Source organism: Peromyscus maniculatus, chromosome 6 (assembly GCF_049852395.1).
Source record: "Peromyscus maniculatus bairdii isolate BWxNUB_F1_BW_parent chromosome 6, HU_Pman_BW_mat_3.1, whole genome shotgun sequence".
NCBI lineage: Eukaryota > Metazoa > Chordata > Mammalia > Rodentia > Cricetidae > Peromyscus > Peromyscus maniculatus.
The window spans coordinates 44,890,987-44,963,075 of NC_134857.1; the positions used below are offsets into that span (position 1 = coordinate 44,890,987).

The 72,089-nt window shown below is 38.2% G+C and overlaps 1 long non-coding RNA gene across 2 annotated transcripts; it reads left to right on the top strand.

Moving 5' to 3' along the window:
- Window positions 1-4,656: 4,656 nt before the first annotated feature.
- LOC143273735 (uncharacterized) lies at window positions 4,657-45,543 on the top strand. Of its 2 annotated transcripts, XR_013051925.1 has the most exons (5): window positions 4,657-4,868; window positions 16,333-16,483; window positions 18,072-18,187; window positions 44,686-44,779; window positions 45,345-45,543. It is a non-coding gene; the product is annotated as an uncharacterized LOC143273735 (long non-coding RNA). The 2 variants fall into 2 exon arrangements; XR_013051926.1 differs by lacking the exons at window positions 44,686-44,779; window positions 45,345-45,543 and adding an exon at window positions 18,544-18,667.
- Window positions 45,544-72,089: the final 26,546 nt, after the last annotated feature.

Consider the following 72,089-nt stretch of genomic DNA (forward strand, 5'->3'; position numbering starts at 1 on the left):
TGTCATCCCCTGTATAGAGGTTGTCAAATGAGATGTTATAAGATACCAAGTTAAAAGCTTGACTTTGATACATTCAAGCCACTCCCCAGACATAGGTGATTTAGATTTCCACTCATTTACTGGGTAATACTCTCATTTAGTTAAACCATTGCCATCTCTGTTCCACACCTAGAATTATCTTTATGGAAAACATCTGGTGAAATAATTCTAAACTAAATAATACAATATAATGGAGACAAGAAGAAAGATTATGAAGGATCATATCTTAGTCAGGGTTACTATTGCTGTGATTAAATACCATGATAAAAAGCAAGTTGGGGCAGAAAAGGTTAATTTGGCTTATACTTCTCCATCACAGACCATCACTAAAAGAAGTCAGGACAGGAATTCAAGCAGATCTGGAGTTTGGAGGCAGGAGCTGATGCAGAGGTAATGAAGGGATGCTGCTTATTGGCTTGTTCCTTTTCATTATAGGTCTGCTTAGGAGTGACCATTAATAACCACACAACATAGTCAATATCAGGGTGAATTGAAATCTCCTCTGCCAACTCCATTAGTCCAAAACTCTTTAATGTAGCCTCAGGCAGATCATTTTAGACAAGGGCATAAAGCAGCCACATTCTTTGCCAAAATATCATGAGAATGGTCTCTAGGCCATTACTAATATTGTTCCCTCTAAAACTTCTTGTGCTGGGCCCCCACAGTTCAAATTGCCCTCAACACTATTTTTCATGCTCCCACTAGGATGGCCCATTAAGCCCCACTTAAAGCATTTCTGAATCCAAAGTCCCAAAGTCCACATTCTGCCCATAAGCAGAGTGGTCAGACCTGTCACAGTAATACTCTGCTCCCTGGTATCAACTTCCGTCTTAGTCAGTGTTTTATTACTGTAAAGAGACAGCATGACCATAACAACTCCTAGAAAGGAAAACATTTAACTGGAGCTTGCTTACAGTTTCAGAGGTTTAGTTCATTGTCATCATGGAGGGAAGTATGGCAGCACATAGGCAGACATGGTGTCGGAGAAATAGTTGAAAATTCTGCATCCATATCTGCAGGCAATAGGAAGGGAGAGAGAGAGAGAGAAAGAGAGAGAGAGACTGAATTTGGCTTGAGCATTTGTCATTGGAAAGCAACCTCCAGTGACCACTTCCTTCAACAAGGCTACACCTCCTAATCCCTCTCAAGTAATGCTACTCCTTGATGACCAAGAATTCAAATATGTGAACCTATGGGTGCTGTGGGATGGTCTGTATTTCAAATGTGTTGCTCTGATTGGTCAATAAATAAAACACTGATTGGCCAATAGCCAGGCAGGAAGTATAGGCGGGACTAACAGAGAGGAGAATTGAGAGAACAGGAAGGCAGAGGGAGACACTGCCAGCTGCTGCCATGACAAGCAGCATGTAATGATGCTGGTAAGCCATGAGCCACATGGCAAGGTATAGATTTATGGAAATGGATTAATTTTAGATATAAGAACAGTTAGCAAGAAGCCTGCCATGGCCATACAGTTTTTAAGCAATATAAGTCTCTGTGTTTACTTGGTTGGGTCTGAGCGACTGTGGGACTGGCGGGTGACAGATTTGTCCTGACTGTGGGCCAGGCAGGAAAACTACATATGGGGGCGATTCTTATTCAAACCACCACAGATCACACTGTTTATGTATAGTAATCTTGCAATTAACTGATGTTTTGGCGACAGTGGACACACAGTACACAATGTAACATATGTGGCATGATAAATGGGGTCAGTACTGCTAGTCCTCTACCCATACTGTTCTACTTAGCACATCAGTGCATCCTAGCCCACTTGCTAGCTCTCAGTCTCCAGGTATATTTGTCTCTCTTGATACTTTAGTCTAGTTTTTCACCCTAAGTCACCAGAGCAGGCTCAGAGTGATAAATGTGAGTTTATCATCGCCCCTGACAGACAACTTTTAACAAACTACCGACTGGAATTAATGTATAAATACATGGTCCCAGCCAGCTGCTTGGCCTGCTCAGGAAACACTCCCGTGCATGTGCTTTACACTGACGATTCATCTCCAGTTGGTTGCTCTTCTCATTCTCACTTTTTTGCTCCATTACCTCTTCTCTCTGTACCAATAAAGCACCTTCTGGTTTTAATTCCTGTCTCAGCTTCCCACACAGAACCTAAATGAAGAAAATAAAAAGTGTACATCTTATTTAAGTTATAGTATTCGATTAGAATTTTCTTGGTGTGATGTTTCACAGCTTTGAGAAAGGGCAGTCTCTGCTCTTCATTCTGACCAGTTTGAGAAGTTAGTGTGCAGAAATGGCAATAGACTCCTTTTTTTATATTGATGTGTGTATGTGTGTGTGTGTGTGTGTGTGTGTATTTATGTATGTATATATGTGCATGTCTTTGTTAATTTATTTGTGTGGAGGCTAGAGATCAAGCTCAGATGTTCCTCAGGTGCCATCCACCCTGTTTTTGAGATAAGAGTCTCTCCCTGGCCTGAAAAATCACCAGGTAGACTAGGCTGGCTGACCAGGGATCCCCGAGATCCTCTTGTGTTTTCCTCTCTAGTGTTGGGATTACAAGGCCATGCCACTCTCCCCGCCCCCCCCCCCCCCAGGTTCTAAGGATTAAACTCAAGTCCTCATGCTTTCATGATCAGCATGCTTATCAACTGAGTTATCTTCCCAGTCACAGAAATAGGCAACCTCTACAATTCTGAATTACTCAGAAAGGGCACTTGTTCTTCTCTTTGTCTTCCCTTTAGAATGTGTCATAGTGAGCATCCCGCTTGGTCTCCTCTAACTATCTGTCCTCTCCAGCATCAACTCTACAGGTTGTATAAGAAATTAACATGGCCGAGGAGGAGTTGAGTCAAAGACAAGGCTCATGGAACACCTGTAAGTTAGGACAGCTGAGGATGGAAATAGAGGCAAAATATCCTTTGTAAGTCTGGAGGGAGGGATAGAACAGCTACTACCAGAAGAATAAGCAGAGGACAATTGGTCTGTGGAGGAAAAAACTAGGCTTCAGTCTTTTATTAAGTATTTCTGTGGTTCACTGGGAAAGGGTATGGTGGGGGAAGCTGAGAGGATTTAATGGGACAGCACTGTGTAAGCAAAGGCTAGAGCCTTAAAACACCTCATGTATATCCTGTTTAATATCAGCACTGTTATCACTATGGCATCTAGTATTGTAATTTTGTTTATTGGTTGGTTTATTTTTGGAAAATATCTCATTATAAAGTCTAGTTAAGCTTATGACTTATAATTCTCCTGCCTCAGCTTTCTGAGAACTGAGTCCATGTTTTAATCTTTAACTAATAAACTGAAAACAGTTCTAAATGTCAAAATGACAGCAATTTAAAACTTTAGCATAAGGGACACTTTTAAGGGTCTGAAGAGACGGATCAGTAGTTAAGAGCCCTTGCTGTTCTTCCAGAGAGGTGGAGTTTAGTTCTGAGCATCAGTCAGATGCCTACAGCTGCCTGAATCTCCAGCCTCAAGGGCTCAGAACCCTTTCTTCACCTCTGAAGAAACACTCATGTATGTATACTCACATACATATATTTGTGACATACACTCACACAAGCATACCTACACATAAATAGAATAATCTTGAAAAAATTAATGAATACAGATTGTTTTAATTAAAGGAGAAAGTGTAGAAATGACTGAACTCAAAAGCTGCCATATTTTGTCCCTTCAGCCGCAGCATCTTGTTTGGCTCTTCTAGCCCTTCTCTAGGATGTGTGGTGTATTGGTGAAATTATTCAGGCCACTCCACGTAGTTAAAAGGGAGGTTTATTTTGTGGGGTAACTTACAGATGAAGGGATAGTTTACAGGGTCTGGAAAAGGTGTGGCGCAGTCCGGTGGCGGTGTTCTCTGGAGAACTCTGCTTGGTCTACCTCCAGCATCCAGGGTCCAGGAAACAAGAGAGCCAGCCCATCCAGGCTCTCAGGTCCTCCCTCGGCCCCGCCTTGTAGGTGTGACAGTTAGAGAAGCCTCAATGGGGGTTGGAACTTCCAGATCAAAGCTGGAATGGTACCCACTACAGTGGTGAGGTTGATGCTTCCTCTTCATCACTCCCCTCTTCTCTTTAACACCCTCAGATTCCTAATATCAAGACAGGCAGCAACTGGAGGCATTCATTCTCTCTGCAGTGCTGTTTTAGTCGTTGTTCTATTGCTGTGAAGAGATACAATGGCCAAGGCAGCTTATAAACGAAAGCATTTAATTGAGGGCTTGCTTACAGTTTACAATCATCATGGCAGGAAGCATGGCAGCAGACTGGGAGAGGGATGGTGCTGGAACAGGAGCTGCAAGCTCACATCCTGATTTATAGGCAGCAGGGAGAGAGAGAGAGAGAGAGAGAGAGAGAGAGAGAGAGAGAGAGAGAGAGAGAGAGAGAGAGAGAGAGAGAGAGACCTTCTAATTCTTTCTAAACAGTTCACCAACTGGAACCCAAATATTCAAGTATATGAACCTATTGGAGTTCTCATTTACACCATAAATCAGGGGAAGGTACTTTAGATGAAAGTACCCTTACCCTTTGTCCCTTTCCTCTCTGCTTATACTGTTGACTTTAAATTTCATGAACATTTTTGACTAGAATCATATGAATCATCAATGGATAATCTTTTTCATTATTTCTCTTTTGTTTTCCAGATAGACACCAAAAGTCATATTTTCCAACAATATGGCATGATAGATGCTGTTTCTAAAAGATGCTTTGTTAAGTCTTCTAGCTCCCTGAAAGAAAAATTGCTTCTGAAGCCACCACCCACCTGCCAAAGGCCCAGAGGAATTGTCACTCCTAGGTTAAACGTCATTCTGGAAGGATGTTAATGTTATCTTACTGCCTGGATTTCTGAAACAGAATTATGTAAGTTTTAATTTATATTCGTCCACTTATCTTCTGAGAAAATGAGTTAGATATTCAACAAGAGAGGAACGATTAAAATATATTACCAAGCTTTATACTGAAAATGACTGTAAGGAATTCCTTATAAAGAAGTTATTATTTTAATGATCAGACATTGGACACTAAGTAATTATTAATTGAAAATCATAAAAAATATCTAAAACTGAAAAACAAAGAACATACTTCCTATTTAGTGTTAAGAATAATGATAATTGAAAGCAATTGATTATTTAGGGCAAGAAATGAGATAGCAGAAAGACAGTCTGTAACCCTCAAGTCTTCTAATATTATGTAACTCCCCATCATATGTCATTACAGTGGAAATAAAAATATATAATGTTGTAATTGCTCTTGGTTTCTCATCAGACCTAGATGATATGACTCTGCTGCTTAAGACACCACACATTTGGATAGCAAAACACAGGGAAATCAAGCTTGACTAAGCTGGAAGCGATCTCCCAGCTAGCTTTCATATTGCCTAAGTTACTATGTAGACTTGTGGGTATGGACCCTGCAAGTTACAATAGTGATCTGTCAGGCAAGATATGTTCACAGATACAATAGTGGCCCAATGTTTATGGGAGTAACCAACTAGCCTCTGATTCGATTTGAGGCCATAGGAAGAATGTATGCCTTGCATTGTAAATAAGATTAAGAGCCCACGGACAAGGGATGTTACAGGTCCTAGGGAGGAACCTAATAACATTGTTTTGCTAAATGGAGATGGTATCTAACTGCCTTCTAACTGTTTATGTTTATACCCGTAGATTAGTGCTGCTCTCAGCCTTGGTCAGCAAAGCTTTTTAAAATTTATTTTTATTATTATTATTACCATTATTATAATTTTTGCAATGAACAACAGTTGCTTCAAAACTTATAACTGGTAAAAGTCCTAAGAATGAATGACTATTGAATGCTCAACTATAAATGGGACATCTATATTATCCTTTCCAAGACTCAGAGAGAGTGGCAGAAGAAAGAGTAGAAGGAATTTATAAGGCGGAGAATGGGAATGGGAAGGAGCTCTGTGATATGCTGCCTTCTGGGCATGACATAGCTCTTGCACCCATGAACTTACAACAGCAGCGGCTACCTCTACAAGGTCTTTGCAGAACTGGATCCATCAGCATTACATCAAAAATGGGGAGAGATTCAGAAGGCCACCCTTCGCCAAGGATCTATTACACAATTATTACTTGAAGGAAAAGGAAGAATTATATTTCTCAGTTGTTTAGCTATTGTTTTAAGTTGCCCCTTTCCAAGGAAATGACCCACCACTCATGCTCATGCAAGCAACTCTAATTATATGCAGTATGACACATATTCTTTCTCTCTCTCATCTGCACAAATGGAAGTGGGAGGAAAACTAGTTAGGACAAGAAGGGGTTCAGTGGGGGAGGGAGATATGGGAGAATAATGGATAGAATATGATAAAAGTATGATATATATAGATATATATGAAATTGGGAAATAATACATTAAAAACAAAAAATAAGTCTATAAAGAAATACCTAGGAGAGAAATAATTTATTTTAGATTAAATTTATATAAGAAGAATTTAAATCTGTTAAACTTGAAGACAATTGGTTGAGAAGTAATGATGTGGTAATTGCTCCAAGTCTCTTTAAAAAGTAAGAAAGTATATGCATTACCCCACTTATAGGTTTGGTTTGTTTCTTATGTTGCTGCCATATTTATTAAATTTTATGTGAGTGATAAGGCTATTGAGCTTGTAACATGTAAACCTCTACTTCAATATGTAGAAGACTCACGGAATCCCTTTGAATGGCTTTGGAGGGCCGTTGAGGCCTAGAGCTTCTGAACTTGGAGAGAAAGCAGAAATATCTCTTCCATAAGTAGTATTTGAAAATTGCCAAAATAAGTCACAACAGAAAGACGCAGGGTTCCTAGCCAGTTTCTGAAGTGGATCCCTGTGACAAGGCCTTCCCAGGTGACTATTGGAAGCCAAAGTTAGAATTCAAAAGGGTTAGAAAGTTAGAGAATACAAGAGCTGAAGAGAATTTAGCCAAACACTGGAAATAGTACACCTGGACTGTCACAACTCACTGCCATCATGTTTTGGGATAGGATGTGTTGTCTCAAGGACTCTAAATGAAGAGACTTCTATTTTTCTACCAAATTTTCTTCTGGGGTTTACTTTAGAAAAATTACGTCTTACTATGTCCTAAGGAACTGCTGACCTTTATTATTCCAAATCAACCTAGTCCCTGGAGGAGTCTTCGAGCTGTCAAGAACTCCTTGCTTCTTTAATGATGGGTTTTACTTGTGTTCCTTATTTTAGAGCATCCTCTGCTGTGGAATGGGACTATATGGATGGTTATCGAGGAAAACCTTAGCCACACATGTCAGATCATCTTCACAGGCCCACAATGATTAGTTTCCCCATTTATGCTAGAATAGTTGAGACACCACATCTGTAGGTGAGGTGGAGATCATTCCCTATTGCACACCCTGATTTGTGCTTGGTTGTGGCTGGGATAAGGCGTACTTTGAAAATTCTATGAACAGAGGAAATAGTCCATAATACTCTACATGTGTCCATGATGTTGAGGAAAAGGGTAAACAAGCAAGAGTGGAAACTTTTGTGATAAAGAGTGTTCTGTATAGAATTTGCCTGCATATTGTATTATTTTGGAAGCTGATGAATTGTGTTCTATTCCAAATAAGTGTGAGAAGAAACACATGTTGTCCTGATGGCAAATATCAGCTTGCCATATGTGTCATTCAAGTGGCAAGTTACATTCAGGTTACAAATGTGGAGAGCTTAAAGTAGCACACTATATAACCAACAAGTTAGTGGGCAAGCTTGTTAGTGTTTTTGTTGTTGTTGATTTGTCTTTTGGATTTGTTTGTTTGTTTTTCAATTTGACATAAGCAAGAATTATCTGTGAACACAGAATCTTACTTGAGAGATTGCCTCAATCAGACTGCCCATAGGCAAGTCTCTGGGACATTTTATTGATTAATGATTGATGTAAGAGAGTGTGCTCCCAGAGTAAATGGTCCCAGGTGGCATAAGAAAGCAGGATGAACAAGCTATGGGAAGCAAGCCAGCAAACAACATTCATCTGTGGTCTCTGTTTCAGTTTCTTATTCCATGTTCCATCCCTGAGTTCTTGTCTTGATTTTTCTCAGTGATAGATTGTGACCTGGGAGTTGGAAGATGAAAGAAACACTTTCCTTCTTAAACTGCTTTTGGTCTTGGTTTTGATATTTATCACAGCAATAGAAAGCAAACCAAAAAAAAAAGTGGGCTGTAGCAGAAGTCCAGGTAATTGGGTAAATCATTGTGCAAAGACCTTCTTCACAAGGGGCAGTGACTGTAATAAATGGGGTGCATGGTGCTTCTGCAGATTGTTCTGATGAGATTACCTATAGATACCTGTTTTTTTTTATTAAGAAAAATTTTCATTCATTTTACATACCAATCAAAGATCCCACTCTCCCCTTCTCCCACTCCCCAGCCTCCTCCCCCAACCCACTCCTCACTACCCCCCACAAGAAGGTAAGGTCTCCCATTGGGAGGCACATCTAGTAGAGGCAAGTCCAAGCCCTTCCCCCTGCCTCAAGGATGCACTATGTGTCTGTCCCATCATAGTTAGTGGGCTCCAAAAAGCGCCCTCATACACCAGGGATAGATTCTGATTCTACTGCCAGGGGGCCCCCAAGCAGATCAAGCAACACAATTGTATCACCATGTAGAGGGCCTAGTCTAGTCCCATGAGGGCTCCACAACCATTGATCCAACTTTCATAGTTCCCACTAGTTTGCTTTGGTCATCTCTGCAGGTTTCTCCATCATGATCCTGATGCACTTGCTCATAGAATCCCTCCTCTTTCTCTCCAGCTAAACTCATGGAGCTCTGCTTGGTGTTTGGCTGTGGATCTCTGCATCTGCCTCCATCAGTCATTGCAGAAAAGCTCTGTGATGACAGTTAGGGTATTCACCGGTCTGATCACCAAGGCAAGCCAGTTCAGTTCAGGTACCCTCTCCGCTATTTCTAGTAATCCAAGCTGGGGTCATTCTTGGAGATTCCTGGCAACTTCCCTAGCACTGGGTTTCTCTTTATTCCCTTGATATCTCCCTCCATCATGGTATCTCTCTCATTGCTTTCCCACTCCATCCCTGTTCCAGTTCAACCATCCCATTCCCTTATGTCCTCATACCCCATCCCCTACCCTCCATTGCTCACCCCTCACCCCCAGTTCACTTATGGAGATCTCATCTATTTCCCCTTCCCAGGGCGATCCATTCACCCCTGTTTGGGTCTTCCTTGTTAGCTAGCTTCTCTGGAGTTGTGGGTTGTTGTCTGGTTATCCTTTGCTTTACTTCTAGTAGATACCTGTTTTTATGTTTAAACCAAGGGAAAATTTCTGATATAACTGGTTACCAACACTGGAATTTTGTCTGGCTTCAATTACTCTCACAACTTTCTCTGAATTCACTAACATCCCGCCAGGCAAGTTCACTTGTTCAATTGCTGTTTCCCTCTTAAGCCTTCTTAAACTTTTTGCAACATATGGCATTTTTGAATTCACTCTCCTTTACACTCTCTTCTGCACTTGTTTTATTGTCTCCACTTGTACATATTATACATTAACAAAACAGTGGTATTATTATTATTGATGCTTATTGTTGATAGGTATTGTTGATAGATACCTATTGATAGCTCTTGTTAATACTGATTATATGTGATTACCAGCAAGATAAATATCTTACTTCATACACAATGGGTAAGAGAATAGTATTGTCCCACTTTCACAGGTGAAGAAATTGAGGCACAGCTGTCTTATGATTAATGGTTCCCCAGGAAGTAGTGAAGAAGTATATAAATATTGACTAAAGGATGGAATGGAAATGGCATGGCAGAGTTCTGCTTAACTTGGGATAGCTACAATACCCTTAACTCTGTCATGACTGTTTCATATACATGGCAAAATAAAAATAAATCAACATAAAGATTTTTTTTCCACCGGGTGGTGGTGGCACATGCCTTTAATCCCAGCACTTGGGAGCCAGAGGCAGGCACTTTTTGAGTTTGAGGCCAGCCTGGTCTACAGAGCAAGATCCAGGAAAGGTGCAAAACTACACAGAGAAACCCTGTCTTGAAAAACCAAAAAAAAAAAAAAAAAAAGATTTTTTTCCATTGGTCTTCATAAATTCCACTATATTTTGATCAGATGTATTTATTTTACCATTTCTATCATGTCACTTTTTAAAATACAGAGAGGGATAAAACTCATATTTTGTCTTTAAAAATTCTTTCTTCCCCTAGCTGTTTGAGTCAATGCTAGGTCCCTTTAGCAGAATGAAATTGGCTAGTTAAGATTTTGCTACAAATTGATAAGTAACATGGAATATTATCCTTTGGAGATAATGACAAACAGATTTGTACCAGTGGTAAAATGATAGATGATGTTCGTGGAGGACACAGACCTCTATAAAATTATGAGAATAATTAATGTTTATTTCATCTTCTGTTTACTTGGAAGAATTTGAAGTCCATTATTCATGGCCTTTTCAATACCAGCTATATTTAACCAGATCCATTTAGTTTCTAAAATGGCACTGGTGGTGTTTGCATTTATTTCTTGACATATATCTGTTGCTTCCTGTATACCAAATAATGTAATATGTTCTATATATATAAAGGTCAAATAAAATGACACAGTCCTCTCTTCCATAGGTGAATGTAATTCTGGCAGATGCAAATATAAAACAGATCATTTTGCAAATAAATAATTGCTTAATTATAGTGGTGACAGACTGTCAAGTGGAAAGCACAGGGTTTATGAGATGTCAGGGAGACTAATTTTCATTTGAAGGTTAGAGAGGAGATGTGGGAGCTAGATCATACAAAGCCTTGCAAGCTTTTAATGAATCCCATTTAGAAATTCAGAGTGTCATCAAGTTGGAAGACTAATAAGATAAATATCCCCAACTAGAAACCACTAAGAGCCTACTGAAATAATGAAGTTATCAGAAATATAAGGTCTTTCCTCTGTATGGTGGAAGATATGTAGAAGAAATTAGATATGATACAGGCATGTGGGGCATGCCTGTAATCACAAAACTTGAGAAATAAAGGCAGGAAGGTCAGCAATTCCATCTGAGACTGGCTTGGGCTATGTAAGATCCTGTTTCAAAAATAAATAAAAATAAGAAAGACATTCAAGTATGCACAAGAAAGGTCTGTGTTTAATAAACTGAGGAGCTATTGACATATAAAATATGTTGGAATTTGGATTAAGGAGAATTAACTTCCATTTTATTTTTTACTCATCAATTTTACATGACCTTAGAATCTAAGGTCTCAACCTTAAACTCGGTGGTTTTCAACCTTCTAGTGATGTGACTCTTTAATACACAGTTCCTCATGTTATGGTGACCCCAACCATAAAATTATTTCATTGCCACTTTATAACTATAATTTTGCTACTGTCATGAGTTGTAATATAAATATCTGATATGCAGGATATCTGATATATGACCTCCCCAAAGAGGTCATGACCCACAGGTTGAAAATCACTTCCTTAGAGTACTTACAAGAAACCCCTCGAGATAGTGGGAATTTGGTGTCCTGGCTAGAAATAAAATTTGTAGCCATTTCCTGAACTTGTAGACATAGTTTGTACACCCCTATAAGCTCTAGAAAAGAGTGGCTATTTGAAATTTTCACAAAAGCAGCTTCTATTTTGTTCTGTGTTGAGTCAGAAGTTCTGTCTTCTGTGTGTTTATATGGTTGCAGTAGGTCTTGTTCCCAGAAGAATCTGAACCCAAAAATTGGATGAGTTGAGGAGAAAAATGGAAAGCATTAAGAGGTCACTATAAGCAATACAGAAAACTCTAGGAAGAAGGCAGCTTGATAGAAATGCATTAATGTGACGAAAGAGAAGAGATTAAAGAAAATTTAGTATATCAAGGAGGAGAAGCCGACAGTGTCATGGATGCCAAAGCTACAAGAAACTTGAAGATGGAGAACTACTAGGGAATTTGGAGTAAGTTGTCAGAATTGGAGACAATTTATTTCACTCATAAATTCCTCATTCATCCATTTAAGCAATTATCCAGGTCCTAGAACATCTAGGTTTCATCATCCGCTATTGCAGCACATCTGTGAAATAGCGTGTGGGAAAGGCTTTCGCAGGGTGTTGTCAGGGAAAGGGAGAGTTGGAATATAGAGAAAGAACTGGCCAAGCTCAGCAAAATCTTTGAAAGAGAAGTAGGAATATAATCGAGGAGAAAAGCACAAGAAAGGTAAGGAAACTGGTGAAAGGGAATAGAGTAGGATTCCAGCAAATTGAAAGGTAAAGGATCACATTGTGGGATAAGAAAGGTGCTGGTGTGGGAATTGACTGCAGAGATGCTGGGTTTAGCAATCATTTTAGGTACTTTACAAATGTTTGCCAGAAAAGTATCATTTGATCTTAGCATAATTAACTGCTTGATCAAAATTTGGTTATTGTACCTAGGTAGGAAGCCAAGAAATTGAGTTTTGTTAAATTCTTTGAGAGTTTACAGTCTCAAGAGGTTCTAGTGTTATCTGCTACATTACCATAAATAGTTTTATGACAAATGAAAACCAACCATCTTATGAAGATGTAAATGGGAATAAACTCTTAAAAGAATTGATTTTACGTGAAAGCAAACAGTACTGTCATTATTATGCTTATTTATCTAAAAATTATTTTATTATGTGGTAAATATGAAAAATATTTTTATTGACTTGGAAAGTATAAATTCTAGTGTTTCCATATACTAGCAAAAGACACTTAAAAAAAACTTAAAAATAAAGTGTTTAAGGCTGCCAGAATGGCTTAACAGGTGAAGGTTCTTGTTACCATGCCTGAGAACCCAAGTTCAGTTACCTGAACCCAGATAGTAGAGCGAATACACTCTCACAAAATGTCTTCTCACCTCCACAGTTTGCTTTCTCCTCTACGTGTGTGATGTGGTACACACACATGTGCATGCACACACAGGCATAAATTAAAAAAAAACGTGTTTTATAATATATAAAATATTATATATATATGAATAACCTTAATAAAAGTATATGCAACTTTATACAGTAGACTAAAATCCATTCCTCAGAGACATATCAGTAAATCTTTAAAAATTATCATCATATGGGTTTTTTTGATATATGTGTGAGTGTGGGTGTAAATATGCTATAGTGTACATGTGCAGATCAGGGGACAGTCTTGTGGAATTGGTTCTCTTGATCCACCTTTGTGAGTTTTCCAGGATTTTGTGGCAAGTACCTTTACCAACTGAATCATCTCACCAGTCTCAGGAAATCTTAGTAAATAAAAGGTCATGACATTTTTCTGGATGTGACTACCTGATTTTTATAAGATGCAAATTCTTCCGTATTAGTATATGGATTCAAGGAAATCCCTTTTCTAATAGCAAAAGTCTCATTGAGGTTTATTTTACAAATATTGACAAGTTGATTCTAAATTTCATTTCAAAGTAAAAAACTCAGAACAATATTGAGGGATGAGGAACTGGGATGTAGCTCAGTGGAAAAGTATTTCCCAAAGGCAGTGTGATATTAACATAAAGACAAAATATAGGTCAGTGAAATAGATTAGGATTTGGAAATACCCACCTTATATGGCCAGTAGAATTTTTCAATGAAAGAATAAGGAATTTCAATGGGAAAGTAAAGTCTTGTTTTTGCATTTTTTTACATTTAATTTTTTTTTAGATTATAATTACAGTATTGCTCTCTTTCCTTTCCTCCTTTCTAATCCTCTCATATACCCCTCCCAACTCTCCTTTCAATCTTTCAATCTATGGCTCTTTTTTCACTAATTGTTATTGCATGCACATATGTATATACATAGACATTCCCAAATATAACCTGTTGAGATCCATATAATGTTTCTTGTATGTATGTTTCCAGGGCTGACCATTTGACATTGAACAATCCATTAGTGTACTCTTCCATGGGGAAGACCACTTTTACTGTTCACAACTTATCCTCATCTAGTTTGTCATATCCACTAGTGTCATCCTTATTCAGCTCATGTATGAGTGCTCATATTGGTGAAACTTTAGGGTATAGTTTCTGATTTTATTAGGAGACTCAACCTCACAGCAAAATCTTGATCTTAAAATCTCTCTGGCCAGTTTTCTGCAATGTTCCCTGAGCCTTAGATGGATCCATTGGGTCTGGGCTCCACAACTCTGAGTTTTGATTGGTTGTGGTTTTCTATTGTGGTATCTATCAGTTACAAAAAGAAGTTTTCTTGATAAGGGGTGAAGGCAATACTGAACTATGGGTACAAGTACAAACATTAGGGATTATGCTGCCTTAATAAATTAGTGGTTGTAGACTCTGCTCCAATAATCATGACTTCACTAGTTAGTTAGGTTTCCAGTACCAGGCATGATTTCTCACTTGTTGAATGGGTCTTAAGTCTAATTAGAGAGATGTTGGCTACTGCCACAGTATTTGTACCATTGCTTCACCCTTAGGGTTATCTTATCATGCTGGTTGTTGCTGTGGTTTATAAACATCATAGCTGGGTAGGGCTGTTGGTTGCTTCCCTCCTTTGAAAGCTTGCAGAGTGCCTTATGTTGTTTCTTTCTTTTACAAAGAGTCTCCTGTAACTTAGGTTGACCTTGAAATTATTATGTAGACAAAGATACTCTCTCCTCCTTCCTCTGCTTCCAGAGTCATGCTGAGGTTATACATAGATGCCACCATCTATGTTAATCAGTGCAAAAGATTTAACCCAATGTCTCTATATGCCAGAAATTCACTCCACCAATTGAACTAAACCTCCAGCCCAAAAATAAAATAAAGATAATGCACCAGCTGAGTAATATACCTGAAGATAAAAGTGAATTAGATACATTTTGGACTTACCAAAATAGGATAGATAAGGGAATTATTTTCTCTGATTTGTCAAATACAAATGGACTAGACATCGTTTAGGTATTTGTTACTTGTATATATTGTATATAGTTATTGTACTTTTGTATATAGTTTTTCTTTTGTTAGTTATAACCTTTTGCCTTTTTATTAAAATAGAAAAGGGGAAATATGGTGGTATTTTATTTGTACTGAAATGTGATTTTCGCTGTATGTTAATAAATAAAGTTGCCCGGGGTTCAGAGCTATTAGAGCCATAGCAAGAGCTTGGTGGTGGTGGCAGTGGCTGTGGTGCACGCCTTTAATCCCAGCACTTGGTAGAAGAGCTAGGTAGATTTCTGTGTGTTCAGGAATACAGCCAGCAGTGGAGACATACGCCTTTAAGACCTGGAGCGCTGTACTTACAGGCAGTGACGAGGCAGTCATGTGTTTGGGTTTACAACCAATGAGAAGGCAGAACAGAAAGACTATTTAAACACAGACAAACAGGAAGTAGCTCTCTTTTGGGGAGGTAGGAGCACCGCAGGAGGTAAGATTTTAGCTCTGAGCTCTGACCTCTTGGCTTTCTCTTTTACATTGGTTCTGTGTTTTTTATTTTAATAAGACAGTTGGTTACATCTACAGTGATTACCAACTCATTCCATCCACAAACATCATTTTGATAGAGTATAGACATACGGAAAAAAAAAGGTTCTAGAAAAATGGACATATTAAATTAATATAAAAATTTAAAATGCTCTTTTAAAAGAAACTGTTAGCAAATGAAAGGTAAACTATAGATTAGAGTTTTGAAAACTTTCATGTGTTCCAGTCATGTCTCTGATATGTTTTGTTTAGTTTTTTAAAAAGATGTAAGTTTATTTTTTTAAATAAAGTTTATTTATTAAAAGCTAAGCTGTTCTTAAAAGTTAAGATGTTGTAGCTGGAGAGATAGCTCAGTTTTAAGAGTGCTTACTGCACTCTGGAAGGTTGGCTCACAATCCCTTGCAACTCCACCTCCACTGAAGAGAGGGAGGGAGAGGTAGAACACACACACACACACACACACACACACACACACACACACACACACACGTAAAGTTTTTCAAAGATAAAATGCCTGATAACCTAGCATCATTTGAGGGTAAATTTAAAAAAATATATATTTTAAGCTGCTTCCAGCATTTAAAATCCAGTGATATTTATCCCCAAATCTGGCTATTGAGTGTTCTCTTGAAAAACAATTTTAAAAACTAGAAATATGGACTCAGCAATTCCATGTGGTGACTATAGGCTGTCACTGGGCAGTGATGTGTTTGTTCATTTGGGTCATATGTTCTCAGCACCTCATTTCTATTGTCTTCTATGTTTTAGCCCATCTCTTTCTTTTCTTTTCTTTTCTTTTCTTTTCTTTTCTTTTCTTTTCTTTTCTTTTCTTTTCTTTTCTTTCTTTTCTTTTCTTTTCTTTTCATTTCTTTTTCTGGCTTGTGTGGGTATTTGAGTCTAGGCTGACAATTCTCAAACTTTGTACACATGCAGAACCATCAGAGGAGATAAAGCCTATGAGCAACATCCCTGGAGAGCCTGAGTCATCAGTTGATGAGTTGGATCATCTGTATGTTTCTGAAGCATAACACACCCCATGTATCGAACAGAAGTCAGACCCACACTTCAAAAAGCAGTTCTCTAGGTTAGTATTCACAGTGACATCTTAGAAGTTTGAACATTAATTTTCAGCCTAGAAACCACTGCTATGACTATGAGTTGTCCTTCAACACATTATTCTTAACCTAGAAACTCATTGAAGGAGTTCCACATTTTATCTAAGGACTTGTAACAGATATTGTTGTATTTTGTTGGAGGGAAGAATGTCTGAGCTAACAACCCACACTTACTATCCTCTGTTGCAGCTATAGTACCCATATGATGCCATCTGACCAACAGGTTATAGGCAGGAATCAATAAAGGAGGCATTTAGGAAAGCCTCACGAAAGGAGTGGATTGAACTTGCAGAAAGTCCCCCTCTGCTGTCTGTCTGAAATAAAGATTCATGTTGGAAGCAGAGCGCCAATTTTTCTAAGATACTTAACAAAAAAGGATAAAGGTCTAGGCCCATAAGACTTTGAACTTAATTGATCTCAGAAGCTAAGCAGAGTCAGGCAAACTTAGTACTTGGTGGTAGAAACTGGTGAAGATTATGTGTCTTTTTGTGTGCCAAACAGCTGTAAACAGTCTTTGGCTCCTTAACTGGAAAATAAAGTTCCTTTCTCAGATTATTTGTTGCTTTATTTCACTTTCTCTCCTTCTTTTTCTTCATAGCTAAATTGATTTTTAACTGATGCATTAATGGCATTTCTACTATTCTCTACTTCTTAGCTATCCTTTTTTTTTCTATATAGATTTAAATTCTATTCTGATATAGTACACTTCCCCTTTAAGAAAGTCTTCTTTTATTATATCTCTAAAGAGATCCAGTATCTTCAAAATAAAATGGTACTCATTTTCTGACTTGTGTTCATTAGAATCTCATGCTTACATTCATATAATGGGCTAATTGGTATGCTATTGCTTATATTTCCTAAAGAAAATTATATCAGCCTTAGTTATCCGAGAGAAAGAGAAATTACACTTTAACATACATTCATTTTAATATCCCAAACATAAAATAAAGCAAGAATATCTTTTCAAAGAGAGCATTACAAGGAATTTAAATTATTTATCATATTTGTGCTATTTTCTGTATGTTACAAGACACTTTCTTCTGGGGATGTCTTTCTGTATGCTGGAATGTGTTGTTCTGATTGATTGATAAATAAAACACTGATTGGCCAGTAGCCAGGCAAGAAATATAGTATAGGCAGGATAAGGAGAGGAGAATTCTGGGAAGAGGAAAATTGAGTCAGGAGTCGCCAGCCAGAAACAGAGGAAGCATGATGTGAAAGTACCAGTAAGCCACAAGCCACATGGCAACTTATAGATTGATAGAAATGGGTTAATTTAAGATATAAGAACTGGATATCAAGGAGCCTACCATGGCCATACTTATAAGGAATATAAGTTTCTGTGTGTTTACTTGGGTCTGAGCAGCTACGGGCCTGGGTGGGGCTGAAGAAAACTCCAGCTACAACTTTCAAATAGATAAAAGCCTGTACCTTGATGACAATATTCAAAAGTGTATTGAGACACTCAATAAATGCTATCATTGAAAGTATTTTTGTTTTAAAATCCACTAGCCAATGTATTTTACTAGAACAAAAGCCAAACTATTTCATTTTCAGGGCTATCAAGATCATCAAAACTCATTTACTGTCTAAAATTCAAGCTTGGTGTCAAGTTGGATTATAACCAACTATACTATTGACCAAAAGGATCAAGAGTCAACAAAAGAACTACGGTGAGGTTATGGGTATTTGACAGAAATTTCTTGGGTAGGGGGTAGAAGTGCATTTTCTCAGAAAAACACAAGAATCTTAGAACGAATGAAAAGTGAAGAAAGTATGATGATGTGTCAGTAGGAAGTGGAGGCTGACTCTGGAACCTTAGAAGAATGAAGCTGAGATGCAAGGAGCTTTCAGTACCAACTAGGAATACTGCTTTCATTTTCTTTTTTCTTCTTTTATGTCTATCATTGCTTGGATTCTGAAGGGTTATGGCCCACCTCAGAAAAAACACTTTGAGAGGTGTTCAGAGAAGAGTCCTTCTTTGGCCATGTAGTTGAGTGATATTTTTTTCTCACATTTGTTAACATAGGTGTCTAAGTGTCACAGAGTTAGAACACTCAAGCTAGATGGGACCTAATGCATTGTTTAGTCCACTTTGCATTTTGTATACAAGAAGGAATATTGTTGAAAACAAGACAGATTTGTCATTAAGGTGAGTACTGTCACCAAGCTGGCATCTTAGCACAACGCTTGTATTTAATGTGCACTCTGAATTTTCATGGCAAGGGATACAGCATGCAGACATTCTCAAATATGCTGATTTATATATTCCAGTTTCCTTTATTTTTCTCCATTTTTCCATAGAGTGGTATACTACAGAACATACATTGGGAATATGGGCCTTGTAGAACTCATGGTTCTATAAGATATAGTCAAGTCATTTTGACTTTTATGAAATAATGTAAGAAGTTCGTATTCGGAGTAAGCATGTGGATTTCTCTAATGATACACATAAACTCCTTAGAGGTGGAAGATTTGCTGACACCTCAAACACTGGTGTTAGCATGAACCCAAAGAACAACAAAATAAAAGTATTTAAGGTATTCTACATAATAAACTAAGATATATTTGTGAGCCCCTTAAGGGATAATGAAAAGAAAAAGCAGCAGTGGGTGATAAGAGGAAGGAAGCTAAATGAGGTGATGGGTTTCACACACTTACCAAGAGTAGGAAGGAATCTGCCAAGTGTGTATCATGGTATTAATCCTATTACTGTAATTCAAACTTTCTCAATTATTCTCAGCTTTTTAGAAAAGTCATCTATCTATAGGAGCAAGTGAAGTGTTTCAGAAAAGTCCAGGGATAATCAGTGGAATATCTGGATTTCACATCTGGACCAAAACAATGAAGACGGCAATAGCACATGTAAAGTCAGGAGTTGCATACTAAAGAAATTCTATAAGAACCTTGGGAGGCTCAAGGCCTTCTCTAAAGCATGAAATTGGGGTTTGAGGCTACTTTTATCAGAAACTCTGTGGTCAGAAGACTTAGCTCAGTGCACATTTATACACATTACCAGCATGATCATATCTCAGCTGACATCTGCACATATCATACATATACATTACTAACTATTTAAGTGAGGGGTAAGATGGTATGGCTTTCATTATTAATAAAGCAATGGATCAGGAGAAGTAAACTGTAATAGATACTGACCAACTGGTCACCATAACCTTTTCTTTTTCCTTCTGGATGTCTGGCTACATTTCCTAGCCAGCTTTGCAGCTAGGTGTGGCATAAGGAGTTTTTATCTGGAATTTAATTAGAAATGATATAAGCTACTTCCTATCTTTGCCCATAGAAGTCTTTCTTGTGAAATTCTCCATACTCTTTCCTGTATGTTCACTTTGTATAGCCAAGTGATATGACATTGAAAATTCCAAATAGAATATGAAAAAAAAAACACAAAGAAGGAAAACCAGGTCTTCCAAACCTGCAGTTAAAAGAATACTGTGAAATGACGACAGCACACAAGTTCCATTGCAGCATAGGCTCATCTATCTAGTGCCTCCTCAGTTCCAATTCCATTCCTTTATATTGCTGTAAGTGAACGTAGTCCATTGCATACTTGTGTTTGTTGTTGTCACTAAGCTTTAAAACCTTGCATATAGAAAATGATGGAGGGATGCTGAGGAGGGAAGCATTCTGCATCCTGGTGCACTGTGTACTCACCCATCAGCTCCTTTGACACTTGCAGCTTCAGTTGCAATGCATGGTGGTCACAGCACTTAAGTCAAAACAGACTCTCCTGGTGGTTTTGTTGCAATTGCCTCTAAAGAGACATTTTTCATTAGCATCATCCCTAGAAAGGGGCACGGTTCTGTGGAGCCAGGACCACCATTCCACCTCTGCTGTTTAGTGGCCATGCCTTTCTCAGAAACACAGTTTTAAGAACAGTGCCTCCTTCTTGGGAGCTCCATCTCAGTCTTATGAAGGCAGAGATTATTCGCTATAGCTGTGATTCCTGTATTCCTATAGTGTTTGTGTTCTCTCTTCTGACATGGACCAGCAAGTCACTCTTCAGTGAGAAGAGTGAGAAGACTAGGAGATCAGGAGATAAGAAGATAGTTGTGAACAACCCAACTTGGGTTTTGGGAACAGAACTTGGGTCCTATGAAAGAGCAGCAAGCACTCGTAACTGATGAGTCTCAACTAAGTTAGTGACTGCTGTGTAACTTTTCTCTTCCAATGAACTCAAGACTGATGCAGTAAAAACAAACGCACCACACTTGCTACTGGACATTTTTAGGATTAGTTGTGACATCTGGCATTACTACAACTGATTTAGGTTTCATAAAATTGAACAAAAGTAACTTTAAAAGCATACATAAAATGTAAAGCATTTTAGAACCTCTTTAGAACAAATCAAATTTCCCTTTGGAACATATCTATACATTGATGAGCCATTATTCATACAAGGAAATCCAACACACCTTTTCTTTGCAAGAAAAGTGACTGTTAATGTACCTTTTTATAAACAGAGTATCTATCATCACTATCATCTAGTTCAGTATCTACCACTATATCTTAATAAGTGCAGAAGTGATTTTACTCAAAATCATGGAACTTCTGGCACAAGTGAGAGTTATATTTGTTAGGATATATTTAATAATCAGGTAAATTTATTTTGCTAGAAACTCCATTTTTGTTCATATATCTGAATTTTAAAAATGTTTTCTAGTATATAAAGAAATCAGAGATAAATGTTTACTTGTTTTATTCTCACGAAAGTATTACTACACACTTTTGTCTTTAAGGAAATATGCTGCATTTTATTTCCTCTACATATCAAATAGCAGTGATCAGTAGCAAGTTATTATAGTTATAAATACCTCTGAAGTTTCTCACTCTAATGCTAGTGCTACATTATAAAGTCCCAGAGGCTTATCAAATGTTTTGTTTTGACAAACTGTAAGAGTGAACTTGCAGTTATTAAATCTGGAATGTAAGATATATATCCTGGCCTAGCTTGTTTCTAATCCTCAAAGTCACATAAATACAAATGATGGTCAAAACACATAGCATTTTATTCATAAGTTATTTAAATGATTGTTCTACAGGGAAGTGTGGTCATTGATGCTTTGGAATCAATAATGAGTGGGTTTGTTATATATGACCAAACCAATGGTTTAAATTGGATTTATATTTGTAAATCAATAAGCGCCTGATATTTTCATGGATCAATTATTTAACTTTTTTATAATTGGAGCATAACTATTCCAAGATGTTTTACATGTTTTATGAATGTAAAATGTTATTGAAAATAACTCAGGCTGTCTCCTTTGGCCTGCAGTGTCACTGGCAGTCCTGGCTCTGCGCTTTTTTTTTTTTCTGTCAGTTTCCCCATTTAGTGCTGTCTGGCAGGCAGATGACCATGGTGAATGCTTCTGTCATAAAACTGTAAGGCACCTTGCTTGTTTTCATGGTGGCAGCAAAAATGATCAGAAGAAGGCATATAGAAAGTTAACCAAGGAATACTGTCTTGATAAGAATTCAAATGCTGGACACACAAATATAAAGAAGTAAGTTTTTCATATCAGATCCAGAGAAGAGGGGATTTTAAGGCAGACGTGGAGAACAAGGTCTTTAGGAAGATGGTGGGGAATGGCAGCATAGATGGTATTTTATCTCTCACTTGTGATGGTGGATTGTTTGGCTTCATGGACAAATAGAAGAGAAGTGAAATGGAAGAAGAAGGGAAGGCATAATATGTCCACTAAAATTATCTTTGAAGATGCTTACAATGGCAAAACAGCCAAACTACAGCTTAGAGAGAATTCATCCTCTAGGCTTGTACTGGCTAAGGTGGAAAGTCTGGAGCTGTTCAGAAGTGTACTAACTCTTGTAGATCTTTTTGATCAGACAGCTGGCTTCAGTAATGGCATGCTATATGCAGTCTGTGTACTCTGACTATAGCGGAGAAGGAGGAGTAATTAATGAAAAAGACCACTGTCAAAAATGTGAAGAGATGAGCAATTACGGAAGTCAATATTCTGGCCATTTGTATAGCTGAAAGCATGAAACAGATGGAGAATCACATTCATTGGGGAAGGATACCAGGCCCCACGTTGAAGCATGAATCACTGTTCTTTTTCTGGAAGTGAAAGGACATGAAGTATTCCAGGGGGACATGGTGGTGGTCGTGTGACATATAAGATGGGGTTTGTTGAAGCTTTATGTGGGTTTTAGTTTACACTAATGCACCCTGAGGCCTATCAGGTTTTAGTCAAAAACTCCTAGCAAAGCAACTGAACCAAGCTGTGTTCTTATAGTTCAAGATGCAGGAATGTCACAGCATCATCATCCTTTGGAAAAGAGAGAGATTTACATAAAGTTTGTTGTGCAGTTTTCTGAAAGCAATGGTCTCAACCCAGACAAGCATTCTAAATTAGAAGATCTTCTACCACTTAGATCAGAAGTTCCTATTATAATTGGAGAAACAGAAAAGGCAAAACTTCAGAAATTTAATAACACAAGCGGCTCTGGAGGTTGTCTGTGGTGTGCAACCTATGATGGTACTTTTGATGAAGAAAGTAGTAGCTGTAATTGACCTGGAGTGAGTGGGCACACCAGTAAACAACAGAGAAACTGCACAGGTAGATTTACTTCCCCCATGTGCCAGGTTTTCCAGCTGCTGGAGTGTCTGATCATTCCAGATGAACTGAGGGAGGTCTGTTTATTTTTGTGTAACTTTTAAAAACTGATGTGGCATCCAGAAAGTGTATCACCCAGAACAACTGCCGTGTTTTACGTTTTCATTTTGATTTCCCTGTGGCAGAGAAAACATATACAGGGTGTGGTGTTTTGAATGAGAACACCTCCTGTAGGCTGGTATATTTGAATTCTTAGTCCCAGTTGGCAGAACCATTTTGGAATGGTTAGAAGGTGTGGCCTTGTTGGAGGAGGTGTGTCCCTGAAGGTAGACTTTGAAGTTTCAAAAGCCTATATCATTCCCAGTTAGCTTTCTCTCTGCCTCATGCTTGTGGATCAAGATATAAGCTCTCAAGTACTACTTCAGTGCCATGCTTTCCTGCCAGCTGCCATGTTCTCCACCATGATGGTAATGGTCTCACTCTCTGTAACTCTATGCCCCCAATAAAGTCCTTCTTCTGTGAGTTGCCATGATCATGGTATCTTATTACAACACTTAAAAGTAAGACATGGGAGACAAGTAGAGCACTCTCACACATGGCTTTTGAGTTTCTTTTTCACTTTAATTTTTTTTTTTTTTTTTTTTTTTTGCGCCAGGAAGGGTTCGCATGTAAGTATTGTATTTACTTCAGTTCTATGCCTCCCTTTCACAATTCTAGTTCCTCCCATGGCTCCTGCCCGAAATTCCCTCTCAAATTCATGAAATCTTCTTGAGTGAATATGATGGTTTGAACAAGATCTATTCCCTATAGTCTCGGGTATTGGAACACTTGGCCCCAGTTGGTGGTACTCTTTGGGGAAGTTTAGATGCTTTGGTCTTGCTGGAGACCATGTGTCTTTGGGAGCAGGCTCTGAGAGTAAAACGTTTTACCTATTTCTAGTTTAATCTCCCTGACTTGTGCATGTGGTTCAAGATGTGAGCGCTGAACTTCCTGTTCCTGTGACAATGCCTGCTGCTTGCTGTCCCTGCGGTTACGGACTCTATGACCTCAATACCATGGGCCCAATATGATCTTCTTTGTAGTCATGGCGTTTTAACACAACAGGAAAGTAACTGATACAAATCTGTTTAGTGTTGTTCATCTGCACATGTTTAGGGCTGACCGCTTGGGATTAGATAACTTGTCAGGCATCTGGCCCCTGAAGAAAACTGATTCTCTTTTTCTCAGCAACCATTGATTAACTGTAACTCTTCATCTATGGGTGGGGCCTTGTGACATTTCCTCCATCCATACTAGCACACTGACTGGTATTGTCCCTATGTGGGTCTTATTTAGATAACCGTATGTTGGGATTCCATGGGTACAGTTTCCTTGCCATGTCCAGAAGATCCTAACTGCATGTGTCTTGATCCTGTGGCTCTTCCAGTCTTTTCCTGAACTTTAGGTATAGGAGTTGCTTGGTGACTATGCCAAATATAACTGATCACTTATTCTCTACACTATGACCAGTTGTGAATCTCTGTTGTAAGGTCCCTTCTGCTGCAAAAAGAAAGTTCATTGATAAGGGGTAAGAAGTATACTTAAATGTGAGTATATTTATAAGTATTTAGAATATAGTCAGGAATTACATTAGTGTAGGAAAATGTCTGTAATAGGTTCTCCTCAAGGGTCTATGACCTTTCATGCCATAGCTACTTAGCCAGGTTTACAATACCAGTCATGAGTTCTCTTCCATTGAACAGGCTCAAGTCCAATTAGACAGGGGTTGCTTATTCCCAAGACAGAAGTACTATAATTTATTGCACCTTTGGGGCAATGTTTCTTGTCCAGTCATCTGCAGTAGTTGGTAGTTTTTGCATCTGGGTAGGACTACTGATTGCCTTTCTCTCTTGGCAGCTTATCGAACAACTTTTGATACAGTAAGAGCTATACCTCAGAGAAGAGGCTTCCAGGTCAGTTCTGGCTTTATCTTCCAAGTCTAGTGTCTAAAGTGTGTGTTGTCATCAGCAACAGGGTTTTACCTTCAAGTTCTGTGAAGCAACCAAGAACAATGTTTTCAGAGAGTCTCTCAGACACCCCCTGATGAAACAACTTGAAAGAAAATTTCCCATGCTTGGCACTGGAGATTTTATTAGATAGTCTAGGGCAGTATCATCACATATATTGTAACTCTATTTAAACCATATACACATGTAAATACACACTCATCTACATACTTATACATACACACAAAACACACACACAGCATATGTGTATGTGTGAGTTTGCATGTGTGTAACTTTGTGTGTGTGTGAGTGTGTGTGAGTGTGTGTATGAGTGTTTGTATGTGTTGGTGAGGTTGGATTTTAAAGAAGTTATAGGGAGGAGTCAGGAGTGACTATAGTATGAAATTCTTAAAGAACTGATAAAAATACTAAAATAAGTGAACATCAGACCACTATTAGAACCGTGTGTATATAGAGCCTGTTAAAACACTGTTTTCATTGTGTATTATTACAAGATGCTCTGTCTCATGAAGTCGAATATCTGAAATTAGGGAAAGCATGGACTGATTCAATATAGAAGACCATAACTCTGAGGCTGGCAGGTTTCTTCTAAGTGGTCATGTCATTTTATCAAATAACTGAGTAAATAAATACACAAAGCTAATACAACCATGGTCAGACTTTTAATTATTTCATATTTTTAACTGCAAAAGTACTTAAGAGAGATGACACAGAAAACATGTTGTAGACTCACCTGACTCCTTGGAAAGAGTACTAGAGGCAGTGAGGTGGCTCAGTGTGAGAACAACCTGCTGGCAAACCTGACAACGTGATGCATTCTTGAGGGAACTGACTACTGCAGGGGAAATTGCCTTTTGGTCTCCTCACATACATCACAACACACACACACACACACACACACACACACACACACACACACACAAATACATATATACCATAAAAAAATAAAACTTGTATCGTTTAAAATTTCTAACAAAACTGAACAAGATCTGTAAGTATCAATCCAGGTGTGTAAAGAAATGATATCCATATCATTTTAACAGCACACCTCTTGTCAAGATTGACATCTATGCCCTTAATTCATGTACTTATTGTAAAACTAGACATTGTATATAAATATGCCAATGACTAGTAACACCTTAAACTACAGTATATACTTGGTTTGTGTTTGGTGTCAAATATAATAGGGATGATTTTGATTTATAAGTAGTCTTTTAATAATTTTGTGACAGAAAATCTCTCTGTCAGATAGTAGTTAATTTACTCATTATTTGAATTCAAATACTGTTGACATTTAGTGATACTAGGTACATTTACTTTATTATGTGATTTTCACCACGCTCCATCCCCATAACTTAAATGTTCTAAACTCCCTTAGGAATCAGAAAAACTTGCCATTTCTTTTTCTGTTTTGTTTTGTTGCTTTTTGTTTTAATCGGGTCCTTAAAATATTTTTAATGTAGTATGTAAAATTCTCTGAGTTTTGATATGTGTCTATAGTTGTATGAGATGTAAAATATCACTGTCAAGTTGTAAAACAAAAAAGAATAAACAACAAAGTGGCTGGCTGACTGGCTGGCTGATGTACAGCCCACCTCTAATGCCAAAAGCTCCTCAGAGCCCCTCGTCATCATTCTCTGCCCACTCTTCCCCATGACAACTACACATTTCACCCTGTCTAGCTTCAGAAAAGGATTTAAGTTTTCAGCCTCTCAAGTCCAGCCTTTGGCATGTGCGTTTGAGACTCAGCCAAACTAGCCTGTTCCCTTCATTGTCAATTCAACCTCCCTCATAGGGTGTGTGAGGTCTGTTCATCCACCAGTCTGTTGGTAGAAATATGGGTTGATTTCAGTCTGGGGTGTTAGAGATAAAGCTTCTGCACACACTTACATGTTGGCTACTCTCAACAATTAGTTGTGCACTGAATCTAAACAGAAAAATCAGTTTTATTTCTTCCTAAATTTATTAGATTGCTATATTTTGAATTAAAAAAACACGTGAAACATAATGAAATAAAATTATAATTTAATCACTGAATAAGATAAAAATAATAAAGAAAAGAGATACAGATAAAGAGACTGATCACATTTAAGTAGAGATATTTCCATTTTCCTAATTTAGTTATTGATGCTTGAAATACTTGAGTTACTAATTTTACCTGACATTGTCAATGGCCTATGTTTTTCTTCCTTCCTCCAAATCTCATCTTCCTCAGCTGATCTCCCCTGAGGTGAAGTGGGTTAGAGACTAATATCTGTGCATCAGTTGTTGTTCTTTTAAATTTTAAATATAATATAAACAATGCCAAGTATTAGGTGTTATCTTACACTGTATAGCCATGAACGTTGATGACACAGGCATGAATATGTTTGGATATATTTGCATTATTCTAGCTATACCATAAGTTAATAATACCCAGTTGTAGTTCTGTGTTAAAATTTCTTATTACAGTTGTAAAGATTTATCAGATTTGTTAGTTTCTATGATACCTGTAAAGATTTTGAATTGAAGTGATGCTTTGAATTTCTCTTTTATACTTATTCTCCTGATGCATTTGTAAAATTTGATTCTTACTCTACATTTATCTAATGATAATCATCTAGACAACTATTTTACCCCAATACTCAACATAATAAATAATGCATTTTCTGCATTTAACATTCTACTAACAGGATATTCCTCCTATTTTAATCAATCCCCCTTTCAATTGGGTTCTTCCCAATAATGCGAGGAGCCCAAGTAAGGGCTTCAACTTAGTGCACTTTATTGGCTACATTTTTAGAATGACAGACATTGAATCCTGTTAGATCACTTGGGGTTACTAAATCTAGATTTTGGATTTGTAAGACCCCATTGGTAGGGGAGAACTCATGAAGCAATTTCTAAAAGGTTTCAAGTGAATTTGATGTGAAGAAACTGCCTGTCGCATTTCAAAAATGTTGGCCCCTGTTGAAAGAATCTTGAGTTAAATTATTAATCACTCTAAAAACTAGAGGTAGAAATCTTCTTCCAGTTCAAGTAAAGAACTTGTCTCTATTGCAGCTAGTTACAGTCTGTTCATATGTGCAGAGTCAGAATGTTGGGACCTGCCCCTCAGTTTGTGCACAGAACTGGACTTTGGTGACTCTGATGAAGAACAGTCTTGAGAGTATCAAATGCCTATTTCCAAATTCAATTACCCCTCTGTCTGTATTGCTACAACCATGTCTCTCACTGTAAGGTTCTCTCTGTGAGTAAAGGTGGGATTGGTCTTGGATTTGGACACCCCTCCACTTAGGAAATTGAGCCATGTCTTTGTGCAATTGTATGCAGTATAATGAATTTCAGAATCTCTATATGCAAACTTCTTACATTAATTTAATAAAAAAACAGCAATCAAGTTAATTGCTTCCTATTGAGCTGGGCTTGAATTACAGAAAAACATGGAAAAGGCTGCCTAGCAGATGTGATCTTTAGGGCCTGGGGAGAACCACTTTCCCAGGAAAGTGACACCATAATTACATAGATTCAACCTCCTGCTCTCCGATACTTGTAGTATTTGAATGTACATCTGGATATAGATTCAATAATTGGATAATTAGATATGTGTGAGGGCAACAAACTATTGTGATTTACATACACTAAATACTGATGGCAGATATGTTTGGAAATCCAGTACAAGAAAGAGGCGAGGCTGAGAAGTTGTCATGTTTTGTTTCAGGGCTTTAACATGTTTAGTGAAGGAAACTGAAGTGGAAGGAGTGTCTCCTCATTGTGCATTCCTTTCTCTTTCTGGATCTTATTGTGGATGATTTTACACTTCCCTAGTATGCATATGTACGAAACACTTGTGTGGTTACTCTTATTTATATTTTAAAGTTTTATGTAAGTATTTGATCTAGTGATGTGCTTTCCTCAAGTTTGAATTTTCATCGAGCATTCTTTTTGGGTTGAATCCATTCTAACTGCTGTATTATGCTCATTTGTTTGAGTACATCATGGTTTATTTTTACAGCATGCTCATGAACACTTAGATTACCTTGAAATCATTATTTTAGAAAGATTACTACAATGCATAGCCACATCTCCTGCTCCCCTGTGGGAAATCTCACTAAAGAACTATGCATTTATGCCCCAGCCATATTCCCATGTGTTTGGTATGTCTGCCAGCTATGTTGCTGATGCTGACGATCTTTGTGGAAGTTGTACATGTTTTCTTGAGGGATGCCAACTCAGACAGATAAAAGTATAATAATTCTGGATTTATGTTTTTGTCAAATTAATGCTTACAACTGGATTCATTCGAATCAGTTTCTCTCCTGGATAGTAGATTTCTCAGCAGTATCTTAACCAGCCCTTTTCTGGTTATTTTCAGTGATTATACCCTCAATCAATGAGAAGGAAGTCAGCAGCATGATCTCCCCTCCCTCCCCCCGCCTGAAACATTTTATGGGCAAGGTAGTGAGGGCACTATATGGATCCACTTTTTAAAACCCCCCTCTTGTCTTTTCCTCTTGACCTAGCTCCTCTCTCACTGGACAGTAGGAAGGATAGGTAGGCAGGAGCAGCGTTTGGCTCACATGGCTGGTCCTCTGTAGGTAGTTGAGAGCCAGATAGTGAGGTTTTTCTACTTGCTGGCTGTGCAAGTCTCTGTCCCCTGCTGTCTCTTCTCCCTTTACTTCCCCTCCTCTTTTTTCCTTCTGTCCTTTACTTCTCCCTTCTCTGCCTTCTCCTCTGCATCCCATTCCTCCTCCTCCTCCTCCTCCTCCTCCTCCTCCTCCTCCTCCTCCTCCTTCTCCTCCATTCTGTCATCTTTTATTTCCTTCTCTTTCTGTAGCCAGAAAGTTTCTCCAGTCTGGCTAAGCCCCTACAGTCCTGTGGCCTGCTTATAAAAAATAATCACTCAGAAGCTTATATTATTTATAATTGCTTGGCCATTAGCTCGGGCTTATCACTGACTAGCTATTACACTTAATTTAACCCATAATTCTTATTTTTGTTTAGCCACCTGGCTTGTTACCTTTTCTCAGTTCTGCCTTCACATCTTGCTTCCTTTGGCTGGTGATTCCTGACTCAGCCTTCCTCTTCCCAGATTTCCCGTTGTCTGCTTATCCTGCTTATATTTCCTGCCTGGCTATTGGCCAATCAGCATTTTATTTATCAACATACATTCACAGCATACAGAATGACATTCCATAGCATCTTCCCTCTATTCATTTTCTCTCTTTGAACAATTTACTGTGTACATTCATTGCAAATGGTACTGCCACATAGGACATCTTTATAGAAGCAATAAATATACATGGAGCACATTGCCACTTATATCACCTTTTTTCTTCCCATAATTTCCTCTGTTCACCTACATAGTTTTGTTTTTACTTTCATGTCATATATACAGACATAAATTCATATATATATGTAAGTATGAAATCCAGGAGCCACAAGTCAGAGGAAACATATTTGTCCTTCTGAGACTGACCAAATTCATTTAATCATCTCCAGTTTCATCCTTTTTTCTTGCAAACATCATCACTATTTTATAGAACTGAAAAATTCCATTGTATATATAGTACATTCTTTAACCATCCTTCCATTATAAAATAAATTTAAAATGAGGCTATAGTGAATAGAATTATTTTCTTGATCTATTTTGCAGGGTGTTCGACAGTCTGTAGAAAGCCTTTTGATTTTTCTGTGTTTATTTTGTGCCCTGCCAAGAGGCTGAAAGTCTTCATCAGCTTTAAGCATTTTCTGATGGAGTCTTCAGGGTCTCCTATATAGAATCATATCATTTGTAAATAACGATAACTTGACCTCTTTTCTATTTTCCCCATTTATTTCCTTTGTTTTATTGTTCTAGCTAAGATACCAAGCATTGTATCATATGAGAGTGGAGAAAGTGGGCACCATTGTCTTATTCCAAATTTTAGTGGAAATGCTTTGGATTTCTCTCTATTGACCATGGAGTCACCTGTAGGTTTATACAGTTAGCCTTTATTATGTTGAGATATGTTCCTAATCACTTCAAGGCTTTTATCATGAGAAAGTTTTTGTCACAGCTCTATAGAATCTTTTCAGATAACTATGTGATTTCTGCTCTTAAGTATATTTTCCAGTATATAACATCTGTTGAGTTATTTACATTCAACCATTCTTGTATATCTGTAACAAAGCCAACTTGATCTTGGTGAAGACATATTTTATATGTTCTGGATTTCAGTTTTTAAGTACTAAATTGAGAATATTTGCATCTGTGTTTTTTGCTGGCTGCCACTTATTTCTTTCTTTCTTTCTTTCCCTCCCTTCCTTCCTTCCTTCCTTCCTTCTTTCCTTCCTTCCTTCCTTCCTTCCTTCCTTCTTTCCTTTCTGCTGTGTTCTGGTATCAGGTTAATAGTAATTTCATACAAAAAGTTTGGTAGCATTACTGCCTTTTATATTTATGGAATAGTTTCAGATACATTGCTGTTAGCTCTTTAATAGTCCAGTAGACCAGCAGCGAATCCACATGGGCATAGATTTTTTTTTAAATTGAAAAATTTGTTTATTATTGTTAATGGAAGTTCAATGACGTGGTTTGTTATAGATGGGTTTAAATTGTGTATCTCATCTTGTTTTAATTTTGGCCCATCATTTGCCTCTAGAATAAGTTCATCCACATAGACACACATTTACATGACACATAGATATGCATGTATACCATTATTCTAAGCCCTTCTGAATTCTGAAGTTTTTATTGGGAAATTTGCTGTTATTTTGATAGGCCTGACTTTACTTATGACTTGCTGTTGCTCTGTTACCATTTTTAGTACAATTTATTTGTTCTGCACATGTACTTTTTAAACTATGTTCTGCCTTGAAGAGGTCTTTCTCTGATTTTATCTTTTTGGTGATCTAAACTTCTCCTTAACCTGGATGACATCTTTTTCCTTTGATTTGTAAAATTTTCTTTTATGAGTTTATTGAAAATATTTTTCTGTTCCTTTAGTATGGAAGTCTTCTTCTTGTATGTCTGGTTTATACGTATGGTCTTCTTTATAGTGCTCACAGATCTCAGATGTTCTGTTCATATCATTGATTTATCCTTTTCATTGTCTGAATATTATGATTGCTTTACCTTGTCTTTCAGCATGAATGCACTGTCCTTCCTTGATCTGTTCTGTTGGTTATTTTCTACAGAGCATTTGTTTGACTTCATGGACTTTTCATTTCCAGTATTTCAATGTGATATTTTTAAATATTTCTATTTCATTATTGAATTCCATTTTAATAGTCTGTGTTTGTTTCTTTATTTCATTCAGCTGTTTCTTTGTGCTCTTTTGGAGTCCATTCAGAAATTTATTTCTGTCCTCTTTGATTTCATTGACCATACTTACAATCACTCTTTTGAATTCCTTTTCTAAAATCTCATCTAGCTCATTCTCATTGTAGGACATTTTTGTGGGATTAGTAATTTTTGGATAAGTAATTTTGCCTTAGTTTTTAAATTGCCTGTGTTTTTGCATTGAGATCAGAGTATCTGGCTTAGGTCATTGTATGAATTATTTTTTAAAATTACCCTTTTTTTCTTATAGTTCAAAAGACACTCTGTTGTAGGGCTATGTGGTGATACTTTTTTTTTCTGAAAATATCTCTTACACATAGAAAGTCTGAACTTTTCTTAAACATGATATCGAAGTTAATACTGTCTTAAGATTATTTAAGACTATGTGCTCAGTCTGTTTAAGTTAACTGCCTTTAAGGAAACAAATAATCAAATTTACTATTATTTCAACCAGTTTTACAACCTAAGTTAAATGTATAGGGTTTTTTGTTTTGTTTTGTTAGTTTGTTTGGTCTTTGGAAACAGGGTTTCTCTGTGTGGCTCTGGCTGTCCTGGCACTTGATTTTGGAGGCCAGACTGGCCTCGAACTCAAAGAGCTCTGGCTGCCTCTGCCTTCCAACTGCTGGGATTATAAGTGTGGGCCACCACTGCCATCTTAATGATTTATTATTTTGTGTGCATTGGTGCTTTGTCTGCATGTATTCATGTAGGAGGGTGTTGAATCCCTTAGAGCTAGAATTAGCAGACATTTGTGAACTGCCATGTGTGTGCTGGGAATTTAACCTGCATTCTCAAGAAGAGAATCTAGTGCTCTTAACCTCTGAGCCATATCTCCAGCCCCTAAATGTATAATTTTAACCTTAAATTAGACAATCTCCCATGTTTCAGGCCTAGAATAGTGTGTGTGTGTGTGTGTGTGTGTGTGTGTGTGTGTGTGTGTGTGTGTGTGTGTTGGTAACTATTTCTTGATAAAACTCAAAAGTTTGAAAGTGATCTTAACCAACAAATATCCCTAAATATTGGAAGCAACATGCAGATGTAGGATGATAGCATCTGTGGGTGGTTTGATTGCTGTTCTGGGTCAGTCGGGTTAGCAAATACCTTCCTCCCTGTAAAACTCTGTTAAAATTTTCTGTAAAGGAGCCCTCACTTCTTTCCCCTACATTTTGTTCTATGCTGTCCAAAAAATAGAGAGCCAGGCCATTTGCTAGGGACAGGCACTGGTTTAGAACAGACACGAGCACAGATTCAGAACAGTCACAGGCAACAGGAACAGACAGGTGAGCCACATGCAAGAGACAGGCTATAGATAGAACAGTAACTACAAACTGTAATTAGATGGTAGACACAGGTGCAGAAGCAAAAAATTCAAATTTGGAATCACTCAGCCAAACTAATTCAAGAAGAAGAAGAAGTTGCTTTATTTTTGTTCCTTAATTTAACACCAATATATGGCTGAAGTATTGTTTTTCTTTACTATATAGTCAGTATTTTGTTCATTTCTGCATGGCACCAGGATCAATCCCCAGAACTCTCCTAGGAATTGAATCTTGTATGCAAAGGCAATTACTACAAAAGGCTAGGATCACCACAAAAACACAGTACTCAGATTAAAAGCAATTACTGGTTGAATCTCAATCATTTGGGAAAAGTGAAGATACATTGATAGTACTGTGTGATATTCAGATATCAGGTACTGTAGGTCTGAATGGAAAGGAAGAACAGCTTAAGACTAGTAATCAGTGCTGAGAATAGAGAAAAATGTGAGAAAAGCAATTGGAATGGAGGAACAATTAAGGTAAAGTGGGGAGAAGAGATAATTATGGCTAAATGTGGAATGAAAAAAAAAAACAGGTTAAAAAAAAATGCAACCTTATACCATCTGAAGAAGAGCCTGGTCTCAGGAACCTGAGATGCGGAGAACAAACCAGGTTAGTCCATGTTCTTAGGGAATGGCTATCAAAAGGAAAAGGAAAGTGGAAAGAGTAGGGAAAAAAAGAAGAGAAGAAAAGAAAGAATAGGGAAGAGAAGTGGTTGGGAGAGAAAAAGTGAGAGACGAGAACAAAGCAAGACAGCCAGCCTGCTAACCTGCCATGGGATGTTACAGAAAGAAGGAATACATGTGATGGAGATGCTGTCTGAATATGGCCTTTTGCTTCCTTTCTTCCTGGAGGTTTCAATCTTTTACAATCTTTACTGTGCTCCTGTCATATCACTTTGGGATACTAGTGACAGATGCTGGTCCTATCAGAGGGAGGTCATACATAGGTAAGGTCACATTCAGGTCATACCTTTGGGTTGTTTTTCAGGAGTCAGGCTGCATGTGGTCTGGCCCATGGTAGACCTTCCTGATGTCTGGTGCACTGCTTGAGACCTGTGTCTGCATTGCCCTACAGTTCTGATTACAATCAGATTTCCCCTCACTCTTGTGTAGTTCAGAGTCCAAGTTTCTTTTGTTCAGTCTAGAGGTATTCTTGATTGCTTAGATTTCATCATGTCGGCCCATTACACTTTTTGACTCTATATCCCCAGAGACACAGACTTACTAGGGATCTTTTTAAAAAATGGCTTCATACTTTTTCTCTGGCAGAATGCTGATAAGACATGGTCACTCCAAAGTCTTTCTTCGTTTGTCTCACTCCTTCTTTTCTTACTCTTTAAAGCATTCATGACTGGCCATAGAGTGTTGATGTGCCAATGCTCTGTCTTATTCTTGGCTCTGGTTATCCCCTCTCACTGGAAGGGGGAACTCACAGGTTACACCTGATCCTCTGAGTTAGACTATAGAGTTTTCTGTTTTATAAAGATTCCTAGTTTACTTTGGCATTAAATCCTGAGATTTTCAGTTGTCACCATCCCTCTGGACAACTGTCATCTAGCCCCTCATTTTATTCCCTGGGGATTAGCAGACTATGTCTGTATGTTGTCTGCCATCTTCTTCCCCTCTGTCTCATTCCCTCTTTTTTCTTTTTATCTTTTATCTTTTAACCTTTCATTTTATTTTTCTTGTCTTTAGGACCACACAAAATATGCCAGAGCCTACCTTTGACCACTGGACCAAAGTTTCCCAATCCCTAACAAAGTTTAATAAGTAATTTACATTGGTTTAAAGTATCAAATGTAATGAAGCATCCCTCCATTTGTACAGATTAGAATATGGCATCGCATGTTTCTCTTCTCCACTATAATGAACTTTTTTTTTTAAATCCATGGTTACCTTATCTTTCCAATGTACAGGCTACTGTTTGCTTTTCCTTCAATGGAGAGTTGACTTAAAAGATGCCATTTGTTAGTATTTGTTTATAAGACCCAGATTTCTCCAGCATCTTTGTAATGGAGTCCCTTAGTCTCTTCTCACTTTGAATTGAAAAAGTTTCTACTATGGTTCATAGATGTATCTATTGAACTTTAAAGATGGGATTCGTCTGTGATTTTAGAATTCTCACTATCAGAATCCATAGAAGCCTCCTCGTCTCTTCTTCCAGTCATTGGCTGATGCTGCAGATCTCAACGATTTTTGATCACTTCCTTATAGTTTGAAATGTGTGAGGCATCCTGCCATAGCTGCTGCTGCAGACACCCCCTGCATACTTCTGGTTTGGTTTTCTTTTTTACTCTCCCCAGCACTTCTGAGGGTTTGGAGATTTAGTGACTAAAGAATTAGTGCCCAAATCTTTCACTAATCATCCACTATTTTTCAGTAGACAAGTCTGGCTTGTATAATGGAGAATAGACAGCAGAGAGAGTGATAGGAGGCACATGAAAGGCCTCAGCAACAGAGAAGGTTTGCCTGGGCTACGACTGTTGTGGTAGAAGTACTAAGAAGAGATCCCCCTTTGCAATCTGTTAGTGCTGTTATTATTATTTATTATTATTATTATTGCTATTGTTACTATTTCTCGCCCCCCCCCCCAGAGTCCCCTTCTTTCCTCTAGGAATTGTTTCATTGGAAATTCAGTGTCTTGTGGAATGGTCTCACTTAGATGAGCTGTGGTTTTCTTTGCTGAATTATTGTAGCTCAGTTCTAGCTGCATGTTGGAGGTGTTCGTCCTTTTTTTTTTTTTTTTTTCTTTCTTTTTTTTTTTTTTTGGTTTTTCGAGACAGGGTTTCTCTGTGTAGCTTTGCGCCTTTCCTGGAACTCACTTGGTAGCCCAGGCTGGCCTCGAACTCACAGAGATCCGCCTGCTTCTGCCTCCCGAGTGCTGGGATTAAAGGCGTGCGCCACCACGGCCCGGCCTTCGTCCTTTTTTTTTTTTTAAAAAAAAAAAAAGATTAAATTTATTTATTATGTATACAGCATGTATGACTGCAGGCCAGAAGAGGGCACCAGATCTCATTACAGATGGTTGTGAGCCACCCTGTGGTTGCTGGGAATTGAACTCAGTACCTCTAGAAGAGTAGTCAGTGCTCTTAACCTCTGAGCCATCTCTCCAGCTCCCAGTGTTTGTCCTTTTAAACTGTGGGAATTATGTGCTAGACACAGAAAAGTTTCTATTGTGTAGACTCTGCTGCTAAGGCAGGTGGCTGTCATTCATCTGCTGAGGTACTGTGTGTTGCCATTTCCTATGCGTTCCATCCTAGCAAAGGCTGTTGGTTATCATACTCATGTGCCCTCCAAGCTTCGGGTATAGGGGATTTTGTTTCTCTTATTCACTCTTCCTTGGCTTTTCTAGGATTAGGAACAACTACCACTTCCCAAAGTGGCAGGTGTAAATGGTAAAACCACCCCAATTCCTCTTATAATCTATTACTGACTTTGGAATTAAGACTTGGCTAAAACTCCACACAGATTCTTTATGTCAGGATGAGATCAAAGTCTTGCTATAATTGTAAATCTTAAGAGGCATTACTCAAGAAGGACAAGTAACTTGGAGTTGAGATTAGAGGAGAAAGAAATACCATGTTCCTATCTCAGAATCCCCCTTTTAAAATCTTTCTACTTTAAATAGTTCTTTAAATCACCAGGCTCTGATTAATTTATTTTCTTCTCTCTCTGTATCATATACATATTTTATATGTATATAAAATGTATACTTATTTATACATGGATTCTGTGAATCTTACTAACATATTGCTATTTTGATATTCATCAATAGAATTATAAAAATGAACGGGTGCTGTTTTACCTTTGTCACAGGCTAAGCTTTAAACTATTAGTGGCCCTGCTACTAAGGCTGTACCCTGGGGAGAATTCTGCTCCCCAGACAATGGCTCTGTTGCTGCTGCTAAAGGTAACTTTAACTAAATCTCTATTGTTGTAATAAAACTCGAGATTCAAAGGCTAGGATGAAAACCTAAGAGTTAGAGTAGCCAATGGCTGACTTTCTCTCTTCGTTGTTGTCCCCAGAAGCCTCTCTCCTTCCACACAACCCTAACTAACCCCACCTCTCTGAGCCCAGATTAATTTTATTTAATTAATGCAAATGCAACACATCTTTACATAGTGAAACAAATATTCCACAACAAAGGTGCTGGAGAGATTTCGCAGTGATCAACAGCTCTTGCTATGCAAACTTGAAGACCTGAGTTCAAATCCCTAGTACCCACATAAAAAAATCATGCATGGCTGTGCATGCTTGTAAAAATCATAGCTTCAGGAGGGTAAACAAGATAGACAGATCCCCAGCACTTGTTGGTCAGCCAGTCTAGCAAAAAGTTTAAGTTTCTGGTTCAGTGAGAACCCTGTCTCAAAACACTTGAAGTCCTGCTTTGGCATCTGCATGTCCACACACAGGTACACATAAACACACACACACACACACACACACACACACACACACACACACACACACACACACACACACACTTTAGGAGAAAGTGTTACCTATTGTGCTTCTGTAGCTTGTTGAAAAGTATGAAGAAGCATATATTAGAGATGTTCTTGAGTCTACAGCCCCATTAATAGATGGGATATACATGACTTTGAAAGAAAAGAAAGAGAGAAAGAATAAAAGCTTACCTGTGTGACATCACAATTTTTGTAGCCAAATAGCTTTCCTGTAGCAAAGTCTTGTAGAATTTCAGAGAAAGAGGGGCATGGATAGTAAAGCATTAGCCTCATTACTTGGGATACCTTTTGCACACTTTAAATAAATATAGGTAAGTATTAGGTATATTTTCTTTTATAAATATCTCTTCACAAAAAGAACATGACAGGTGCTGATGATTCAACAATAAAGACACCATGGTTCATTTTCCATATTTTATGATTTACAATGTGTCTGTTCTGGATTGTTGTTTTTAAACTTTTCATAGTTCTTGACTGATAGCACACCCCGGAGTAATACTGGTAAGTTTTAGAATGATATTGTAATGATCAATAAGTTGTTTTTTTAACAATCATTTGAACAAACTCCAGGTGTTCTCTATGTAGGTATGTGCAAGGAAACCAGCAGATACAGACTCTGGATTTGGTCTTAAATACTTTGGGAGAACCGGAATGTTGCTATGGGCCTGACAACATTGAAACTTGAATTTCTTAGTGTGTGGCAGTCTGAAGTATGAAGGAATCACTTCCTTTCATTTTTCCCTAGAATGATCTTGTTGACAGAGTCTGTGCAGATGATCTATAGCACTTACATTTGACTTAAAGATTGTTTCATGACTCATGGTGCTTAGAAGTTCTGCTAGATTCCATTCCAATCATCCTTCAACTGAATCATTTTCTAAACTCATTTTAAGCAATTGATTTTACAGCAACAATACATTAATCTTTGTGATGTCAAAACCATTATTAATAATAAAGTCTTTGTACGTAGTGCTCTGAGTAGCCTACAATTCCATTAAAAGATGAATGGCATGCACATACTTTCACTGTTGGTAAGACAGTTCATGAAGAACATATGTGCTTTTCTATTTTCCTTTTTCTAAATAGAAAAAGTATTCTCTTTGTGTTTTGTAAAAAATTCTTTTTAAGATCTCAACTGCTCTTCCTTCAAATGTGACTTAATATGACAAGAAAGGTCTTTGAGCCATTGAACAGTATGATACAAAATCTCAGAGAATAATTATACAAAAATGAGAATTTATTTCACTTTTCAATTTTAATCATGAAATAATGATATCAGTGTTTCTAAATAATATAGTTAATCCTTAACAACAATTTTTGTAACTTAGGGCTTTTCTGAAACCTTTGGTTATGATCTATACAAAGGAGTGGTTGAAAATTCCAGATTTTTTTTCTAATGGGGGAATTTATCTATTAATACAATGATTTATGTTATCCATAGCTCATATTAAGAAATGAAATAAGCTGGGTGGTGGTGGCACACACCTTTAATCCCAGCACGGGGAGGCAGAGGCAGGCGGATCTCTGTGAGTTTGAGGCCAGCCTGGGCTACAGAATGAGTTCTAGGAAAGGCGCAAAGCTACACAGAGAAACCCTTTCTTGAAAAACCAAAATAAATAAATAAATAAATAAAAGAAAAGAAAAGAAAATCTAGAAAAACTCAACTCACATCTTTCAGTGTCTCAGTTGTTATTGGTTTTCAGTAATGAGTATATAGCAATCCAATCAATCAGAAGTTGTCTATCCAGTGACTCATTGACAAAGGGACTTCAAAGTCATTATACCTTGTCACTTTCAACATCCTTCTCAACATAATGGATTTTATGAGTTTTCCATGTACAAACAAAACAATGCAATATATATATACATATATATTCTAAAGATTCTGCTTCTAAAATTGTTTCGTGTTGCCAGTTTTAAAAGAAACACTTGAGCATTCACAGTCCCTCTTCTGAGTTATCCATGGCTTTTCAAAAAGCCTGACTGTGGTGGTGGAATCAGGGCCTTTGAGTGATCGTCAGAGCTTTACTTCTATCATGTCCAGACTTATTCACAGAGCTTTAACTGCCACAGAGCAGCTGTTGAATATTTATACAAAGAAAGCCCTGGAAACTCAGAACAAATTTCTCTGAAGCAGATTTCAGAATTGATGTTTCAACAAGCTTGTCAATGTTAAGATTGATCCCCTAATACAAAGCATGCCTATGTGCTTTGGAAAGGCTGCTCTGACTATTGGTCCTCACTGCATCATCCCTATGCCATTTGGATGCCATTAGGATGCAACCATCACCACTGACTTCTTCCCTGAGGCATGCAGCTAGCAGCTAGGTGTTATTTACCCGTGTGGTTTCACTGCCTAATTAGGATACGCACCACTGTGAAAGGAAAAGCCTATGCATTCAGTCAATCATCAGTTTACACTCAGGAAAGAGAACATTTCAGAGAAACAGATGAGGTTAACATTCAAGCATCTGTATATACAGTATCATTTTGTTCTTAGATGAGCCAGTCATTGTCATCTATTTGCTCTTATAGCTGTTGTCATTCTTCATTACCGACCTATGATTGTCTACTACAGTCTTTCTAACAACACAGAAGGGTGGACAAGCATTCCCAGACTTTGTAAAAAGGATTATTATGATTGCAATTTTTTTTAAAAATTCTTTTTATTTTTTATTTTTGTGTCTGTTTGTGTATACACGCATGTGTGCAGGTGTCAGTAGAGGCCAGAAGAGGGTATCAGATCCTCTGGAGCTGGTAGTTTTGAATACATTTCATCTTAAGACGTGTAAGACTTAGCTGGAAGCAACCAGGAGCTAAGAGATGTCTATTTATTGGCACAGTACACAAGGATTTATAAATATTTTGAAATTAGTTAGGCTTTCATCCTGGTCTGATAGATATCAGTAATGTAATTCTGCCTGTTCTAATCTTCTGATGATCACGGTAGGTATTGCTACTAGTACAACAGTAAAATGTAAAGAAGTAAACCATGATAACACATTTTAAATAACTTTTAGAGATTCAAGAGTTTCCATGTTTCTACATAAGTGGATGTTTATTTTAATTTTTGAGAAATAGATCATGAATTCATCTGGTTAGTGGGCATCATTATCACTCAATCACTAGACAACAGAGGCCATATATGAATAAGTCCTGTTTCCTACATGTTCCTTTCATTACAATTTTTCCTGACAAAACTAGGTAGCAGTCAACCAGAGATGCTGCTATCTAGAAGGAGTTGATTTGAATTTGATACCCTGGGTTGATTTGAATATTGTTTCTCATCCTTGAATCTCTCCTTCTTTCTCTCCCTTCCTCACCCCTCTATCCTTTTTTCCTAAACAGTATCCTGTATACCAAGCTGGATGCAAATTTGCTATACAGCTAAAGATGACCTTGAACTTCTGATCTTCCTATTCTACCCTTAATTTGTGTTTTTTTAAAAATGCAAAACAATGTGTTGTGATCATTGTGCCACAATCACTGAGGACTTTTTTCAATTAATTTTTCAGGGCTTGTTTTGGCAGGCTTTTCTCAGCAGTAACTTCAAGGACAGTGACTCCAAGGCCAGCTGCCAGCTGCAGTCTGAATGAATTTAGCACACAGACTTAGCCATGCACTGTGAATCTCAAGGACTCACTCTCCTAAATCTCACAGCTGACATGACAACCTGTTGAAGGAAATATAAAAACTTGAAATAATATATATGCAGATAAATTGTATGGTAATTTTTTCACTCTTAACTGTAAAAGGATGCGGATACTTTTTCTTCTGTTTCTCCTTCCTTTTCTTGGGTACCTTGGCCTCAGGTTTATTTAATCTATTGTCATCAAATAATTCATAATTAGTAATTTTAAATAACAGATGTTAAACTGATGACAACGTTATTCACTTGTAGTTCTATTTCCATTTAAGATATTTCTGAAATTATTTTGTAGGAAAAAACAGATGTAGATCTATAGTCAATTATATATAGAATTACAGATGAGACACCCATCTGTAAAACCAACTTATATTTTTGCATTGTCCCTGGACAATTTTTTTGATAATTAATGCAATCCACGGCCAAAAAACACAGTAGTCTCACCATGGTGAGAGGGTAAGCCATGGGCCTTTTGGTTCCAGCTCTGTATTTGCTCTTCTCTCCTGAATCTACTCAAGGACTAAACAGAACCTGGATAATGGAGGTCCAGGCTTGAAAGCTTCAGAAATAAACCATTGTGCTGGCAAATGTGTCTGACCATTTCTAAAGCACTCAATCCAATTTGGGGGGCCTCTAGATGAAAATGCTCTATCTTTGGTACTGAGAATGTCTCTGATGACAGCTAACTCCACAGGGGCATTGTACCAAATGCAGGAACAATGTTCTTTACCACATAAAACTATGTCCCCAATTCATTCATCCAGAGTTTATTTTTAAAAATTAGGTTTCCTAGGCCAAGGTCACAAAACTTTGTGATATCTTAGGATAATTTATATAGTACCTTCAAAAGGCTACTTCATATAAGAATAATTTTGAGAAAAAAATATAGTATTGGTCAACTCATTTGTTTTCCTTTTATGTTGACCTCAGAAAGGGGAAAGATTGGTTAACTTGAAAGAAAAAGCAAGCTTGGCTAGGAATGTGATATCCCACCTAGGAAGAGTTTTTCTTTTTTTTTTTTTTAAATAGTTCTTAGAATTTTTCAGAGTAGAAGCTTTCACCAAGAATCTTATGTAACATTATAGCTCAATGCGAAAGCTGATTATAATGCAAGAAAATGTAGCCTCTGTATTTTCCTGAGAAAAGTGAAAACAATTTTCATCTACAAAGCATGGTACACCACTGGAAGAGGGCTTCTCTCCTTCTTTCCTAGAGGAAATGTCCCAAAGAACCCATGATTCCTTTTAATTAATTTTACTACATAGAAAAAAAGGCATTTCTTCTGAAATCTTTGCCACTCAGACTGGTGGTTCTAGAAAGAGAAGTTAACCTGGGAAACACACCAAACTTCTGGGGCCCATACATTATCTGCAAATGTGGCACCATGATATGTAGAAGGCTGTTTAAAATGAAAGCAGGTAGACTTCCAGCAGAGATGGTGTGTTTAGCCTGTGAGAGGTGGAATCCAGAAGGCTGGCTTCATGCTAACAAGGGGAGGAGGAAAAGAGCCAAGTAAACTCTGTGAGCTGAACAGGAAAATGATTCCAGTGGTGAGGACAGGCGCATGGCCCCTGTCTGCTCTGCATTTCTTCCCTTTCCTTCCTGACTACCCTGTCCCAGTCCAGAAAATGAGCTGTTTGATGATGCTCATGAAGTGGGACTCTCTAATTAAAATGTAGTTCACATTAAAAAAAAAATATTTTAAGGATTCTGTCAGCTATGATCCTAGGAAGAAAGAGACAGCATCCTCAGAAGGGCAATTGACCAGACATTTTTGGCTCAGCAATTAAAAGCACTGGCTGCTCTTCTAGAGGACCCAGGTTCAATTCCAGCACCCACCTAGTGACTCACAACCTTCAGTAACTCCAGTCTCAGGTTATCCAATGCCCTCCTTTGGTCTCTGCGGGCACTGCATGTATATGAGGCAAAGACAGATACAGATAGAATTCATACACACGAAATAAAAATAAAAGCTGAAAGAGAAAGGAACCTTTTGAAAACAAAGGGTCTGTTTACAAGGAAAAGTAGGGTTTAGGGAACCAATAAGAAATAGTGAAAGAGCCGGGCGGTGGTGGCGCACGCCTTTAATCCCAGCACTCGGGAGGCAGAGCCAGGCGGATCTCTGTGAGTTCGAGGCCAGCCTGGTCTCCAAAGCGAGTTCCAGGAAAGGCGCAAAGCTACACAGAGAAACCCTGTCTCGAAAAACCAAAAAAAAAAAAAAAAAAAAAAAAGAAATAGTGAAAGGCCCAGGGGCTAAGCCATTACTACCTTGCAATTTGAAAGGACAAGCATAGTTCATAATTATGAGAATCCCATGAGCCCTATAGCCCTGGGCTGTGATGGTACTGAGGCCTTAGGTAAAAGGAAAAATAAGGGCCACTTCTCCTCCTACCATGGACATCTCCTACTGACTCCACGGGACTGGAAATCAGAATGTGTGATGGTTTGAAAAAGAATGACCCCCATAGGTTCATATATTTGAATGTTTAGTCACAAGGGAGTGGCATAATTTGACAAGGATTAAAAGGTGTGGCCTTACTGAAGGAAGTGTGTCACTGGGCCTGGGCTTTGAGGTTTCAAAAGTCCACACCAAGCCCAGTCTGTCCCCAGCAGCTCAGAACATAATTCTCAGCCACTTCGCTAATGCCATGTGTGCTACCATGCTCCCCGCCATGAGGATAATAGAATAAACCTCTGAAACTGAAATCAAGCCCTCAATTTCTTTTATAAGTCATTTCTTTTTATATAAGTTGCCTAGGTCATGGTATTTCTTCACAGCAGTGGATAAGACAGAATATAGTGGAGCTTGCTGAAGTAACTTTCTAATTTACCTTCCAGGGCACAAAGTAGGCCAGACATGGCTGCCTAATGGATTCGTGAGAGCACAAAATATCTAGGCATGTGTATCTAATGTGTTCCCAGAAATATTAAAGTAAGTATATGTATTTTTTTCTTGTTAGTGTCACTAACATAGCACATAGCACAGAATTTACCAAGTTGCAATGATAGAACTCCAGCTTGGCATCCAAATCTCTCACTAAAATATTCCTTCATGTAAACCTCTCAAAGAACTTTTGATAAATTTAAGAAAATTATGAAGTTTAGATGTCTTCAGCTGGAATAAGAGTTGTATGTGAAAATTAGGCTTAGCAGAGCTAGTGGACACACAGAAGAGAACATGCAGGCTGTGTGAAAATATTCCTAAGAGACTCTCGCCCTGGGCTGATGTGTGTGTGTGTGTGTGTGTGTGTGTGTGTGTGTGTGTGTGTGTGTGTGTTCAGATCATCATTTGACTTGATGAAGCCTGTATCACACTCAGGTTTCACCATTTCATAAATGTCAAGGTTACTCCAAGTTGCTTAGGTCCAGGGCTGTCTTAGATCCCTAGCCTGCTTCCTGTATACTCACAGAGCAGTTGATAGTTTGACTTTATATCCTCAATTGTCTCATTTTTAGCTTCACATTTCCCCAAAATAACTGAATATCTTTGTGTGTAGGGAAGCAGGCTTTCTGAGACCTTGGCTCAGTCTTCTGTACCAGGATACTTCTGTTTTTCATCTTTTCACCCCACCAGCTTTGTAAGCAGGGACAAATTATTTAGTTTTTATTTTAAAAAAAATTATCGAACTGTTGGAAATTTCATACAATGTATTTTGATCACTTTCCTTCCTGCTCCTCCCCTAACTCCTCCCAGAATCACTCCCATCATGCTCCAGTGCTGCCATCCCTGTGAAACAGACCAACAAAGAAGCTGTCATGAGGACTAAGAAATGAAAGCTCTATGACATTAGGATACTGGCAGATACTGAGGCAGCATTGAATATAAATTCACTGTTATCACTGCTGCTGTCCCCACAGCAAAGCATTCGTATTCATTCACTGTAAGATAGACTTGAACTCTAAATATATGCTTCAATTTTTATCTCATGTGATTGCACCCAGTTAACTAAATGTAACCTTGGATTATTTTTGTATGATGAGTTTTTTTTTAAAGTTGATAATTTCTTGATAAAAGATGGAGCATGTTGGATTCTAGACGTGAACATTACAGATATGAGAAGTAAAATTCCTCTTGAATAAGGGCTCACGAGTAAGGAAGATGGCTTAGAAGTGGCTTTAGTTTGTCTACTAAAGGCCCTTCTGTTGCAGCTAGACCCTTGCTGCGGGGATTTGGCGAGTGGGGTGGATTTTGGAAGAGGGAGAGCACAGTGGGAGAGTACTGAGGATGCTGTCCTGTGTAATCAAAATGATTCCTGTGGTATCCTCAGTTAGTTCTTAATAGAGTTCTTAAAAGGTGCATCCGTGGCCTTGGGTATCTTCCTGTGGTTTTCTGCAGGGTAATACTTTCCACCAGAGTAAAGGTGATGACTGGTGCCATCTTATTGGCACTCTACATCTATGAGTTAAATAAACCTCTCTCCTTTAGAAAGTTTTCAAGCCTCAGGTATTTAATATGGCAACAGAAAAAGTGAGATGAGATGATAAGGTGTAATAAATCCTCTACTACAAATATTCTTAAACTGTGATGGCAACACAGAGAAAGAGTGTCTGTTTGCATTAGCAGCAAATTAGCCTATTTGGCTCCTGAGTTCTTGTTCTACATATACATGTGTGTGGTTTATTATGTAAATATGAATTTTATGACTATAAACATATACCTATAACTGCATAAAAATAAAGGATATGGGTTAAGATACAAATTTAGTGTACCTCTGTTTTGGTGCAGAGAATTGACCCAAGGTCTTGCACATTCTAGGCAAGAGCTCCAACACTGAGCTAGTCCTTGCCTTCATATTGATTTTTGTTTTTTTTTTTTTTTTTACCAACTTCTACTAATATGTGTGTGTGGGGGGGGTGTTACCAAGTAAAAATGCAACACTTACATTGTTTTAGGCCAACTACTTTAAACTAAACAAACATTAAAGAAATGTGCTTTAAATGAATAAACAAGCAGCTAACGGTTGAATAACATTATTTTTCATGTGTATGTGACACTGTATTCTAATCTCTTGAGACTGCAAATTGGGCTGCATTCAGATATCTTTGAACATATTTGTATAATCCCAAAAATTTAACTAGGATCAAAGCCTAGAAAGAAATTTTCACATTCAAACACATATATATTTTGTGAGAGGATGTATTCCAGTTATTCTCTAGAAAAAAATGTATGCCTCCTCATAGCATTTTTCTATCCTCTACCTTATTTTATAGTCATTAAAAGCTATGTTCTTTTCTATTTATCTGGCGCTAAGTTTGCACAGTAAATACTTTTTATGTCTTTCATGTTAATATGTTAATTTACTTCAAGAGACTTCAGCTATTTCTGTAGCTTATCATTGTATAGTTTTAGGAACATGATTTCCCCTTGATAATTATTTAGCATATCTTCATCAATTTAAATATACTGAAATGTTTAACATATTACTTTCCCCCCTACCTTATGAGGAGTAATTTGTCATCATTCTTATTAATTTACAACATTAAGTAATAAAAATTTTTAATGTATTCAGTGTTATATAATAATTTTCTTATTAAAATAACTTAAATTATTCTGTGCATCCAAGCACTTACAGTAGTATCTATTTCTCACAAAAGTATATGAATAACTACACATACTTTTTTAGCTTTCTGAATCAAACCTCTTCTAAAAAAATAACAGTAATTTAAAATAAAATGGAGCAATGAAATTCTTCTCATGTCCTGATATGTACTTTTTATTTTATGCTGCATTTCTCGAGATTGCCTCCAGTGCACTGAAGTGATGGCTGCATGACGTACTTGAGAGTTACTGCTTCAAAGCATTCTATTTGTTGATGCGTGTGCAAGGCAAAACATTGCTTTATTTGCTATTGAAATGAAACATACTGCATTTTCTTCCCCCTTTGTCAGGCTGAGCCACTGGCAAGTTAATTGGAGATTCTTCTGTTACGTTCTGGAAACCCATGTTGTCTTAGTTACTTTTATTGTTGTGGAAAGACACCATGACCAAAGCAACTTATAAAAGAAAGAATTTAATTTAGGGGCTTACAGTTTCTGAAGGGGACTCTATGGCCATTGTAGTGAGAAACACAGCAGCAGGCAGGAAGGCACGATACTACAGTAGCTGAGAGCTTATATGTTGCTCTATGACCATGAGGCAGAGACAAAGCACTGGCAATGACATGAGTCTTTTGAAATCTCAGTGTTCACCCTCAGTGACATGCCTCTTTCCATAAAACCACACCTCATAAACCCCCCACACCTGTCCAATCAACTAGGGACCAAGTATATGAATATAGGCCTATGGGGCCATTCTCATTCAAACCAACACACACACTAATCCACAGTAATCTTTGCAACCCAGAGGTTGCCGAGTAATTGCTGGATGAAAAGGTTAAAGTTAAACCAGCATGTGTTCTTGTTCTGCATTTACCAAGTCTTAAGCTCTTGACATTTTAAATGAAGATATAAAATCATGTATCAGGACCAGGAGAGATGGCTGATGGCTTAAGAGGGACAAGTACTGTTTTTGTAAAGGACCTGAGTTCTGTACCCAGCACCAATGTTGAGCAGCTCTCTAGTGCCAGTAAGGCTTGCCTCAGAGCTTTCTGATCCTCTGGGCTATGCAGATACCCACATATATTCACACAATTAAAAATAAAATAAATCTTTAAAAATAAAAAAAATCAAATATTACCTCCATGCAGAGATCAATAAAACACACACAAAAGCTTGAAAGACAATAAATAAAACTATTAGCTGAGGAAATTAATAATTTTCACCAATTTTATCAGTGGATATTTCTTGATTTTGCTTTGACCTTTTTATTGTGCTTGAGCTATCATTAACCTTCTGAAGTTATATGAATTGACAACAAAAGACAAATTACTTTCATCCATTTTTTTTTTCAGTGAAGAAAATGCCTTGGAAATACTAATAGACCTGAGATGAAGTAAATAACTGGTCCCTATTCTCATTTCCAGGCTCCGTCTAGAGAGTAACTCTGATGTCAGCCATCACAGGGCCTTTGGCCCCTCTGCTAATTGCTGTTGACTCTTGCATCATTGATGCCTTAACTAAATGATAATTCTTATCTGGGTACCATTAAATTGATGGTTATTAGATCCCAATATAAGCAGATACCCATCACAGAATCAAGGATTTAACTCAGGATACAACTCAAGAGGAGGAATATGAAAGCCAAAGTTACATATTAAGTTTTAATTACTGTGACTAAGAGATCCATGAAACAAAAATGCCTCTGATCTATAAGCCCCTTGGTCAAGGACAAATACTTCCTGAAATGCTAAATGCTATTTTTATGGGAGATAATATGCTACAAGTTTTTACTTCCCTAAACAAGTTTGTTTGACCCAACTACACCCCATGTGCTTGATCACATATGAGTGGGAGGTACAGAGGCAGAAAATACATCAGGATGTGTCCTTGCCCCTGATTGGACCTGAGGGGAAATGTGGATTTTGAGTTCTGCCTTTTTAAGTCCCTACAAACCATGACTCAGGACCATTTTCTGGAAACCTAGAGATGGACCTGGCCAGAGCCCATCCACCCGGCTAGTATTTAGTTAAAGCTTGCTTCAAATTTGGCAAACAAAACAAAACAAAAAATAACAACAAAAACCTAGTCCCAGGCCAGTCATGATGCTGTACGCCTTTAATACCAGTACTCAGAAGGGTCTGGAGGGATAGGTGGATCTCTATAAATTCAAGGACAACTTGGTCTACTTGGAGAGTTTCTGGGCAGCCAGGGCTATATACTGAGACTTGGTCTCAACAAACAAACATTCCAAATAAAAACAAAAAAGACAGTCCTTATTGTATCATCTTAGAAAAAAGAGGACATGATTGACTATTTTCCAAGGAAAGGGAATTTGGCACAAACATTCTCTCAAAGATGACTAACTGCAAGGAAGTTGAAGACATTGATGGTGTAGATGCTAAATGAAACAAAAAATGGCAACTTTAGAAAAAAAATCCTTCTGAGTTACGGTATGAGAGGATAAAATCCCCCTACTTCAGTTCCAGACCTAGCTCTTTAATTGCATATAAAAAGCCATCATTAAATGCACACAGTCCCAGAAGATAATGAGTAAGAGTGCTTGATATGTCAAGGACACCAATACAGTTGACAGCATAAAAGATCCGTGGAGTCTTGCTGAATGATTAAAACATATTCTTTTCTTCACCCTCTCTACATTCTGTATTTTATCCAGAGAAGCATAACCACACAGAATACAACTTGAGAGATTTCTGTCTTATTGTTAAAAAGCAAGCCACATCTGATAAAATGCAAATGTCACAGCAAGCATGTCAAACATGCCCAGTGTGCATAAAGAAGAGCCACCATCTATAAATTGCCATGCTCTGGGGATGCTGTCACATGGATTCAAAATGCAGCAACAAGCATAGTTTTTAAATTTTTGTTATTTCATTATGAAAGGAAGAAAAAAATCCTTGTGAAATATACAATTAATCAAATTATACATACAGACTAATGGGAGTGCTGCAAGAAGCATGGACAACACACAAAGTACTTTGGGGTGGGTTATGTAAATAACTGGAAGGGGCTGACAAAAGAACACATGCATGGCTACTTCACCAGGCATGAACTGAATGGATAAAAATATTTTCCTGCTAAATAAGCCAGATATGGTCAAATTTGACTTTGGAATTAGCATGTTTATTTCTTTCTTGGTGATATTCTTTTTTAGCATGAATAAATCCATAATGTCCTTTAAAATTCAGTGTTCTTTGTTATAAAGTTTATTATAGCTTGTTAAAGGAACTTCAGGGCAAAGAGAACATTCATTAGTCATAAAAATTATATTATATAAAATCAATTACATGTATGACTGACTATGCAAACCTAAGAGCAAACTGCATAATAAATCGAGAGCCACCAAAACTAAAAACTATCATAATCATATGATGTCCTATTTTAGTTCCATGGACAATTATAAAGGTGATTGAATATGTATAACTTTGCTTTTTAAAGGCTACATATCAGGGATAATTTGGCTGCACATTTTTATTGTTAAAAAATCAAGGCAAGTGTGAAAATGATAATATATTGGTGGGATTGCTTCCAGTTAACTATGTGTGACTCAAAATATGAAAAGTACAGCCTAAATTAGTTAAAAAAAAAATGAAAGAAAGTTCCAATAAGTAGATGAAACTAAAGCATAGAGCTTTGGCCTCTGTAGTTATGTGAAGGATGTGTGTTTCTCATCTTCAAAAATGTTGGAGGCAAACCTCTTAAGGAGCCAAGGTAAAAATCAAAGAGTTAATAACATGAAGCTCTCATATTGATTCCAGTAAAAGTACCACTTTTATTCATCTGTGATCATGTACATTATCCCATCCAACAGAGAATCAGTGGTGAACATGAAGCAAAAATACACATTAAAGAAACATATACTTTAGTAGAAAATAGAATCAAGGTGTAGGTAGATATCGAATACTTCGCCCAAATCTATTCAATAAATGCTCTGAAGATTAAAAGAAAGCAGCCCCAAAGTTAAACATCAGATATGGAATCTACAACAGTATTTGTGAGACCTAGATTTGATTCATGACTTGATCACTTACTGGCAGTTTGATGTTATGGTTAATAGAAGATTTATGTACCCTGATCGCCTGTTAATAAGAAGGTAATTCTAATGTTGCCTTTCATAGGTTCCAAGGAGAATGTTTGCTTGCATTTGATGTTTACTAGAAACCTTTCTTGCAAGTTAACACGTCAATGCACATCAACTTAGTATCAGCGTTTAATAGCGGTACGTCTTAGAGTGGATAGCATTTTGCTATTACAATGAGCCAACTGTCTTTTGTGACACTGTCATATTCCCTGCCTGGGTACAAGTTTGATTCCTTCTGTAATGGCTGAACAAATACCACAGTTCAGGCAACCAACACCTTAACTAAGAAAAAAAATGTGAACTGTAGCTGTTGTCTGGGGCCTTTCTTTGGTGTCTTCTAGTGAACCACATTTTTCACACTGAAACTTGCAAAATGTCAGGACTTGGGAAAAAAATTCTTGAGATGGGAGAAATTCTGCATCATCCATGGTTCGAGAGGCAAAGAAAGCAGTAGGGACAGGGGACTTCTTGACAATGACTGAGAAGAGGCAGGCTCATTAGGAACACACATTCAAATGTGACTAGGCTGTTGGGCTTCACATTTATTTTGTGCTTAAAACATGCTTAGGCATTATAGCTATATGGCAGAAACTGGTGCCTAACTGTCTACAAGCATCTTTTAAATAAAAATTGTCAGTAATAAACCTTTATGTTAGTTTACCTGGCAGGTTTGTCTCCTGAGTGTCGCATGAGAGAGTCTTGGTATCATTGGAATTTAAAGTGGGCAAGGGTCGCTCACCCTTGTAGTCACAGCATTCAGGAGGCTGAGGCAGGAAGAACACTGTAAGTCTGAGTCAGTCTAGGCTACAGACGTAGGCCCTGTCTCATATAAACAACACAGAAAAAAAAGTTATTTTAAAGAGTTGGACAAGGATACAGGAAAGGCAAATGTGATCCATAGGAGTTGAAAACAATGGAAATATTCCAGATGACTGTGTGAAAGGAGGCTGTTCAAATGTGGTTGAGACGTCCATCTCAGAATACATAGTAATGAAAATACTTAACCATTTTATCCAAATAAAGCCATTTCCTACTACAAGGCATAGTTCAAAGACTTGGTGATAAGTTTTCTTCAAAGTAAAATATTTAGTGTTTCCCTAGTCTTTAAACAGAGAAGGAACAATATAGAGCTGGAACTTTTAAATTAAGATAATTTGGCAGGTTTAACAACAAAGAATTTTAACTCTGACAAAAACAGAAAATTAAAACAATACATGTGACACATACAAACTCTGAAATTCTTAACTTATAATATAAAAAGTCCTTTATGATAATGTTTCAGTTAAATTTTTAAAAAGTAGACTGAAAAAGAAAATATACTTACATAATGTGATAAAGATAAATGAAGTTTAGACTTCAAGAAAATTTTGTGAGAAATTAAACATTTAGGACGGCTATTTTAAAATATAAACTCTACATGTATTTATTAAATTACTATAGACAGCATTTGCTTTCAACAAAATTTAACTGATTTTTAAATTACTTTTAAACTAAACTAAATAGAAAACTAAGTAAATATTAGAATTCAATTGTATTTTACCGACACTTTGAACACCAACAGCCGTTTACATTTCACATGGGAGTGAAAACACACACACTGAGGAGACCTGCTGCCTGACTCATGCACAAACACACACACACAGTGGTGCTGATCACTTATTCCTTTTGTGTCAGCAGCACGTGTTCTAAGTGCTGGGGGTGAAAACGAAGCTTGTACACATTAAATCCATGCTCACTCCACCGCTAGCTCTGGCAGCAGGAAAAGCCAAAGCACATGAAGGTACAAATGACAAGTCTTAACTTTATAGTGTTAGAATAGTTAATAAATTGGTTAGTTAATACATAGTTATATATTATTCTATATAGTTAATACAGAATAGTTAATATATAGTTAATACTCAGAAAAATGACACTGAGAGGGAATTCTTTAAGTGTTATTTTATGTAATCAAGTTTGGAAAGGATATTAAAGATCATACTATCTGAATTCTCAGTTCGGAAAATGAAATTCACAGCCATAATACACAGCTGAGACACTTATAGTAAATGACAGACTAACAAAAAAAAGCATGCAAATTTAGTTAATGTAAATTTCATTTGATAGGAGAGAGAGAGGCTTGACAGGAAAAGAAGAGTCAGCTAGCCAGGAACCTTGTGCTTTTTGATGCTAAATTGGTGGGTAAGTGGGTATCCTGGAGGAGTGTGATGGACAGGGTGCTTCTGGCCTAATTTAATGGAATTTCAACTGTAACTTACTAGAGCCTGTTTGTTCCGATTCTTCTCTGTCACCCTGCAGTGGCTTCAGAAGGAATGGTGTTTCTCTCTTCCCTTAAAGAGAGGCTACCTCTTGAATGAGGGACTTCTGACCCGCTAGCAGAAGGACACATAGTACTTTCGTGACATTTTAAGAGGAGAAATGCTGGAGAAGGCCAGACAGCCCTTCCTGCTTCTGCTGCCCTACAAAATGCCAAGGTGCTATATTTGGGAAGAGTATGAGCTGAATCCCACAATGTGATTGCTTGTTCAATTTTATATAAAAAAAATCCTTTTATATTCCTATTATTTTTTTTACCTGAAGTCCTATCAGAAACTTCTTTTGTCTCTTGTAATATTTTCTCTATAGCTTTTAGATATCTGAAGACACATCTGCTGTAGTCTAATCCTATTGTCCTCAGTTCTTCTTTCCTATTTCTTCATTCATAGATTCATCACTGGGAATGCTGCTTGGCATATAATAGGTGCTCTGTAAATCACAGTGAGAAACAAGGACCCTAATGGAGCTTACGTTCAAGTAGTTAAACTTTCCACATATAACACACATAGCCCTTTATGTGATATGACAGAGATACAAGCTACCCGTTTAACTGGTGACAAGCACCATGTTGTTTATTCACCTGGAAGTATTTTCCATGGAAAGCAATCACATTTCCCCAAGTGAGTTCCCTTCAAACACTATCACAAAACAGGCTTAAAATCATAAAGAGTAGCATAAAAGGACTGCCTAATTACACTTCAGATGGTATTCGAAGTTGGCTTAAGAAAAGAATTTGAGGCCAGAATTCATAGTACCAAGGGGGTTGTCAGACTGAAAAAAGTTTAGATTACAATTTAGTAAGCCAGTATGTAGCAAAATTATCCTCTAAATCTAAGTAATTGCATAGATATTAAGGCTATTCTTGGAGGGGACTTATCAATTAGATGACTTAGAGGTCATCTTTATAATTCATCTTTTAAAAAGATCTCTCTTCTGTGCTTCTTTACCTAGCACCGGGTAGGGCATGGGAGTACATATTTTAGCTACTAAAAATTAAAGGGAAAACAGCTGAGAAATTATGAAATGGGATCCATGTCTTCAATGATGGGCAGATAACTAGTGGACTAGTTTAGTTTAGGAATGGAATTTGCCAGTCTGTATTTCTACCAGGGTTGCAATTACACAATCAGCTCTTTTTGCATCTTCTTTTTCCACTATACAGTATTCAGAGCAAAATTTGCAAGTCATAGGTTAGAGTGAATGAAAATAAGAGGGCCACTGGATGAGAACTGGAGGTCTGCTGTCTCTGGAGAGGGAAGGAGAAGGCAGTTAAAGGTAACTGGCAGTTCTTTGCTTTAGCCTGTAGCCAGTTGTAACAGGAAACTTCCTGGGAAATAAATGAAAGATCTCACACTTTCTGACAGGTACCTGAGATGGGCATGTGATCTGTGGTAATGCTATAAAAGAGAAGGGCCTGTTTAGTATTCTTCAAGGGGAAATGTGTCATCTCTGAGCAAATAACGTCTTTAACTCTCTTATGAAGCAGGTCAGATTTTCCTCCGTAATGCTGAATGTGCAGAGGGTTTGTTCCACTGTAAAGTTAAGCACATATCTGTGCTTTACAGTTCATGTTTCAAGTATCAAAACAGGTTGGCTTATCCTGAAATCATTTAAGTTCCTTTTGTGGCAAATAACATTGTACATTCCTTAAGAATTCATAATAATGCTTTTTAACACAGTTCTAAACTTAAAAAGGTTCATTTCTCTGTACTCTTGTAGTAAGTTGACAGTGGCCAATTACTGTTATCCTTTACATCCTTATAGAAGCTAGCTACTTCTACTGATCCATACATTCATTTAACAATTAGTCAGTGAGAATTTACACACAGAGAACACTGATAGACCCCAGGCAAGCCATAGAAAATTCAAATTAAAGAGATATAGGGCATGGCAGAAAAAAATCATGCAAGTGTGGGGGGTGCCTGGGCCACAAAAGGAGTGGCTAAGATTGGGGCTGGAGAGCTCAAAGAATGCCACAGTGTGGAGGTGAGACACTCCAAGTTAATGCAGGACCCTTATGAAAGTAGGGACTCAGAGAAAGCAGGGCTTTTCCATGATTAGATTTGGATCTTAGGAAGATTACCTTTGGCTGCCATGCAGAAAATGAATTTTTAAAAAAGCTGCCAACATGAGGCCAGTTAGGAAGCTGCTGTAATTCAGGGAAATATGACTATGTGGAGTGCAGAGGGAGGCTGCCTGTAGACACTCCTCATCAGACAAGGGGGAAAGAATCTAAATTTCTTAAAAAAAAAAAAATAACATTAAATAGACTGGATAAGGAAGGAGAACCCATAAGAAAGTTGAAAAGAGGCAGCCAAAGAAGCAAAGGTAATGTCTGGGCATGATTTGGGGGAGAAGGTACCCAAACAAAATGAGTCTGTTTTACTTGTGCCTCTGGGAAGAAAAGTGCTTTGATGTTTGTGTCACCTAAAAACTAAAGCAATGTCTCACTTAAAGCAGAAGGTGCAGTGTTACAGTAACAGTCAAGTCCCATTAAGGGAACGTTATTTCATTCAGCTCAAGGGAATCTCTGGCCTCAGTGGAGACCTAATATTCCAATTGGGCAAGTCAGTCACCCGACTAAGCACTCTGAAAGGCAGGGCCATTTACACCCCAAGAATCTCGATCCACCTTAAGGCACACTAAAAAGATGGGAGGAATAATTATCCTTTTAACAAGATCACGTGTCTTTTCTTCCCATTAGTCTCAGCCCCTGGTGCACTCTCTTTAGAGTTATCACGAGATTCTTTGGGGTCTATTCACCTTTCTGAGTCTTGACTCAAAAAGAGCTTCATTTACTTTTTCATCTGTTCTCATTTGTTTCCTTTCAAATGCAGGTCAGAGTCTAAGTATGCTTCCTCTGGGACGCTGGTCTTTTTCCCTTTTTCTCTGAAGCTCCCCTCCCCAGCACGTGGCCACCTTTCTACCATGCCATTCACCAGCCCTGCTCCATCTTCCTCCTTTTGGTAACTGTCAGGATTTATAATCTACCTGCCCTGAGTTCGTTCTTTTAAGGTCTAATATAATTTTCCTCCAGCTTTCTTCTGGGCCTGTTCTTGAAGTCTTTTATTAATGAGACTAAACACCCCAAGAGGGGACTCCAGATACCACTAATGTGACAGTTTTGCTGAGGTCATCCAGATTTCCAGTAGCAACACAGATTAATGTGTTACCACTATTACTTGGTTTGCTGTCAATAGTTTGATAGTTGCTTTGGGAAAGGATATGGAAACAAATCTTCCTGTGAGATTAGCAGAGAGTTTTGTGATTTTTTTTTTCTCCACATTCTGCCAGACTTCAGGGATTGATCTACTGTGGCTATGAAGGAATGAAGAGAGAACAGACGTACAGACACACAGAAAAGCTGGGATCAGATGGTCTGGGCTCTTTCATGGAGAAGCCTCAACACTTTAAGAAACTCAGTGTGCTTATTACATACAGTTATATAGTGTTTATTGTATACAGTTCACACTGCTGAGCAAAGAGGCAGAATTATTACATACAAATAAACATGAGGACAGGTGTGCTGGATAATTTAATGTCCATTTGACACAAGCTAGAGTCATCTGAGAGGATGGAACCTCAACTGAGACAATGCCATCATAAGATCTGGCTGTAGGGCATTTTCTTAATGAGTGATTGATGGAGGAGGGCCCAGCCCATTGTGGGTGGTACCATCCCTGGGCTGGTGGTCCTGGGTTCTATAAAAACTCTGGTTGAGTAAGCCATGGAGAGCAAGATCATAAGCAGCACCCCTCCATGGCCTCTGTATTAGCTCTTGCTACCAGGTTCCTATTGTTTGAGTTCCTGTCCTGACTTTCTTTGAAGATGAACTGTGGTGTGGAAGCATAAGCTGAATAAACTCTTTCCTCCCCAACTAGCATGTTGGTCATCATGGTTCATCACAGTAATAGAAACCCTAACTAAGACAGCAGCATTATTATATACAGCTGGACAAGAGGCAGGCTTAGCACTCTCTGTAGGAGAACAGTCTTCAGGCCATAAACATCTCAGGGGAGAAAGCCATGGCAGATGCTTTCTGCACAATCTAGCAACATTTTCACTTGGACCACAAGATGTTTATCGTCTTTCTGAGCTGCACTATCTTATTTAGTGAGTGTTCTATTGCTGTGAAGAAATGTCATGACCACAGCAACTCCTATAAAAGAAAGCGTTTAATTGGGGCTTGATTACATTCAGAGGTTTAGTCTATTATCATCAGGATGGGAAGCATGGTGGCATATAGGCAGCTATGGTGCTGGAGAGGTAGCTGAGAGTTTTACATTGGGTAGCAGGCATCAAGCAGGAAGAGAGAGAAGTGCTGGGCCTGCCTTGGGCTTCTGAAGCCCCCAAATCCACCTCTAATTATATACATCCTCCAAGACCCCACCACTGACTCCAAGAAGGTCACACTTCCTAGTGCCACTCCCTGATGACCAAGCATTTAAATCTGTGAGCCTATGGGGGCCATTCTTATTCAAACCACCACAACAAGCACCCAGGGGAGCCTTTGCTGCTGCTATTATGGGGCTGAAGATTTGCTGTCCTTGACATAGCTGTGCCCATATCAGCAATGCGTAATCTCTAGGACTTCACTCACTCCCTGCAGGTTTGCTAACTCTGAGTCCTTAAGGCTTATTAACAATTTAACCCTGAGACTCAGCTTTAACAGTCTAGCACAGTCTGTTTAAGTTTGAGGCTGCTAAATCCCAGTTGTTCCCACCAGATGCCAAACAGAACAGCGGTAGAATACAGAAAGGGCTGTGTCTCATGCAAACCTGTATTTCAAAGGATGTTTTACAAATCATCATTAAATTTTTATTCAGAGCATCTAATCATTGTGAAAAATGCTATTTTTTTTTTGTTTACGCTGCTATAACAGAACACCATAGCCTGGGTAGCTTAAACAAGTTTGAGATAAGGTTCTCAGTAGGCCAGGTTCTTGGTGACAGCTGTCATTCTTGTTTGCAGGTGATCTCTTACATGTCTTCAAATGGCAGAGAGGAAAAGCTTTTGTCTCTTCCTTCTGTAAGAACCCTGAAACCTTCATAATGATCCCTTATTCTAGTCTTACCTAAACCTCAATCATCCCCACAGACCCTGCCTCCTTATGCCACCCCCTTGGATGGTTTGGAAGAATAGAAACCCATAGTTCACAGTGATCACTGTATCATGAATGTTTTACCACAATCCAATGAAGTCAGTATTTCCAATATCTTTAGTTAACCAGTAAGGGACCAGAACCCCTAATGTTATGCTGTAAAAGCAAAACTGGTCACAAGCATGGCTCTTTGAGTCCTCTAGGGATTGGTCATTTAGTTCTTCCAGTGGCTTTAAAGTGTGCCTGTCTATCTTTTCAGTCAAGAATCCTATCAACAAAGACCTAGATAGAATTGCCCTGTCCCTTCTCAGAGGCTTTGAAGTGACTTCTAGGAATTCTTATGACTACACATAGCCTATTTTAAATAATGTCGGGGCCAACAGAATCTCTCCTGTTTGGATGAATTTAATCTCCTACAAAGAAGATAGAAGAAAAATTAACTTGTTCTATCAATGAATATTTCAAAAATAATTTATACTTATTGGTCATAGTTCAAAGTTGTATGAAAAAAAATTAAAGTATATTTATACCATCACTTTTAACTTAGAAGTGATTTTAGGGTAGCAGGGACATTGCAAAAATGAATCAGGAAGTCCCTGTGTTCCCTTCGTCCAGCTTTCCATGACGTTAACATTTTATATAACAAGATCAGGTACATACTCTTGGTGTGTACTTGCATAGCACACTTAGCCAACTGAGAAAACTGACATTTCTGTGTTACCTTGAAGTGAAATATTTCATTTATCTTTTTGTATATGTCTTCCACAAATATCTTTGAACTGCTCCAAAATCCAATGCAGCCACTGGGTCTCCTGAGTGTCCTCTGATCTGTGCATTTTCCCAGGCTTCCCTTTGTGTGACATTGTTATAGAGTACAGTATTTGTAAGCTGTCTTATAATATGTTGCTCAGTTTGTTTCTCTCTTTTCTCATGATTATGCTGATGTCATATGTCCTTGGCAAGAACATCGTAGAAGTGGTTCTGTGCCCTTTTTGGTAAATCACATCAAAGGGTTCAAGAGGTTACTGTTATATTACTTGTTATCTTGACCTTTATTTCTAAGTTCAGGTGATGTCTGCCAGGTTTCCCACCTGTAAAGTCACTGTTTTCTCACTTCATGATTAATCTAGAAATATCTTAGAGGAAATGAACTTGAAAATATGAAAAAAAAACAGGATTTTCTTGAAATGTTCATTTATTAATTTTATCACCCATTGGTAGAACATTCTGGAAATAGTTACTGCTGTGGTTTTGATATCATGATGATTTTTGTATTCCCCTCATTCCTTCTGCATCTGTTATTAAAATTCTGTGTGGAACATGTGGCCTTTTCCCAGTTGACACATTCAATGATTCATATTTATCAGTGAGGACTCAAGGATGCTCATTGTATTCTGTGGCTTATAATGCAAGCTATGGCCATTCATTGTCCAAACCCACCTCTGCTCATGAAAAGTTCTTCCAGTGGCTTCTCTAATCTTCTGATGTCCTTCATATACCTTTTCAAGCATTTTTTACATCACTAAAATTTCTAAAAAGGATTGGGTCTTTTTCTTACAGAATCCTTAGAAATAAAAATCTCTGTGTAAGGGACATGTAAGCATTCACTTATATGTGGGTACTAGCTGTTAAGCCAATGACAACCAAGCTACAATCTATAGAACCCCAGAGGGTATGTATAGACTAAGGTTCTAGAGGGAACAGATAGATCTCTTTAGGAAAGGTAAATAAATAGGCTGATATATATGAATGAGTGGGGGCTGGAATTGAAGGATCAAGTGGAGAGGGAAAGGGAAGAGGGGATTATGGGAAGGAATACAGGAGAGACAGCTAAACTTAAGGGGCATCTGAGGGGTAAGTATGGAAACCTAATACAGTAGAAGCTTCCTAAAATGTATGCACATGAATGTGGTGATATTTTATTTGTGCTGAAATGTGATATTTTATTTGTATGCTAATAAATAAAGTTTGCCTGGAGATCAGATGTCATAGTCAGCCATAAACAGAAGTCAGGTGGTGGTAGCACACGCCCTTAATCTGATCAAAATGGCAGGCAGAGTCTCTGTGTGGTCAAGGACACAGCCAAGGGTGGTGACACATGCCCCTTAATCCCAGTACCAACCATAGAGACCTGGAGGTCTGTATAGACAGAAAGTGAAGAAGAAGTGAGGTGGCTGGGTTAAGAAGAGCCAATGAGAAGGCAGAACAGCAAGGCAATAAAGGCACAGGTCAGACAGAAAGAAGCTCTCTTGGGAAGCTATGGCGATGTGGTGAGCTAAGGTGAGTGGGTGGTTATCACTTTGATCTCTATGGCTTTCACCCCTGTATTTGGCTCTGTGTTTACTATTTAATAAGACTGTTTAGAAATTTGTCTACCGTAAAGATGATCTAAATGAAATGGCCATATAGACGGGAGACATAGAACCAAGTGGCCATCTCTTATCCCCAAATGAAGCTTCCAGTACCAGGATTGGATTATACCTAATTGAGTTGTTGGATAAAGGGGTCCTATGGGAACCCCAACAGCCCAAGCTATTGCTAACAACAACAATTTGCTGTCCACAAACTGACAGCAAGGCCCCATTGCTGAAGACAACACCTACACAACTCATTGAAGATGGAGACGTCGAGCCAGTGCCTACAAAGAGCCTTCACCCCTCTGTTCTAGCATCTTTAGTACAGGAAGAAGATCCTGCACACTACCAAAAGAGAAACATGAGTCCTTAATCTACAATGGTGTACTACATGCTAGGGCAATGGTGGCACAAAGCTCATGGGAATAACCAACACCAAACTGATTTGACTTAAGGCCTGCTTTACAAGATGGAATTCATACCTGACACTTGGGTGACCAAAAATCTGAGTCTAGATAGCTGAACAACCTAGGGTAAAACCAAATGACACTAGTCTGAAAAAAGAAGAAAAAAGTTGTGATAAAATGCCTCCTAATGATATTCTGATATAGTCATATAGCCTTGTTCAGCTATCATCAGAGAGACTTCCTCCTGCAGGAGGTGGGAACAAATATAGAGACCTACAGCCAGACACTGGGAAGCATATGAGAAACCTTGGAACACTCAGCCCTAAAAGGAATGTTTCAATCAAATCAGGGAAAGCCACAGAAGAGGAGGAGAAAAGAGTGTAAGAGCCAGAGGGGACGGAGGACACCAAGGAAATAAGGCCTTCTGAATGAATATGAACAAAGCTCATATGAACTCACAGAGACTGAAGCTGCATGCACAGGGTCTATACCAGTCTGTACCAGGTCCCCTGCATATATATTACAGCTCTAGATCAGTGTTTTTATGGAACTCCTGAGTATGTGAATGAGTGGGTCTCTGATTCTTGTGCCTTCTTTTGGGTTCTTTTCTTTCTGTTGGTTTGTCTTGCCCAATTTCAGTGTGAAAGTTTTTTGTTTTATCTTACTAAATTTTATTTTGATATAATTAAAAACATGAATGAATGAATGAATGAATGAATGAATGAATGAACAAAAACCTAGCCGCTAGGGTAAAGGTTAGCAACTGAACTGTCACTTATACTTGCTTGGAGGGGGAAATTAGTGTTCTCCAATAGAGTGACACTGGGTATATCTGCCATTCCAGGACAGACCTCACGTGAAGGAGTTCTTGACCAACATATACTGGACTCCACAGTTTTTTGTGTGCTATTATTTAGTTATAGTTTGGTAGATTTTTTTCTTTCTTTTTGGGTGTAGTTTTGTTTGTTTTCTTGGTTTGGGAGGTTTTATTGTTTTACTGGGTTTTTGTTTATTGAGAAAGAACTTAAATTTGGGTGGAAAGTGGGGAGGATCTGAAAGGACTTGGGAGCGAGGAGAGTAAGATAAAAATATATTTGAATTTAAAAATTGTTTTAAATAATAAAAATATGATTAAAAGCAAATAAATTTTATATGAAAAAAATATCTTTGAAGCCACTTTAGACTGAAATATAATTTCTTGCACTTTCCTAACTGTAGTAAAAAAAAGTTTAAACACTGGAATATAGACATTCTGGCTAATATACCAACTGTGTATTTGAGGATAATGATAATTAAGACTTTGCCAAGTAGGGAAAGGGTCTTCCTGGTACAAAGATGCATTTTGTTGATCAGATAAAGTAGCAATCACTCCCATTTAAGGCTATTTTTAAGTTGTTCGTGTCTGTGGGAATCAGTCCTGGCTATGGTGAAGCTTCATCTAACTAAGTAAATAGTATAAAAATTACTAATGATTTACTTCAATAAATATGAGCATGCAAAGCAAAATTACCTAGAAGACAAATCTTTGGGCCTGTCTAAGGTATAGTACAGTTAAAGTTAATTGACATGGGAACACTTACCCTAACTATGAGGAACATTCCATGGGAAAGAACCCCAGATTGTCCTAAAGGAGAAGATGCTTCCTGACAACAGACCCACAACCAGTTGCCTTGAGTTCCTGCTGCAATGGCTTCCCCATCATGGTAGACTGAAGTCTTGAGCTGTGAACTGCATTAACCCTTCCTACCTTAAGCTATCTTCCTCAGTCATTTAGTCACAGCAATAACACTGTTCTTCGTGGAAGGATAAAACAGCAGATAAGACAACCTCTGTTTCTCTATAATGTTGCATTATGCAGAATATGTCTATGTAAATTAATGTTATTTGACAATGAATATGTAAATTAAAATGCCAGGTAGTAACAGGCACCATAATGAACAATGAAGCTGGACTTATAAATAAATAGTAAAAATGAGTTATTTTGGAAAGGAGCACACATATTCCCAATGGGTACATAGTGCTATTGTACAGTTATACATGTGGAGGGATATCATTCTGACTATGACACGGCATATTGCAAACTGTGTAACATGACATACAGTGTTTATTTTGAGACTGCCCCCAGATTTTCTCCAGACCTTAAAGTTATATATAAATAACCTAAAATAAGTTAAGTTTAATTTTGGCATCTAGGTAAAGCCCTCACAAGAGATCATGATACCTATCTAAATGACTGTATGACATTTTGTCATTCATTTCTCCTCTGAGCAGGATAGACTGAAGCTCTAGAATTAAAACACTAATGTACTTCTCGGGGAGCTGAAAGTCTGAGATGGGAAATGTTGCTAGAGTTTTCCTGCTTTGCCCACAGTCAGGACAAATCTTTGTCACCCGCCAGTCCCACAGCCGCTCAGACCCAACCAAGTAAACACAGAGACTTATATTGCTTACAAACTGTATGGCCGTGGCAGGCTTCTTGCTAACTGTTCTTTTATCTTAAATTAACCATTTCCATAAATCTATACCTTGCCACGTGGCTGGTGGCTTACCGGCAACTTCACATGCTGCTGGTCATGGCAGCGGCTGGCAGTCAGTCCTTCTGCCTTCCTGTCCTTTTATTTCTCCTCTCTGTTAGTCCCGCCTATCCTTCCTGCCTAGCCACAGCCGATCAGGTTTTATTTATTGATCAATCAGAACAACTTGACATACAGACCATCCCCCAGCACAGCCAAGTGCAGACCATCTCAGACACCTGCACTCAGGCCCATGGTCCTAATCATCCTCTATGCGGACCTGCTGGGTAACGCCACAAAGAACCCAAGAAGGGCTCCCACAGGACATACAGAACATCCCACAGCAGGGAAAGACATCATCACATGAGCTGCTTTAGGATGGGGCAGGGATTGGGGCGGGGGTGGGGTGGGGTGGGGAGCTGCAGCTAAGCAGAGTCTTCTTCATTCAGTGTGGCTGAATTTTGTGGGACTTTACATTGACAGTCACTCAGTATCCACCCTAGCTAGTCTGTTAGGACTCATAAAAGGATGGGTGTTTCCCCTTTAATTAATGAAGGGACTCTATCCTTCTGGAGTATCTACTGGCGATGCTATTTGGTAGACAGTGTGAGTCTTAGAGGCAACCTCACATTTTCTAATAGCTCCAGTCAAAAGTACAAAGAAAGGAGTAAGGTAATTTTAATGATAGATTTTTTTTCAGTCTAGGCTATTTAAAATATAATTACAGCATGAAATTATTGCCTTATTTTATATCGGTTTGAAGTTCGAGGATTACTTTAAGCTAACTGCACCTTTTAACTTAAACTTTCCACTTTTAAAGTGCTCAAATGTCACATATAGCTAATGGCCAGCACAGATCTTGAACTTCTTCATGTATCAATACAATCTTCACTTTAACTTGATCCTTGTCTTTTGTTCTGGGTCTATTTAAAGCCTCAGACGTTCTTAACATTTTGAGACACAGGCGCCCACAGCATGTTCATTACAACCACAATGAAAACAAGCCAACTGTACTATTCATTTCCTCCCCATACCCTCTCCTTTTGTCCCATAGAAGCCGTAAGCAACCCAGGCCTGAAGATAACGGAACAATAACAATATTATTGATTTAAGGCATGCACTTTGTGTAGCTGAGCCATGTCAGAGTTTCAGCTATAAATACACCCAGGGGTCAAAGGCACTCCGGCTGCGTCGGTGGGAAGGAACAGTGGCAAAACCAGAAGTAGAAAGAATAAAGGAGTTCCTGCCAGGTTTCTGCTTTCTTTGTGCTTGAGTAATAATAGGTTCTCTCCCAGAACCAAAATGGAGGCAGTCGATGGAGAGTCAGCAAGCTCATTGTTCTATACCCGAGTGTGGGTGCCAAACGTTTTATCTGGACAAAACTGTCATTTCAAGACACAGCTGTCATACCTTTTTGGCACAGCCATATCTGAATGGAATGGCAGAAGTCATAAAGCCAACACAGCTGCTTGACAAAGATCCAGCAAAGCTGAGCCGCATGATGGCTGCCATGCCACCTTTGGTTTTCATCTCCACCTGTTGCATACTTGGGGCACTTTTAATATTTGTACAATTTGGGGATGTTGGGTTGATGGAAAATTCCGTATGAATCATTTATGCCTTCTCCCAGTAATGCTGCTTCTAAGCTTATCCAGGAAAGTCCTGAACATACTATCTCCCCTCCCCCCCCCCCGACACTTTTAGGGAGATATCCTTATCTGCTTGAAGGTCTTCCTTATGCCTTGGAGGTTGTGACACATAAAAAAGAAGCCAGAGGTCTCTTCATGAGGCTATGAGACATTCTTGAAACATCTGTCCCTCTTCTTACACAGGAACAAGATATTCAAAACAAAGTAAAATTAAAAAGGTCAACATTGTTCAGTGGGCTATAGGAATTGTCGACAGTTCAGATTACAAGGCTCTTCCCACTGTACACTCAGAAAATTATGTAGCATACAACTCTACCCTACATAGAGACATATTGATGAGCAAAGTACGGAGTGGAAAGATAATGAAAGTATGCGGTGTCAGGACCTCCCTCTCTTAAAAGTTAGCTCATGTAGAGCCACTATAATGTCATATGACCAAGGAATAACAGAATGCCAGGATTAGACATATAGACAAATTCTATAAAGATATAAATGTGAACATTGATTGTAATAACTCTAGCAGCTTTAGCCTGAGAATTTTTCCTGGGCACCCTGACCACTAAGAGTTAATAATACATTGCTTGAGACATGGCAAAATGCCCAGGGTGGTTGAAGACTTTGTTTTGGTCTAATGTCCTTGAAGCAACTAAAACAACCAGCCTGAACACAGGCTGTCATATGCCTCTAGGTTCTCAAAAATTGAGTTATGGGGTTAATGAGTGAGAATGATAACTCTGTTTATTAATGATGTTAAAACTTGAGGGAAAACTATTGGAAATGATAACTCTGTTCTGCCATAGTTTATTAATGATGACTAAAAGATGAGCAAAAGGAAGTGAAACACATGTCCAAAAACAAAAATGATATGGTCTATGTTTTGGAACATCATGAATGTATCCCTGCTAACTAAATTCTGTATAAATAAAGACACACTCTGGCTGCTAGTCAGTCAGGCTGCAAGATTCTCCTGACTACCATGGCCTGGCTCACTTCCTTTTCCTGCCAATTCCTTACACCTTCTGCAGGACCCATCCACCGCCAGGGACGGCTCCCGGCACCTTTTTGCTTCTCAGACCCTATATTTTAAAGGTCTGAGTCCTTAGATAAAAACATGTGGGAATGTGGTCATCTTGGCTCACATCTGGCATTTGCTGCTGGACTGTTCAATTAGGGTTAGGGCACAGAGGCTCTGGAGATCCAGGTACAACACCTGTATTCCTCTTTGATAAGCATGGATCTCTGGAGCTAGGAATGCCCCAAAGAACAACAGCAAGGGGAAATGTGATTGTAAACATAATATTTAAATGGCTAGATTACTGCTTTAAACATTAATAGTCATAATACTAGCATCTTGCTACGAGTTTATGAACAGTAGAAATCCTAATAGAATCGACAGCAAATTTCATTCCTCTGAGAGTATCTAGCTAGTTACATTTCAGAATAATTCAGAAGGAACTTCATTTAAAAGCAGACTCAAGCAGACAAAGAACTATAATTGAAGAATTAACATATAAGAACATACCATGTGAAAAATATTAAGACCATAGAAAGCTTCTGATAAAGAACAGTTAATTTTAAAAGAGAGCCTCATGCCGTTTTGAAGTGGATTCTTACTTTTCCCTTCATTCTGATAAACATTTTTATTTTTGTAGCACTTAGGTAAGTTGATATCATAGTTATATTAATTACATTCTGTTTATTGCTGTCACATTCTAATAGCATTTCAAAGCAATCACATTAGAGCCTGCTCCTAAGCACCATATCTCTGAGCCTAGAACAATGTTTGACACATAGCCATCACCAAATGAGTGTTAAATGAATTAAGGGAGGCATGATATTCAATATATTTTGTTGTTAGAATGAAATAAAGATGGTATATGGAGATTTAAAGCTAAAAGTGACCTTAGGAATTATTTAAAATATTTTTTTTACGTTTACAACTGAGATAAATGAGGTCCTTGCAAATACACCCTTGGCTTAAGAGAATACTGGAAAAGATGTAGGAACAAACAGAAAAACACCTACAAATGATTTCTTTTCAGAATTGGAATGTTCTGTGCTAAGGTTCAGTAAGCCACATAGCTATTCTTTTGCAAAAAAAAAAATTAGATAACCATTATTTCTTTTGCTTCAGTTCCCTACCATACACAGCCCTGCTCTCAAACCTCTTGAAGTACTGAATGTACACATGAATATAAATATAAAATGTAGCATTAAAATGCTTATTCAAAATTTGGGGTTTTGAATTTGGAGTATTTGAAATATAATCTGCAGAGACTTTTAATATAAAATGGAACATAAAACATGTGCATTTTATACTTCAAGGTTTTATTTAAACTTAAAAGTCTGTAAACTATCAGACGGTCAACACATGTTGTCCTGGACTCTGAGTTTAAATGGGTCCACCTGGACAATGAAAATAGTCACCCATTCTTGAAATGCTTAAAAGAATCGCTTCTGCAAAATCTTCTTACCATGTTGGTTAGCAATATATACACAGAGACATGTTCTGGGAGTGGAGCCTAGCAAAATCTTCCTCAAAGAGACCAGAGAGACTTCATTCAGCAACTGCTGGGAGCAGATGCAGAGTCCCACAGCCAAACATTAGGTGGAGCCCAGGGAGTCCTGCAGAGGACTGGGAGGACGGATCAGGGAAACCAGAGTGGACATGGGCACCATGAGAACACAGCGCACAGAATCAACTAGTGGAGGATTCATTGGTGCTTATAGTGATCAGGGAGCCTACAGGGGTCTGAAATAGCTCCTCTACATATATGTTATGGTTGAATAGCTTGATGTTCTTAAGAGATTCCTAACAGTGGGAGCAGGGCCTGTCTGACTCTTTTGCCTGCTGTGGGACCCTTTTCCTCCTATTAGGTTGCCTTGTTCTGCTGTGATGTGATAGTATGTGCCTGGTCTTATTGTAGCCTATTATGCCATGTTTGGTTGATGTCCTTTAGAGGCCTACTCTTTTCTGAGGGGGATGTGGATCTGGGGAAGAAGGGAGGTAGAGGGAGAGACTGCAGGAGGGGAAGAGGAGGAAACTGTGGTCGGGATGTAATACATGAGAAAAGAATAAAAAGAAAAAGAAGCACATTACATTTGTGGAGACAGGGCATGTTAGATTGTGGACAACATTAAAGGAGAAGGTCATTATACTGTCTGCCATACATCTCTACAGGAAGAATCAAGTTAACCTCCTCTGCGGATTGGACTATTCTGTCAGTGAAAACTCAAAGCCATTGTTGAATTTAAAGAACATGCAATGTCAACATGTTGGCACATACCTGCAATCTCAGGACTCAAGAGACAGGGGAGAAATTTGCAAGTTTGAGGCCAACTTGCGTTATATAGTGATCAATAGCTCAGCCCTTCCCTCCTCCACAAACAAGCAAGCAAAACACACCCAGTAATGTCCTCAGCGATTCACAAGGTTTCGAAAGTGTTTGCTAACCACCTACAATCCAGCTTAGAAGTCTGTTGTGACAGTCATTGAGAACAACAGAAAAGAGATGATATTTTAGACCAGTGGTTCTCAACCTTTCTAATGCTGCAACCCCTTAGTACGGTTCCTCATGCTGTGTTGACCCCGAACCATAAAACTATTTCATTGCCACTTCATGACTGTAATTTTTCTACTGTTGTGAATCATAATGTAACTATCTGATATGCAAAATATCTGATATGCAACTCCCAAAGAAGTTGTGGCCTACAGGTTGAGATCCACTATTTTAGAGGGCTAGATTACCACTTGGAAAAGGAGCTCTAGCTTCAATTCAATGAATAATTTTCTGTCAAAAGGCCGTAGTAGCTCTGCTGTCAAGGTTATTCAGTGACCTTTGTATCATTCCACAAAAGGACAGACTGAGTAGGACCCAAATGTCCTTGATCTCACCCTGTCTGGAAGCTTTCAGCATGGCATAGAGTGTGCTCATAAAATATTTCCAGGTCATGAAGAGAGATGACTATGGCAGATAGTTTAAGTTCTTCTACTTTGGAAAGACTTCTTTTTTTCAAGAAAAAGTTTTCAGAAGTTAAGCATCTGTGATCTAAGGCTTTATCTCCTTTTGGAAAGAACCACTTTCAGCATGAGTTAACGCAGTGCTGGAGGTGGAGAACTGGCACTTAGATGGGAAATAACTATGTTAATGTTCTCTATGATGAGTGGCTTGGTTTGTGACCTGGCTTAGAGCAGCAGCTTTCATTCTGTTCACTAATTGTTATAACTTGACCATTTTATTTAGATTAAGACCAGTCTGTATTTGTACACACACAAATTTTTAAATTGCAATTAAGTGAATATAAGATCAGCATTTTATAATGAGGATTTATAGATGACGGCAGTAAAAGCCCCACAGGGCAGCAATGTATCCTATTGTACTTTGTACCTGTTGTCAGTTTACCACAGTCACATTTAAAGTGGATGCTGGGTGCTGCATCCACTTATTTCTTAATGAGCTTTAGAGATGCTTGTTCTTGTGGCCCCAGTGAAAGCCTTGCTGCCTTCATTGATGCTCTTGGAAATACGTGATTGATGGTTCATCCTGGGCCAAGGACAGCACAAGGAACCCTATGGTACTTTTCTTATTTCCTTTCATAATGCAAGAAACCAGATGAATGGCCAGCTGTGTGCACGCTGCTAGCTAGCAGAGCTCTTGAACATCAGGCACCTCAAATCCCACAACACTCATGCAGCTTGTTACCAATGCAAATGTTCTGGGGGCCCTGGTGTAAGTACACAGAGCACTGGTCTAGCACAGTTCTTGGAATCAGTTGATAAATATTTAATCATTGAGCACTTGGAGAAAATGTAAAAGGCTTTGCTAAAAACCCAATTTTAATTATTAGGGCTTCTTGTGCATTCTTGTTTGGCAAGTCTTTGAGTTTGTCATATTAAATGGGTAGAGAAGGAAAATATGTCTTCAGTCTGGTATGGGGACTTATTTGAGATTATTGTTTTTGAGGTTGGTGAATACTAAGTGTAATTGTTTTATTATGAAGGAAAGACTTTCACCATCCACACCTGATAACAGGTTGGACATGCTCTCTGTTTGTGTTTGTTCGCTCAGGCTGCTGCTGGTGGCAATGGACACTCAAAAGCAGACTCAGTGCTATCTCTTTATCAGAATATTTGCATTTCTTGTTCACAAGGTTCTTACAAATCTACTGGTTAGAACTTCTGAAATGAAAGTCACATAACTATATAGGGGGGGATGGGGCGGGAGGCTTCCATTTTCTCTTCTCTGAGCAAGCATTCACTGAATTTGGCCATGTGAATGTGTCTGCATATAGCTAACTACTCCTTTGCTTTGCATCCTATCCATCTTCACTCAGACCCTGGCCTCAAGTGAACCTCCTTCCTAAATTCCCTGTACTTCTCAGTGGTACTTGGAACAAGAGCACTAGCTCCATTCTGTGCCCTACTCTATTCTCAAAGAAAACAATCATGTTTCAATACTTGAAAGAGATGTACAAAGGTTAAAAGAAATAAAGTTTAATGGAATGAAATGGTTTCTGTCACATTAAATATCCTTCTGCTCTCTAAAGAGTTATTTCCCCTCTTTTACAATGAAGTAAACAAGAAAGCCTAGGGTGGCCGTGGAGACATGGCTCAGAGGTTAAGACCACTTGTTCCTGCAGGAGACCTGGGTTCAATTTCAGCACCAACATGGTGGCTCAAAACCACTCATAGCTCCAGTTCCAGGGGATCCAACGCCCTCTTCTGACCTCCTCAGGCACCAGGCACAGGTGGAACACACAGAAAAACACACAAGCAAAACACATGCATACAATAAAATAAATAAATATTAAAACAAAAGAAGGTTCAGGGAACTGGCAAGTTCCTGGAAGCACTGACCCATCGGACTGCATTCAGCATGGTCTACTTCTGAATTTCTATACTTGTGGGTCACAATTTGTCTACTTTCTCAAAATTTATAAAAGATCCAAGAACGTGATAAAGTTTCCAACGGAATAGGGAAGGAATGCTAAAATCTCTTTGGTTTTCAATCTTCATACAATCTTATTACTATTTTATATTGCACTGAACATTTCATCTTATTCAACAGCTCTTCTCCCACTCCCCACCCCAGTAAATTACCATGGAACAGATAGCCTTAGACCATGGCCAAGTGTTGCCAGAAGTGAATGAAATCTCCAGTGGAAAATTCAACTGAAATTGGGCACGTGCCTTATCACACTTTAGGACAAAGAATACATTCTGACAAGAGCAGACAGAGCCATTTTTTCCCCAGCTCTGCTTGCATCT